Raw genomic sequence first — 57,425 nt, forward strand, 5'->3', positions numbered from 1 at the left:
AGCTCTTCCTTGAAGGTTTGATAGAATTCTGGAGTGAAGCCATCTGGACCAGGGCATTTTTTAGTTGGAAGCTTTTTTATTGTTTCTTTGATCTCAGTGCTTGAAATTGGTCTGTTCAGGAGGTCTATTTCTTCCTGGCTAAGTCTAGGGAGAGGGTGTGATTCCAAATATTGATCCATTTCCTTCACATTGTCAAATTTCTGGGCATAGAGTTTCTGGTAGTATTCAGAGATGATCTCTTGTATCTCTGTGGGATCAGTTGTTATTTCCCCTTTATCGTTTCTGATTGAGGTTATTAGAGATTTTACTTTTCTATTTCTAGTTAGTCTGGCTAATGGTTTATCTATTTTATTTATTTTTTCAAAAAACCAACTCCTTGTTTCATTAATTTTCTGAATGATTCTTTTGTTTTCAATTTCATTGATCTCTGATTTGATTTTGGATATTTCTTTTCTTCTACTGAGTTTAGGCTTAGATTGTTCTTCTTTTTCCAATTCCATAAGATCTCTTGTGAGATTGTTGATGTGCTCTCTTTCTGTTTTTCGAATGTAGGCATCTAAAGCGATGAATTTTCCTCTCAAAACTGCTTTTGCAGTATCCCACAGGTTTTGGTAGCTTGTGTCTTCATTGTTGTTATGCTCAAGGAAGTTAATGATTTCCTGTTTTATTTCTTCCTTCACCCATCTGTTATTCAACAGAAGATTGTTTAATTTCCATGCCTTTGGGTGGGCTTGAGCATTTTTGTTAGAGTTGAGTTCCACCTTTAGTGCCTTATGGTCTGAAAAGATACAAGGTAAAATTTCAATTCTTCTGATTCTGTTGATATTTGTTTTGTGTCCCAGGATATGATCAATTTTGGAGAATGTTCCATGGGGTGGTGAGAAGAATGTATATTCTTTATCTTTGGGGTGGAGTGTTCTATATGCATCTATCAAGCATAGTTGTTCTAGGGTCTCATTTAAATCTCTTACATCTTTGTTTAATTTCTGTTTAGAGGATCTGTCCAGCTCTGTAAGAGGTGTGTTAAAGTCCCCTGTTATGATGGTATTATCAGATATCATATTGCTCAGACTGAGTAAGGTCTGCTTCAAGAATCTGGGAGCATTTAAATTGGGTGCATAAATATTTAGAATGGAAATGTCTTCTTGTTGTAGTTTTCCCTTGACCAATATAAAGTGACCATCTTTGTCTTTTTTGACTTTAGTTGCTTTAAATCCACATGTATCTGAAAATAAGATTGCAACTCCTCTTTTCTTCTGAATTCCGTTTGCCTGAAAAATTGTCTTCCAACCCTTGACTCGGAGCTTTAATTTGTCTTTTGAGGCCAGGTGTGTTTCTTGCAGACAGCAAATGGATGGCTTGTGTTTTTTAATCCAGTCAGCCAATCTATGTCTCTTCAGTGGGGAATTCAGGCCATTAACATTTATTGAGATAATTGATAAGTGTGGTAGTATTCTATTCGTCTTATTTGGTGAGAGTCCATTGCTTAATTTTATCTTTTGCATCAGTGTGGAGGTTAGGTTTTGTCCTTTGATTTCTGAGTTCTTACTTTGCTGCTGATCCATTGTGGTGGTCAGTGTGCAGAACAGGTTGAAGTATTTCCTGTAGAGCTGGTCTTGTTGTGGCGAATTTCCTCAATGTTTGTATATCCGTAAATGATTTGATTTCTCCGTCAATTCTGAAGCTTAGCTTAGCAGGGTACAGAATTCTGGGCTGAAAATTGTTCTGTTTAAGTAGATTAAAGGTAGATGACCATTGTCTTCTTGCTTGGAAAGTTTCATTAGAGAAGTCTGCGGTCACTCTGATGGATTTGCCCCTGTAGGTCAACTGGCGCTTACTCCTGGCAGCTTGCAGAATCTTTTCTTTTGTCTTGACTTTGGACAGGTTCATCACAATGTGTCTTGGAGAAGCTCGGTTAGAGTTGAGGCGACCCGGGGTCCAATAGCCCTCTGAAAGCAGTGTGTCAGACTCTTTGGTGATGTTTGGGAAATTTTCTTTTATAATATTCTCTAGTATGGCTTCCATTCCTCTGGGGCATTCTTCTTCCCCTTCTGGAATTCCTATAACTCGTATGTTGGAACGCTTCATAAAGTCCCATAATTCTGACAGTGAACGTTCTGCTTTCTCTCTCTTCTTTTCTGCCTCTTTTACTGTCTGAGTTATCTCAAGAACTTTGTCTTCTACCTCTGAAATTCTTTCTTCTGCATGGTCTAACCTGTTGCTGATACTTTCCATTGTATCTTTAAGTTCCCTAATTGACTGTTTCAGTTCCTTCAGGTCTGCTATATCCTTTTTATATTCTTCATATCGTTCATCTCTTATTTGATTCTGTTTTTGGATTTCCTTTTGGTTATTTTCCACTTTATTAGCAATTTCCTTCATTGTTTCCATCATTTCTTTCATTGTTTTCAACATGTGTATTCTAAATTCCCTTTCTGTCATTCCTAACATTTCTATACTGGTGGAATCATCTGCAGTAGCTACCTCATGGTCCCTTGGTGGGGTTGTTCTAGACTGGTTCTTCATGTTGCCTGGAGTTTTCTGCTGATTCTTCCTCATGAGTGATTTCTTTTATCTGTTTCCTTGCCCTAATTTTCCTTTCACTTCCTCTTGCTCTTTAAGTTCTTGTGCCTGTGGACTAAGGGTTATAGGACCAGAAGGGTGAGAAGGTTGAAGAGCAAAAAAAGGGGATGAAAGAAAGGAGGACCGAGTGATAAGAAAAAAAGAAAGATAGAGAAAGGAGAGGGGGTGGGTATAAGGAATATTGACAAAAAGAAGAGAGGCACAGAAAGAGGGAGACAGGGCAATATAGGTGTACAGTAGGGTACTTTGACACAACCTTAAAAAACCCCACCTTCTGGGGGTGCCCAGTTGCGTGGTTCCCTTGAGGTCAGCAGCTCTTTGCTAACCTGATCAGACACAGTACCCCACCTCCACCAAGTAGAGAGGAAAGACAAAAATGCTTTAAATCAAACCAAAAGAAGCAAACAGAAAACTTTACGGGGATAAAATTGGGTGAAAAACCAAATTATATCGGTAGAAACACTAGCAAAAATGAAGTTGAAGTTATTAAAAAAGGCAGCAATGGGAAATTATAATTAAACTAGGAAAATTGAGAAAGAAAAAGGGATCTGTGTGGAAAAGATTGAAATTAAAAAAACAAAAGAACATCAGCAACGTCAAAATAAACAAACAAAAAAAACAACCAAACCAAAAACAAAAAGAAGAAAAAAATACACAACCAAAAACAAAGCAGTTTGTATATGTTATTGAATATTGTCTGGGCAACACGTGGTCTTCTGGGGTATGAGATGTTAGTCACAGTTCTGATACGACTGGAGGCTGCTGATTTCTCAAACCCCAGCAGGTAGACACCCTAAATCTCTCTTCAGCCTACTTAAAAGGCACTTTGAACTTGTAAACTTGCTGAGCAGAAGCTTTCCCAGCTTTCTCGCTGGAATCGCTGCTGAAGTGGCTATGCACTTACTCAGTGTGCCAAAACCGATCTCACTCTGCCCCTGAGGGTTAGGGCTGCAAGGCGGCTCAGACCCCACCCTTAGGCTACTTGGTTGCTGGGTTACCAGCTCCCACCCGTTTCTAGCTCTGCGACCCTGAGGGCAGAGCTTGCCGGGGCAGATCACTGACAATGGATCCGTGTGACCCACCGCCAAACACTATCAGCTCCGTCTGGCTCAGCGGCTCAGACTGGGGCCCTAGACAACGGCCAAAGTTCTCCGCACTCCCGCTCAGGCCTTCCCCAAGGCAGTTCAACTCAGTGCCAAGTCCAAGGACATCAAAACAGTTCACAGGTAAGGCCTTTCTGGTTTGCAGTCTCGCTGCTACTGAACTTACAGTTGTGGGCGGGTTTAGACGGATTGAACACACGCGACCACTTGCCGGCTTTCCACTGTTTTAGTCCTCCTCTTGGGGTCCAGAAGTCTCTCGCTGACTCCCTGTATTTTCATAGGAGTGATGATAGGCAGTTCCCACCAGCCAGAGATGCCTGGAGTCCTATCTCCCCAGACTCACGGTGCCCAGATGCAAGGAAGCTGTTACTCGGCTGCCATCTTGCTCCCTATAAATATTTTCAATATGTATCTTTAAGCACCCGTAGCATAGTGGTTACAGTGCCAGCCACATACACCAAGGCCGAGGGGTTCGAACCCAGCCCAGGCCAGCTAAACAACATTGACAACTACAACAAAGAATAGCTGGGTGTGGTGGCAGACACCTGTAGACCCAGCTACTTGGGAGGCTGAGGCAAGAGAATCGCTTAAGCCCAAGAGTTTGAGGTTTCTGTATGCTATGACACCACGGGACTGTACCCAGGATGACATACTGAGAGTCTGTCTCAAAAAAAAAAACAGTATCTTTGAAAGGAAATGGACCACAATACCATTATTACACCATTTTCCTTTCATCATTACTTACAATAGCCAATATATGGAAGCAACCTAAGTGTCCATCAACAAATGAATTGTTCCCTTTTTTCTCAAATTTTCTTTATTTTATTTTATATTATTATTGTTGTTGTCTTTGACATAAAGTCTCATTTTGTGGCCCTCAGTAGAGTACTGTGGCATCACAGCTCACAGCAACCTCAAACTCTTGGGCTCAGACAATCCTCTTGCCTCAGCCTCCCAAGTAGATAGGCACCCGCCACAAAGTCCAGCTTTTTTTTTTTTAAGAAACGAGGTCTCTTTCTGGCTCAGGCAGGTCACCAACTCCTGAGCTCAGGGCAATCCACCCACTTTGACCTCCCAGAGTGCTAGGATTACAGGCTTGAGCCACTGCGCCCAGCCTCTTTTTTTTTGAGACAGAGTCTCACTTTGTCACCCTCAATAGTGAGCTATGGGGTTATAGCTTACAGCAACCTCCAACTCTTGGGCTCAAGCAGTTCTCTTGCCTCAGCCACCCAAGTAGCTGGGACTAGAGGCATGCACCACAACACCTGGCTAATTTTTAGAGACAAGGTCTCACTCTTGCTCAGGCTGGTCTCGAACTTATGAGCTCAGGGCAATCCAACTGCCTTGGCCTCCCAGAATGTTAGGATTACATCGTGAGCTATGACACCAGGGCATCATAGTGAGACTCTGTCTCAATAAAAGAAAAAAAGGCCACAGGCTTTAGAACCAACAACCCTTGACTTTAAACTCTGCCATGATTTGTCTTAATGGACAAATTACTTAACTCTTATCCTGTTTCTTTATTTGTAAAAATGGAAATAATATTTACCTTGTTAGGAATAAATGTACTCAAGAGATTACATTAGTTGTCTATCATCTATTTTTCATATGATACTGAAAGAAGGATCATTAAATATTATATCTATACCTTTTTCCTATCTAACCAATTTATGATAATTCTATTTCTGGCTCAAGATTGCTATAGTATCACTGATACTGAATTTGGACTGTTTGTAAAATCTGTAAGTTGAGAAATTATTTTTATTGTCACTCTGTTAAACTGTCTTTGTCATTAAATAATGACAAAGAAGGGCACTGGCAAAAAATGCTGAGAATAAATTTGGGGCTGAAATAGTGTCCAGAGAAAAATTTATCCTTCAATACTAAATAAAACTATCTGTTAAAGTGTAAGTCCCCCCAGTTCAAGGGCTGGAACTTTATTTCAGGTAGTTATATATCATAACCGTTAGGATAGATTTGGTTACATAAGGCAATAAGTATTTAAAGCCAGTGACTTGAATAAAACAGAAATTACCTTGTCACATAAAAGTCCACAGGAAGGGCTCTGCACGCATAGCACAGTGGTTATGGTGCCCGCCACATGCACTGAGGGTGGCGGATTGGAACCCAGCCTGGGCCAGCTAAACAACAATGACAATTGCAACCAAAAAATAGCCAGGCGTTGGGCACCTATAGACCCAGCTACTTGGGAGGCTGAGGCAAGAGAATCGCCTAAGCCCAAGAGTTTGGGATTGCTATGAGCTGTGACCCCATGGCACTCTACTGAGGGCAACGTAATGAAACTGTCTCAAAAAAAAAAAAAAAATCCACAGGAAGGCTGTCCAGGGCTAGTACATGGCTTCACCATATTGGAGATCTAGATTCCTTCTATCTTTCTGTTCCATCATCCTAGCCTGTGGTGTTCATTTTCAAGGTCACCTTGTGGTCCAAGAGAGCTAGTGGCCCTCTAACCATCAAGTCTGTGACACAAGCCAAAAGAACAGAGGGCAGTGGGCAGCACCCATAGCTCAGTCAGTAGGGCACCAGCCACATACACCAAGGCTGACGGCTTGAACTTGGCCCGGTAAAACAACAAAGACAACTGCAACAACAAAAAATAGCCAGTCATTGTGGCTGGTGCCTGTAGTCCCAGCTACTAGGGAGACTGAGGCAATAGAATCACTTAAACCCAAGGGTTGGAGGTTACTGTGAGCTGTAACGCCACGGCACTCTAAAGAGGATGACATAGTGAGACTCTGTCTCAAAAAAAACAAACAAACAAGAACAAAAAAACAGGGCAGAGAGGACAAACACATTTACCAGCTAAGTTGGCTCCTTTTCAGCAGCCCTCTGGGAAGTTCACTTATTGGTAGAGTAAGTCACACGGCTATATTTTTAGTCAGAGAAGCTGAAAGCTAGGGTCATAACCTCCAAGTAAAATTGAGACTGATATTCTTTCACTAAAGTAGTAGGGAAAATGGACACTGGTGGCACCAGCAATCTGTGCTATAATGATCAACCCCATTTGAGAGAATAAAGTGCCAAGCAACTTGAAAAGGAGGCATTATGAGCCTCGTCTGCCTCCGAATTCTGTCCCATCTTTTCTAACTTTAAGTGAGCCCAGAGTCATCAGAGTAATAGGTCTTCCCCTCCCCACTCTTTAGATGAAGATGCTAGAATAAGAATTTAAAAGCCAGCTCTGCACCTGTAGCTCAAGCGGCTAAGGCGCCAGCCACATACACCGAAACTGGCAGGTTTAAACCCAGCCGGGGCCTGCCAAACAACAATGACAACTACAACCAAAAAATAGCCAGGCATTGTGGCCAGTGCTTGTAGTCCCAGCTACTTGGGAGGCTGAGGCAAGAGAATCGCTTAAGCCCAGTTGCTGTGAGCTGTGATGCTACAGCACTCTATCCAGGGCAACAGCTTGAGGCTCTGTCTCAAAAAAGCAAAAGAATTTAAAAGCCACTTAAGCCACCTCTGCTTTCCTTCTTGATTCGGGTCTCACTAGCTTTGGGGCAACATTATCTATTAGGGAGGAAAACATTACAATCCTTAATTAGAGTTGTTTTCTTTTTTTTTTTTTTTTTGAGACACAGTCTCACTATGTTGCCCTCGGTAGAGTGCTGTGGCACCACAGCTCACAGCAACCTCCAACTCTTGGTCTTAAGCCATTCTCTTGCCTCAGCCTCCAGCTGGGACTACAGGCACCCTCCACAAGGCCTGGCTATTATTTTTGTTAGAGTTGGTATTGTTATTTAGCTGGCCTGGGCTGGGTTCCAACCCACCAGCCTCAGTTCAGGTGGCTGGTGCCATAACCACTGTGCTACTGGCTCTGAGCCTTAGAGTTTTGAAATTCAAACTTAACACAGTAAGTGACAGCAACACTTGGAGCACTCCCCCAAGTCCTCAACAGTAGAAGCTCCCAAATATTCTCTGCTAAAGATGTTTTTAGTGTCTCAGTAATTTTTTCAAGGCACTTTTAAGCCAAAAGAAATACCTAACAATTCTCTGTACCTTAAATAGATCTAAATATTTAAATATCCATGTCCTCACAACTTAACACCTAATGGGCACTGTATAACTTCTCAAACCTTGGAATCATATTGGACATACCCATCTTCATTTCCAGCCCCACGCTGATTTTTCCGTGGGATTTGTTTTTTAATCACAGCAAGGGCAGGAAAAATACATGAGAAGGAACAGCCAAGATTCCAAAGTGTACACGGGCTCGAGGCTGTAGTTCCCATATTTTCCGAAAGGTGGCGCTGTCTTTCCCTTAAATTTTACAAATATACATGGAGAGCCTCAAAACACAGTTTGGATCATAACTTATAAAGCCTTGCATCAGCTGCCCCCTGAGCATTTCTTCAGCATCACCTGGAAACTTTTCTTTCTGAACCCACCACCTCCGGTATATGGGGCCGGCGCCCTTCTCCTTTGAGCCACAGGCGCCGCCCTGGAAACTTTTCTTTTTGTCCACTACACTCTAGTTTTACTGGCCTTTTATTTAAAAAAAAAAAAAAGCCAAGTCCTCTTACCTCAGAATTTTTTTTTTTTTAATCATATTTTGCCTTTGTTGGGAGGACTCATCAACTGAAGAAACCTCTACTTTCTCTCCTCTATATCCGGGGCTCCAGTTACTCTCTTGAGAAACCACAAGCTTCCTGACGGCAGAGACATTTCCTTTCATTCACCATCCACTCCCACTGTCTAGCACAGTTTCTAGCACAGAGTTAGAACTCAGTATCTTTTTTTCCCTAATGTTTCTATTGAGGCTGGGCGCGGTGGCTCATGCCTGTAATCCTAACACTCTGGGAGGCCAAGGCAGGTGGCTTGCCTGAGGGGTCAGGAGTTGCAGACCAGCCTGAGCAAGAGGGAGACTCCCATCTCTAAATGTAGCTGGGTTGTTGTGGTGGGTATAGTCCCAGCTACTGGGAGGCTGACAAAAGACAATCACTTAAGCCCAAGAGTTTGAGGTTGCTGTGAGCTATGACTATATGGCACTCTACTGAGGGCAACAAAGTGAGTCTCTGTCTTTAAATAAATAAATATTCTATTGACATATTTATTAAGAAATTGATCTTCAGGGCAGCACCTGTGGCTCAGTGAGTAGGGCACCAGCCCCATATACCCAGGGTGGCGGGTTCAAACCCGGCCCCAGCCAAACTGCAACAAAAAAATAGCTGAGCCTTGTGGCAGGCACCTGTGGTCCCAGCTACTCAGGAGGCTGAGGCAAGAGAATTGCCTAAGCCCAGGAGTTGGAGGTTGCTGTGAGCTGTGATGCCAGAACACTCTATCGAGTGCAATAAAGTGAGACTCTGTCTCTTAAAAAAAAAAAAAAAAGGGCAGTGCCTGTGGCTCAACGGAGTAGGGCGCTGGCCCCATATGCTGGAGGTGGCGGGTTCAAACCCAGCCCTGGCCAAAAACTGCAAACAAAACAAAACAAAAAAATCGAAAAAAGAATAGTCTTTTCAATAAATGGTGCTAGGACAACTGGATATCAATATGCAAATGAATGACAATGGCCCCTACCTCACCATATTAAAAAATTAACTAAAATAGAACATAGAGCTAGAGGTAAGAGCTGCAACTATAAAGTTCTCAGAAACACAGGAATAGATCTTTACAAACTTAGATTAGTCAACAGTTTCTTAGATATAACATTAAAAGCACAAGCAACAGAAAAAAAAACTAGATAAACCAAATCTCATCAAAATTTAAACCTTTTTCTTCAAAGAACACCATTAAGAAAGTGAAAAGAATTTGCCTTTTCTAATAAAGTCACCAGTCTAATAAAAACACTAACTTGGAAAAAAAAAAGAAAGTGAAAAGAGGGCCAGGTGTGGTGTTTCACACCTGTAATCCTAGCACTCTGGGAAGCTGAGGCAGGTGGATTGCCTGAGCTCACAGGTTCTAGACTAGCCTAAGCAAGAACAAGAGTGCATCTCTGAAAAATAACCAGGAGTTGTGGTGGGCACCTGTGGTCCCAGCTACTTGGGAGGCTGAGGCAAGAAGATCCCTTGAGCCCAAGAATTTGAGGTTGCTGTGAGCTATGACACCACAGCACAAAAGTGAAAATATTTTAGAATGTGGGGAAAAGCAAAAAAGGAAAGAAAAGGAAAAGATAGCCAAAAAGGGGAGTTTGGGTTTGGTTTGGTTTTGCAAATCATGTATCTATTAAGAGATTTTAGTTTTTGGCTTGGCGCCTGTAGCTCAAACGGCTAAGGCCCCAGCCACATACACCAGAGCTGGCAGGTTCGAATCCAACTCGAGTCTGCCAAACAACAATGACAACTACAACCAAAAATTAGCCGGGTGTTGTGGTGAGTGCCTGTAGTCCCAGCTACTTGGGAGGCTGAGGCAAGAGAATAGCTTAAGCCCAGGAATTGGAGGTTGCTGTGAGCTGTGATGCCATACCACTCTATACAGGGTGATAGCTTGAGGCTCTATCTCAAAAAATTAAAAAAAATTTTTAAAAAAGAGATTTTATTTTTTGAGACAGAGACTCACTTTGCCACCCTCGGTACACTGCCGTGACAAGACAGATCACTCAACCTCCAACTCTTGGGCTTAAGCAATTCTCTTGCCTCAGCCTCCCAAGTAGCTGGGACTACAGGCTCCTTCCACAATGCCCAGCTATTTTTTTTGTTACAGTTGTCATTGTTTTAGCAGGCCCTGGCCGGGTTCAAACCCGCCAGCTTCGGGGTATATGGTCAGTGCCCTACCTACTGAGCTACAGGGACTGTCCTATCAAGAGATTTGTATCCACAATATATGTATAAAGAACTTTTACAACTCAACAACCAGCACAACAAAACAAATTTTAAAATGGACTAAGACTAGGAATAGACATTTCTCCAAAGAAGATACTAGAAGCACATTAAAAGATACTCAACATCATTAGATATTAGGGAAGTGCAAATCAAAACCACAATGACATTCTACTTCACAGCCACTAGGATGGCTAAGTGTTTACAAGAGTTTATAAAGATGGGGACAAATCAAAATCCTCGTACACTGAGATTATAAAATATATGGTTGGAATTGTAAAATGGAGGCATTTTACAAAACAGTTTAACAGCTCTCCAATATAGTAAACCTAATGTTACTTTATGACCTAGTAATTCCACTCATAGGTATATACCCAAGAGAAACAAAAATAAATATTCACACAAAAATCTGTACATGAATGCTCAGGGCAGCAGTATCCATAATAGCCAAAACACAAACAACTGGAATATACATCATCTGATGAATGGATAAAGGAAATGTGGTATTTCTATGCAACATAATATGATTTGGCATGACAAGGAATAAAGTCCTGATGTAAGCTACGGCCTGGATGACTCTTGTAAACATTATGCTAAGTGAAAGAAGCCAGTCACAAAAGACCTCATAGTATACAATTCCATTCATATGAAATGTCCAGAACAGGAAAATCTACTAGAGATAGTAGATTAATGGTTTCCAAGGGCTGAAGGGAAGAAAGAACGTGGAGTGACTGCTCTTTTAGGGATGATAAAAATGTTCTAAAGGTCATAAAGTAACATTAGGTTTACTATATTGGAGAGCTGTTAAAGTGTTTTGTAAAATGCCTCCATTTTACAATTCCAACCATATATTTTATAATCTCATAATGGTTGCATAACTATGAATATCCTAAAAAATATTGAATGGTACACTTAAAAGGGTCAGTTTCTTGTTCTGTGTTTATCTCAACATAGCTATTATTTTAAAAACACATTCGAAAACTCTTGTCTCCCTCATCGAATTCAGAATGGAGTTCTGACGGTAAGAATGCCTACGAGGCTCATAAGACCTACTACTTCCTATCCCTCCTTCTTTATTCCCTACCAAGCCCCAAGGCTCCAGCAAACTAGTGTCCTTAAAGCCACCATACATAGGGGAATTGTAGTTAAATGTACCTTTATTTACAAAATATTCGTTACAAAATTTTACAAAATAGTTACAAAATATTCTCTATGTGTTGGCCACGGCTTTATAAAATTTTGTAATGAGTATTTGATAAATAAAGGTACATTAGATACAATTTCCTGTTTCCTCTGTATAGTGACTTTATTTATTTATTTTATTTTATTTGAGACAGAGTCTCTGTTGCCCTCAGTAGAGTGCCGGTATCATAGCTCACAGCTCAAACTCTTGGGCTCAAGTGATCCTCTTGCTTCAGCCTCCCAAGTGTCTGGGTCTATAGGTGCCCCCCACAATGCCCAGCTAGTTTTTCTATTCTTAGTAGGCATGGGGTCTTGTTCTTGCTCAGCTTGGCCTTATATTCCTGAGCTCAGGCAGTCCACCTACCTCAGCCTCCCAGTGAACCATCGCGCCAGGCCTATAGTAACTTTAGAGGAGACTTTAGGGACACCCTATACTTGGGATTTCTTATGTTTTACTCATTGGCTGTAGCTTTGTACCTTTGGTTCCCTTACTTTTAATGCCCTTCTTCTATCTTCTTAGTTAACTTCTATTTGTCCCTTAAAATCCAAGTCACTCCAGACTGAGCTGACCTCCTCCCACCTTTGTGCTCATAAGACATCCTGTGCTGGGCGGAGCCTGTGGCTCAGTCGGTAGGGCACTGGCCCCATATGCCGAGGATGACAGGTTCAAACCCAGCCCCGGCCAAAACTGCAACCAAAAAATAGCCGGGCGTTGTGGCAGGCACCTATAGTCCCAGCTACTTGGGAGGCTGAGGCAAGAGAATCGCATAAGCCCAGGAGTTGGAGGTTGCTGTGAGCTGTGTGAGGCCACGGCACTCTACCGAGGGCCATAAAGTGAGACTCTGTCTCTACAAAAAAAAAAAAAAAAAAAAGACATCCTGTGCTTATGGCACTGTAGCATGGATGGGATTGTTTCATAGATTTGGCTTCCCTGCTGTATATTCCCACAGGACCTCTTTTAAGGCACCTACTGTGTTAAATTTATCTTTGCATTCCTAGTTCCCAATAGAGGGGTGAATAAATGAATGAATGGATTGAATGAATAAACTCTTCAATTTTTTTATTGTTTGGGATTCATTGAGGGCACAAAGAATTAGGTTACACTGATTGCATTTGTTAGGTAAAGTCCCTCTTATAAAAACTCTTCATTCAAAAAATGATCATTTTTTGATCATTCTCCTATTCGTACAGCTTTTGTGATAAAGTAAGCTCAACAAAGGATTGCCATCTTAGATAAATCACAAAGTTTCTCTTCTCTTCTAAATAATGCAAACCATGCTATTTTTACATGGTTTGCATTATTTAGGTAACCAGTTGTTACTTACTATTAGAATTCAATTACTATCAGTGCACAATTAATGTTGTGTTTGATGTGTTACAAATAAGCAGTGAACGAATCTGACAAATTGTGTCTGAGTTAATAAGCTGAAGTATGTATGTATTTATACCCTCTCCAGCCACTGGGAGGGAACTCACAGTATGGTTTTGGGGCTGGTCCCCAACACCTTGAAGGTGGTATTTATAGAGTTTGAAACCATTTTGAATCACATTTTACTATTTGTTCAATTTCACTACTGCTCCCTCTCCATTATCTCCACATGGGACACAACTGCTAAGTTCCTTTGTTGTGAGGTCACACCCCTAAATTAGAACAAGAAATGTGTAAGACCCAGAGTTTTGCACATCAGAGGGTGAGTCACAGAGATCAGACTCTAACACGTACCTCCCACTGAGTTTATTTTCTAGTTCTAAGTTCAAACTTGGATTTAGAAAAATATATGACTTGCCTCCTCATCAGTCTTTTAACTCAGGCATGGGTTAGGCAGGATATGTCAGAGTTGAGAAGGGATGTGGGTAGAAAGGTACATTTGGGGGCAGTGCCTGTGCCTCAGTGAGTAGGGCTCCAGCCCCATAATACTGAGGGTGGCGGGTTTGAACCCAGCCCTGGCCAAATTGCAACAAAAAAATAGCCAGGCATTGTGGCAGGCACCTGTAGTCCTAGCTACTTGGGAGGCTAAGACAAGAGAATTACCTAAGCCCAAGAGCTGGAAGTTACTGTGAACTGTGACATCATGGCACTCTACCAAGGTGAGATTCTGTCTCTAAAAAAAAAAGAAGAAAAGAAAGGTACATTTTGAATTGGTGAGTGCCTTTATGCTTACACCTGACTTTGTCAAGACTGTGAGAGCTGGGAATACGATGTTTCTTGACAGGGAGTTGGGCTTGAACAGAATTTTTCTGCATAATCGTTCAAATTCATTGTTTTAGATAGGATTTTTTAGGTTTGTGTTTTTTTTTAAAAGACAGGCTAGAATGCTGTGGCATCAGTAACCTGAAGCTTCTGGGTTCAACCAATCTTCTTACCTCAGCCTCCCAAGTACCTGGGACAGCAGGTGCCTACCCCCACACCTGGCTAAGTTTTTCTATCTTTATTAGAGATGGGGTCTCTTTCTTTTCTTTCTTCTTTTTTTTTTTTTTTAGTAGATGGGGTCTCTTTCTTACCTGAGCAAGACCTCAAGCGATCCTCCTGCCTCGGCCTCCCAGAGTGCTAGGATTATAGGCATGAGCCATCACACCTAGCCTTTTAGATAGGTGTTGAAAAATGATTTTCAAACTTTACATGCCACAAAACCTCCATCTAGATTGTTTCCTGGGGGTGGCGCCTGTGGCTTAGTGGGAAGGCACCACCAGGGGTGGTGGGTTGGAATCCTGGTCCTGGCCAAACTGCAACAAAAAATAGCTGGGCGTTGTGGAAGGCGCTGCTTGGGAAGCTGAGGCAAGGGAATCGCCTAAGCCCAGGAGTTGGAGGTTGCTGTGAGCTGTGAGGCCATAGCACTCTACTGAGGGTGATAAAGTGACACTCTGTCTCTAAAAAGAACAAAAAAATACATTGTTTTCTGGAAGAATATATATATATTAGGGGGTATCAACTTTCCCAATTTTTTTTTTCTCTCATTTTATTACAATGAAATTTAACAGTAAAGAAATTCACATGAACTTGGTGGGTCAGATTTCTTTAACCCTGCAACATGAGGAACTCTAAATACATTAAATATTGTTACACATTCAGACTTCCAATGTACAGGTACTTGGAAACAGTTACAGCCCTCACAAAGCTAGGTTGGGGACATGAAGTCCAACAGCATCTGAAATGCTGTGAAGGCGTAACTTTACAAATAGCAATGTAAGCTTACAGAACTTGCCTTTATTAAGGTGGTATGTTCATGTAATTCCAGCGCCTCCACAATTTAATGAACCAAATTTACTATACTTCACTTCTAAAAACCTAGATGAAACATGAAAAAGAAGCCATACAGTATAAATTGCAACTTCAGGAAAAGTTTCTGCTTTATTATTCCAAATAATTTTTCCCATGTAAAATAAATGTCCAATAGTTCCTGGTAGGTGGGAAGATAATGTTTGTTAAAGTCACAATGAAGCCTTATTGACGGAAGCTTGGCTATATAAACAGCACAAGTTGAGAAAAGGTTAATCTAGGGGCGGCGCCTGTGGCTCAGTCAGTAAGGCGCCGGCCCCATATACCGAGGGTGGTGGGTTCAAACCCGACCCCGGCCAAACTGCAACCAAAATATAGCCGGGCGTTGTGGCGGGCGCCTGTAGTCCCAGCTACTCAGGAGGCTGAGGCAAGAGAATCGCTTAAGCCCATGAGTTGGAGGTTGCTGTGAGCTGTGTGAGGCCACGGCACTCTACCAAGGGCCATAAAGTGAGACTCTGTCTCTACAAAAAAAAAAAAAAAAAAAAAAAGAAAGTAGCCACAGGGGAACAGAGCTAACAGAAAAATATCTTCAAGCATTCACTTAGTTCTCAGTATAAAGTAATGACTGTGTCTTTCTTTCCTTTCAGGGCAGAGTACCTATAGACCTCTGACAATATGTTGTTAACATATGTCAACCCTCTGGCCCCTATCTCTGAGGAAGGGCGGCATGCCCTTTGATCTCAGGCTTCACAGGGTGTACAGCTTCAGAGAAATGGCTTAAGGAATTTACAACTCTAAGGAAGCCAACTCTGTGCGTAACCCAGGGGAGTCCAAGCCCCTTAAGCCTCTGGAAGAAAAGCAAGTCATTTTAACTCACACGGAATTTACTTTGTGTGCTTGATATAGGATATGTTTATTTCTAAATATTATCCTACACCTATTAATTATTTGCTTGGGCTTGAAATTGCTCAAGAGAACAGATATTGTGTGTTAGTTGGTATATGGGCCCCCCTAAAGATGTTCCTGTCCCAAACCCCAGGATCTGTGAATGTTACCTTACATCTCATAAGATGTAATTAAGTCTAGGATCTTGAGAGGATGAAATTATCCTAAATTACCAAGTGGAGTTCAAAATAATAATGGTCCTTGTAAGTGAAAGAGGGAGGCAGGAGAGACAGGGTCAGAGAAGATATGGTGACTGAACCAGAAATCAGAGTGATGAGATTGCTGTTGGGGGCCAAAAACCAAGGAATATGGGTGGCCTCTATAAGCTACAAAAGGCAAAGAAACAGATTCTCACGTAAGGCTGCCAAAAATGTTAAAGCTTACTGGTGCTCCTTGATTTTAGCCCCATAAGACGTATTTCTGACTTCTGACTCCAGAACTATAAGTAAATAAATTTGTCTTGTTTTAAGCCACAACATTGGTGGTTGGGAAATTCTTACAGCAGTGATAGGACACTAATACACATGGTGTATGACATTCAGATCCCTCTACTATACAGGGGCCAAAATTTGTGTAGCAATGATTGGTAATGCTTCCCCTTTACCAAGTGATGGTAAGTTCTGGTTATAACTCACAAGGTGAAGAGAAGGAGCTACTACCAGCCCTGAGGTTTTCAGAGTTATCCTCACAAGGGCACATAGAAAGGCCTCACAATCTTCAGGAGCTTCTTTTTTCTCTTCATGGCAGTAAAGCATCTTAAATTTATCATTTCAGCATCTATTGAGTACCTACTGTGTACCAGGTTCCAGAAACTCAAAGATGAAGAGAACTTTGATCCTCAAGGAGCTTACACTGCAGTAAAGAGGCAGAACACATAAACAAGTGACTATACTGCAACAAAATATATGCAAGGACAAAAATACCTTTAGGAAAAGAATCTTAGAACATGGTATGTGTGAATGAATTCTGTCTGGGGAGAGGAAGAGGGACCAGGAGGCTTGGAAAGGTGTTGATATAACATCTTTGGAACCCCCAGTTTTGGTGGAAGAAGTTCTGACACCTTGTCCCAGTATTATCAGACCTCATCTCCACTTGTGCTACTCCAAATCTTTGATGTTGGGAAGGGAGGGAAACCCCAAGGGGAAGAATCTAGAAAGGAGAGAGTTGCTGATACCCACATATGGCAGATGATCAGAGTTTTGGAGATCCATTCCCCATAACTTTCTTAGAAGTTCAAAGGCAATAAAGTGAAAGGTTTCATAAATGTACCACATACATTTATGAAGTATTATCTACTAGATATAAAGTATTATCTACTTGCTGTGAATTCGTGCTTAGACATTGGGAAATCTCTTCTCAGTTTTTGTCTTTAAACTAAGTCAATTTTCCAATTAAGAAAACAAACCCAAGATGTGAACATAATAGTAGGTCTGTGTTTCATGGGCAATACCTAACATGCTCCATTTAAAACATATTCAGTTTTTTTTTTTTTTATTGTTGGGGATTCATTGAGGGTACAATAAGCCAGGTTACACTGATTGCAATTGTTAGGTAAAGTCCCTCTTGCAATCAGTCTTGCAAAACATATTCAGTTTTGCCTGAGGGTGGTAGCTAATGCCTATAATCCCAACTAGATGGAAGCCTAAGGCAAGAGGATCACTTGAAGCCCAAGAGTTCAAGCATGCATGATTGTGCATTACATGCCAGCCTAGGCAATAAAGCAAAACCCTGTCTCTAATAAAATTTTTTTTAATTTTGGATATAAGAATTTGTCACATAATCTAGGGCAAACTCCCCTATATTTTTCCATCCCTAAACTTAATCCTGGTATGTACATAGAGGTACATACCATTTCCTTTTGAGCATTGATATATTCAGAAACTGAAATCTAACACTGGAAAAGACCTTAATTTTAAAAAATTATTTTTAAAAATAATTTTATGGCACCTTTAAGAGACACTTTCAAGGTTACAGAGATTGGGCAGTGTCAGGAGTACTACTCAACCCCACAAGTTCTTGATGCATGCCAAGAACTGGGTTAGTTTGTTTCAGGATTTACCTGATTTATTTGTTTTGCTCCTAGGAGTTTCAGGTAATAATAACTCTTACCTTTTTAGTGCAAATCATTTTCCCAGAACAAGTCTAACTATTGAGCGGAGTTTATAGTAATTCTACTAGTTTTACAAATAAAGAAACTGAGGCTGAAATGGTAAACATTTAGGAGAAAACGAATCTTTCATTATGAGCAGATAAGCACATCAAGTGTTTCATTTGTAACATTTTCCTTATCAACTCCATGCTAAATCTTAATGAAAAATTTACTCAAAGTATAAAATGACAATTTTTTCTATGATAAATTCGGGATACTTATCAAAAAAGTTAAGAGAAGCCATCTCGGCTCAGTGTGTGGGCTTTGCTAGAAAAGGTTGGGTTAGCTTATGTGATGTCAGCTCCCTTACCAGGCTTCATACTGACAGTACAGTCCATTTCCGACGAAGTTTCAAATATACAAGGATATTACCAAGGAACGTCACTACCTATCAATTTTCCCTATCATTATCATCCCCTATTATTCCAACTGCACACTTTTGATATACCAACTCTGCTTATCTTTTCTAAATTATTTTTTGCTGAGTTCTTCCATCAGCAATAACCGCTTATAGTATTCTCATATCAATCAAAGAACTCTATAAACAATTCATGGAAATTTGGGGTTTTCAAAAATAAACTCAGAACGTTGAAATCCAGCCCCCCTCAGTGGCACGCGCGCACCCGGGAGCAGGGCCGCAGTGTGGGAACGCCCCTCCGGGAGCTCCCGGGGCCGCCTGATGGGCGGTGCCCACCGGCTAGATTCGCCACCTCGCCGGGCCCGGGTCTGCGGCGCTCGCGCTCCAGGGTCAGACTGAGGACGGAGCGGGCGGGCGGCCGGGCCCGAGAGGCCGAAGGGCCGGCCGGGAGCGGGGCGGCGCGGGCGGGGGGCCGGGCGTGCCCACGTGACCGCCCCGCCCGCCCGCGGCCCACCGAGCCCCGCCGCCTCCCTCGGGCTGCAGCTCCCGGCGTGCCCCGCACTCGCCGCTGCCCGCCTGTCCGCCTGCCCGCCCCTCCCTCGCCTCCTCCCGGTGCCACAGAGCCGGAGCGCCAGCCGCCGCCGCAGCCACAGCCGCGGGCACTATGGTAAGGTGGGCGCGCCGGCCGGGAGGCCCGGGGGCGGCGAGAAAAGCCCCCTGCGCGCGGCCCCCGCGTTCCGGGAGTGAGACCGCCATTTTAACCCGAGTTGGTCCCTGAGGTGGGCGCCTCTGCGCTGTGGCCCCGCTGCTCTCTCCATCCGGCCGGCCTGCCCTCCCGACGTCAGGCCCGGCCCGACCCGGCCATTCTTTGGATTCTCGGGGCCAGGGTGGGGGGCCCCGCGCCGGTGCGGGCTGGGGGAGTCGCCGGGGGCGCGGGAGGGTCCGCAGAGTGCAGCCCTACGTGCGCCGCGTTTGCCCTTGGCTTCCTCATTTTACTTAACACGCGCGCTCTAAAATTGGTACGTGCCCTGAAGGCGCTGGGTCAGGGTCTGGGTGGCTCGTAAGAAAACCCTTAGTGGGAGATTTCGGAGCTGGGGAAACTCTTTTTAAAACGCTTTCTCGGGGTAAAAAGCTCTTCCACTCGCCCAGTTAGTTTTGAAGTGTCTGCATTAGAGCTGTGGGGAGATTATGTAGTCGTGGGCAGTTTGGAGTTTACACTTGATTCTCTTTCCTTATGAGGAAACGTCAGTGGCTAGGATGACTTAAAGAAAAAAAAACGTGTAAGCATTAACTACTGAAATCCAAAAGCGTTTTTTTTTTTTAAGCCTGCAGAGTTGACACAATACAGAAGGTATTTTTGCTGCTGTTCCTGAAGCTCTGACATCACCCAGTGAAATAGGAAACATTTCAGGGATGGGACAGCTTGTGTTTGTCCCTTTCGCTCTACCTTTCCATTTGCTTCTAAGTCCAAAGCTTTTTAAGAAGGATGAATGGGCAGGATGAGTTAGAATCCTTCGGTGTATCATATATTGATTTTTAAAATGTGACAAATCTGATTGGACTACTTGCACGGTACAGTACAATTTTTGATGTCCACCCTGGAGTGAATCCTCTCTAGGCAAACTGTAATTTTGGTTAAAACCAAAATACATGTTCTAAATTACTGTCCTTTGTTTATTTTCAGGCTTCTGGAGTTACAGTGAATGATGAAGTCATCAAAGTTTTTAATGATATGAAAGTAAGGAAATCTTCTACACAAGAGGAGATCAAAAAAAGAAAGAAAGCAGTTCTCTTCTGTTTAAGTGATGACAAAAGACAAATAATTGTAGAGGAAGCAAAGCAGATCTTGGTGGGTGACATTGGTGATACTGTAGAGGACCCCTACACATCTTTTGTGAAGTTGCTACCTCTGAATGATTGCCGATATGCTTTGTACGATGCCACATACGAAACAAAAGAGTCTAAGAAAGAAGACCTAGTATTTATTTTCTGGTGTGTAAAAACAAAAGCAAAAAGTACTTTTAAAATGCAAGGATTGTTATTATCATAGTCAGTCTTACCTTTGTCTTTTTTATAAATGGGATTCAATAATTTTTTTTCTGTAGGGCTCCTGAAAGTGCACCTTTAAAAAGCAAGATGATTTATGCTAGCTCTAAAGATGCCATTAAAAAGAAATTTACAGGTACAAACATTGAATATTTTGTGCAGAGAAATTACTTTTTATTAATTATAATAATGTAATGTGATACTGTTTGTACTTTTCTTTTAGGTATTAAACATGAGTGGCAAGTAAATGGCTTGGATGATATTAAGGACCGTTCGACACTTGGAGAGAAATTGGGAGGCAATGTAGTAGTTTCACTTGAAGGAAAACCGTTATAAAATGACAGTCAAGTGCCATCTGGATCTTACGGAGCTTCCATATATCCAGCTCAGTCCTTGGAATAGTATTAGGTCTTATTTTTTTGTTTTATTTTTTGTTTTATTCCCCTTTCCACTGGGCCCTTCCAACACAATGAATGAAGGAGTTATCATTCATTTAAACAGCCTATCAGTGATTGCCATTAGACTTTTTAAAATGTTACTTTTGTGTAGAACCTAAGGAATGCCTTCCTATCATATTTTAGCCAAAAGAACTGGTTATATGCCTCCCTTGTAGCAAGCACTACAATGAATGTGTTTGTCAATGTGAATGGCTTAGAATACTGCTAAGGGTAAGCTAATTGAATGCCTTGAAAGTATTATCCACTGGTCAGATGGTAAACTTTTTTCAGTATTATTTAAAGTTGCACTTGATTGCAATCTGTGAGGCTCAAGCGTTCATACACCTCACCTGCCTTGGCAAGCCTATTTTTTGTGACATGGCAGCACGAATATAACACTATGCATTAAAAGCACTTTTTTGCAACAAGTTTAATCTCCCAAAAGGAATGCCAATTAAGTTTTGTTAACTGTGTCATCAATTTATCTTAGTACCTCAGTGTTCATTCCTGTTACCTGCATATCTTAAAAGAAATAGCTGTTATTAATGCCTTTTTGTTTTCTGTTGAATGTACACTACTGAATAAGTGTAGGAGTTTTATGTTTACCATGTGAATCCTACAACACTAAAGATATTTTGAATATCAGTCATGATGGCAGTTTCTGTATAAAAGAGCCTTAAATGGAACATTGTTTTCAAATCAAACTCCCTACCCTCACAGAAATGGCCACGTTGCAATAAAAATTGTGGCATATTACAGAATGTTGCCTTGTTTTCCTTGGACATTTTGCAAATGGTATATGAAACAACTTTTAGGGTAAACAGTTATTAATCTCTGCATTGGTCATTTGTGAATTTTTTGTTTTAACGTTCATGCACAGTATTTTCCAGATTTCTTGGATTTATTTGCTTTTAAAAAATAATTCTATTATGGGCGGCGCCTGTGGCTCAGTGAGAAGGGTGCCGGCCCCATATACCAAGGGTGGTGGGTTCAAACCCAGCCCCTGCCAAACTGCAACCAAAAAATAGCCGGGCACTGTGGTGGGCGCCTGTAGTCCCAGCTGCTCGGGAGGCTGAGGCAAGAGAATCGCCTAAGCCCAAGAGCTAGAGGTTGCTGTGAGTCCTGTGACGACATGGCACTGTACCAAGGGCGGTAAAGTGAGACTCTGTCTCTACAAAAAAATAAAAAATAAAAATAAAAAAAAAATTCTATTATAAAGCCAGCATAAAATAACCATTGTTAAAGAGGGTACTTTTATAAACATTTATTTATTTCCTTATGTGTTAATGCAGAAATCCAAAATATTTTTTGCACTTTGACATAAATACTCTTCAATATCTGATTTGTTCTCTGGATATAATAGCATAGTTTTTTTTATTTTCATTTACATTTTTAAGTAGTATAGTAGAAGCAGGGAGTTCTTACTGTGTATTTGGTTATAATGAAAATAAGTTATAAAATGTCCTTCAAAAGTTTAGTGATACTTAATGATGTTTAAGAATTTTCATTTCAGGTACTATTTCTTAATATATTTTGCAGATTGAATCAGAATAAGGAATTGATATAGCACTCTTAAACATTAGTAGTAGGATTTGGCTATGGTCCAGACTGCTCTCCTTATAGAGAATTTGATCTGCTCAGTGTGAGCAGTTTGCTGTTAGCCAGAGCTATTTATGGCAAACACATGCTTTTGTATCTTGTCATAGTTATCCACAAATGGCAAAACTGGACTTGATTCTACCGGTATGCAAAACAGGCTTGCTGGTAACAGTCAGTGTTAGCTCAGAACTTAACCCCATAGCTCTAAAGAATGCTTTTATCAGAAAACAGGAAATGAAAATATCCCTTAAAAAAAATTTTTTTAATGTATGGAAGTGATTTGAATTTAATTAGATTTTCCGCATATTTTTCAAAGGATTTTCAGATGGGAACATTAAAAATGGGAGTTAAATGTCTAAGCTTCCACTTAAAATTATATGAATGGTTTGGGATCTTTTTGTACTAAGCAATTTTATTTCAGGCTTACAGCTGTCCCTGTGAATTACTCTGGACATTTTGATGACTTTTTGGTAAGGCCAAACTCTAAGAATACTGATACTAAATCTAATATGTAACTTGATAAACCATGAAAATTTTCATTGAGTTGTTTTCTCTTCTTTTAAAAAAATAAGGGACTACAAGTAAGTTATGTAGTAGCTCTTGTTTTTATAACTGGGTCTTCAACTTCCTCATATGCTTCTTTATATAATACTAGAAATTAAATATTGCTTTAAACTATGATACTTTGATATATTAGATTGAAAAAACATATTAATATAGTTAAATTCATCTTTGAAATACATCTTTGTGCATAGAGCCAAAAATAATGATAAAATTGATAGTGGTTTATGTGTTGTTGGAGACTAATTTGACCATTTGAAATTATAATTTTATTTTGCAATCATTTACAATGAAACAATGTTCCAGTTAGCTTTAAAAGGTATACGGTGCTAATTAGTAAAATATTGAAGGCAATATTTTATTGCTAGCTTGCAAAATTCTAAGAGTTTAAAAATAAAAAATATGTGAAAATATTTAAAGCTGTTGAGATGTGTTTGCTTATACTTTGGGACATTAAAAGTTTTAAAATCGACATTGCAGATCAAAGAGGCACCATTATCTTTAGTCTGTTTTTCAGTATTTTAGTTGACATACTTTCTCATTTAGCAATATGAATTTCTTTAAAAACAGTGTTACAGCAATTAGTTTTAGTTTTTTCAGACAAATGGGAACAAGTTGGCATTTGTCCTAAACTGGCCATCAGCTGTTGTTTTCCATCATTATCTAAAATAGTGTTGCCAGCATTGTGAATTTATTGTGCGTTTTTAGTAGATCGGAAGTAAATCCTTTTAGTAAGTTTGAATATCTCTGCTATAACCTTTATAGCAGCTAATTAATGGAATCTGGCAAATGAGCTTTGGGAGAAAATGCTTTTAGAAGTATTTTCTTACAAAGGAATAATCTCAGCAGTGGTAAATCATTGCGTAGTTGGGAATACTTTTCACTAAATTTACCACACTGAAAAAAATCTTGTTCTTCTCTTCATCGGTCTTATTTTTGCTTGCAAATTTAATAGATGCAAAAGAACATGAATATTCATTTTTCTATGAATGATGTTAAAGCTACTAGAGATGTGTAGGCAGGCTCCAATGAATATTGCTTTTAAGAAAGCTTGAGTTTGGCTCAGCACCTGTGGCTCAAGTGGCTAAGGCACCAGCCACATACACCTGAGCTGGCGGGTTCAAATCCAGCCCGGGCCCGCCAAACAACAATGACGGCTGCAACCAAAAAATAGCTGGGCATTGTGGCAGGCGCCTGTAGTCCCAGCTACTTGGGAGGCGGAGGCAGGAGACTCGCTTGAGCCCAGGAGTTTGAGGTTGCTGTGAGCTGTGATGCTACAGTACTCTACCCAGGGTGACAGCTTGAGGCTCTGTGTCAAAAAGAAAAGAAAGCTGGAGTTTATGGGTGGTGCCTATGGCTCAGTGGGTAGGGCACTGGCCCCTTACACTGAGGATGGTGGGTTCAAACCCATCCCGGGCCAAACTGCAACAAAAAAATAGCCAGGCATTGTGGTGGGTGCCTGTAGTCCCAGCTACTTGGGAGGCTGAAGCAGGAGAATTGCCTAAGCCCAGGAGTGATGCCACGACATTCTACTGAGGGCGATAAAGTGAGACTCTTGTCTCTACAAAAAAAAAGAGAAAGCTTGAGTTTATAGATGTTCTTTGTCTCTTATCAGTCATTAAAGAAGTCTGAGGCTTTTCCTTTGCTCTGGAGCATCCAAATAATTGTTTCTTATAGAATTGAGAATCATCCTTCCACTTTAGTTTCCTTTCATAATGTAGACAGACAAATCTCTGGAGCCTCAGTTTCTTAAACCAAAATAATAGGAATGATAGTATATGTCTACCATATCTGATTGCCGAGCATCAAATATGTAAATTTTGGGTTTTTTTTTTTTTTTTTGAGACAGTCTCAAGCTATCACCCTGGGTAGAATTCCCTGGTGTCATAGCTCACAGCAACCTCCAACTCTTGGGCTCAAGCAATCCTTTTGCCTCGGTTTTTCTATTTTTAGTAGAGATGGGGGTCTCGCTTTTGCTCAGGCTGTTCTCGAACTCATGAGCTCAAGCAATCCACCTGCCTTGGCCTCCCAGAGTGCTAGGATTATAGGCGTGAGCCATCATGCCTGGCCCGTAAATGTTTTTTGAGAGCAGGAAATGCTATGTAAATGTAATAATTTGCTTAAACCATGCATTGTTTTTTCCTTTAAATTTTTATCAATGGACATACTAGCGAACATTCATTCTTTATACCTATAGTTAAGTAAAATAAAGATTAAACATTTATGTTAGAAATAAGGTTTATTATAAATCGGTGAACCTCTATTTTTGTAACTATTCCATTTAATCTCATAGTTTTAAGGACTAATTAGCTGATACGTAGCATCTGTTTTTCAGAATGAACTACATAGTTAATGGGCCAGGGTCGGTGGCTCATGCCTGTAATTCAGTTGCTCTGGGAGGCTGAGGGAGGTGGATTGCTGGAGCTCAGGAGTTCCAGACCAGCCTGAGCAAGAATAGGAGCCCCATCTCTACTAAAAATAGAAAAGCTACCCGGGTTTTGTGGTGAGCACATGGAGTCCCAGCTACACATGAGGCTTAGGCAAGAGGATCGCTTGAACTCTGGAGTTTGAGGTTGCTATGAGCTATGATGACATCATGACACTCAACCCCACAGCAACTGAGTGAGACTGTCTCGAAAAAAAAAGTTAATGGAACTTCTTAGTTGATGTTCATGACTACTTTTATTTTACTTAGATTTAGTCTGTTGCTCAGCCTAGAGTGCAGTGATGCAATTATAGTTCACTGCAGCCTTGCTGGAACTCCTGGCTCAAGTGATTCTCAGCCTTCTAAATAGCTAGGACTACAGGTGCAGACCACCACACCAGCTAAGTTTTTTATTTTTTGTAGAGATAGGGTAGCTCAGGCTGATCTCAAACTCCTGGCCTCAAATGATCCTCATACCTTGGCCTCCCAAAATGCTAGTATTATAAGTATGAGCCACCATGCCTGCTCTTTTAATTTTTTTAAGGTAGTTTTCTTTTTCACATGTGACCAATCAGATATTAGCTTTTTAGTTCCCCCAGATAATTTTGGGGTAAAAAAATGAAAGAAGAAAGCTATTGCTTTGGAACACTTGGCATAAATTTATCCCATATTGTTGAAAATCTACCACATCTATCTATAATATGTTTATTTAATTATTTTTTTTTTTTGTAGTTTTTGGCTGGGGCTGGGTTTGAACCTGCCCCCTCTGGTATATAGGTCTGGTGCCCTACTCCTTTGAGCCACAGGCGCTGCCCTATCACTGTTTATTATTAATACCCTAATTTTTTTTTTTTTTTAGAGACAGAGTCTCATTTTGTCGCCCTCGATAGAGTGCTGTGCCATCACAGCTCACAGCAACCTCCAGTTCTTGGGTTTAGGTGATTCTCTTGTCTTAGCCTCCTGAGTAGCTGGGAGTACAGGTGCCCACTACAAAACCCGGCTATTTTTTTTATTTTTATTTTTATTTTTTTGCAGTTTTTGGCTGGGGCTGGCCTGCCACAACACCCAGCCATTTTTTTGTTGCAGTTGTCATTGTTGTTTAGCTGGCCCTGGCCAGGTTTGAACCTGCCACCCTCAGTGTATGTGGCTAACTGTGCGACCCCTGTGCTGTGAGCTCTGAGCCAGAAATCAGAAGTCTTTTTAAGAGTGAAAGGGAGAGGAATTAATAATTACACCAGGACAGCTCAACCCCTGTAGCTCAGTGAGCAGGGTGCCAGCCACATACACCGAAGCTGGCGGGTTCAAGCCAGGCCCGGGCCTGCTAAACAACAATGGCAACTGCAACCAAAAAATAGCTGGGTGTTGTGGCAGACGCCTGTAATCCCAGCTACTCGGGAGGCCGAGGCAAGAGAATTGCTTAAGCCCAAGAGTTTGAGGTTGCTGGAGCTGTGATGCAATGACACTCTACCGTGGGTGACATAGTGAGACTCTCGTCTCAAAAAAATAATAATAATAATTACACCAGGACAACAGGCTTAAAATGTGCCAATCCCAACCAAACCAGAAGGTGTGGTCAGGAAGTATAGGCTGATAGTGAAATGTAATACCTAAATAGAATGAATTATACTAGACTCAAGATCATCATCTATTAATTTTAATTATATAATGCATGCTGACTTGAGAGTCTCATGAAATAATGTAATTGTTCTTAACTAATCTCAGAAGGATTGAATTTGGCTTTTTATGCTTTCTGAATAGTTTTCCTTTTGACTTTCATATTTATAAACTGTCAGATATTACATTTTTCTGTTATTTTCAATACACTTTGTAGTAGCTTCTGTGAATTGTTACTTTTCATCTGTGGGTGTGGAAAACCAGGTTTGTTAACAATTGTATATGAGAAAGTGAATGAATCTAGAGCAATAGTTTGAAAATGCCTGAGTACATGCACCTTATTCCTTTAGGCTGTTTAAAGGACTTTGTATTGGTGGTGTATTTTCTAGGTTTTGATTTTTTTTTTTTTTTTATATATAAGTAAGGTTTGTAAAAGAACTGAGCTGTAAAGAAAGGAGGCACTACTATATGGTACAGAGGTATATAAAATATTGATATTTAAGGAAATCGTATTTTCCTTTGACTATACCTATATCATAAAAGGCACACAAAGGAATTTGTTATTATTAAGAAGGAAAGAAAACATTTTTGTTTGTTTTTTGAGACAGAATTTTACCCTGTTGTCCAAGCTAGAGTGCAGTGGCATCATCTTAGCTCACAGCAACCTCAAACTCCTAGGCTCAGGGGATCCTCCTGCCTCAACCTCCTGAGTAATTGGAACTACAGGTGTGCCAACCCACTAATTTTTCTATTTTTAGTAGAGATGAGTCCTTGCTTAGCCTGGTTTCACACTTCTTGACCTCAGAGGGTCCTCTCACCTTGGCCTCTCAGAGAACTAGGGTTACAGATGTGAGCCACTGTGCCCAAACTAGAATGTTTATTTTTATTTATTTATTTATTTTTTTTTTTTTTTGAGACGGAGTGTCACTATGTGGCCCTTGGTAGATTGCCGTGCTTTATAGCTCTTCAAACTCTCGGGCTTAAACAATTCTCTTGCCTCAGCCTCCCGAGTAGCTGGGACTATAGGCACCCACCATAGCACCCAGCTATTTAGAATGTTTATTCGTGATCAAAATTGTTTTGATAGAGATGGGGTCTTGCCATGTTGTCCAGGCTGGTCTCAAACTCTTGGCCACAAGCTATTCTGCCATCTCAGTCTCCCAGAGTGCTGGGATTATAGACATGAGCCACAACACCCAGTCCAATTTTTTTAGATTATCAAGACAAGTAGCCCAGGTATAATCCTATAGTCCTGGCTACTTAGGAGGCTGAGGCAGGAGAATCCCTGGAGCCCAGGAGTTTGAGGTTACAGAGAACAGGTATTCTATTAGCAAAGTAATCTTAAAAATATAAAATGGCAGTTGACTTTCTTTTAGTTCATTAGATTTTTTTTACATGTGCTCTAGACATACCAGGAAGTAGCTTTCATACTTTTCATTTAGACATTTCCTTTACTCTTGACTTCTGATGGTTAGTTTGATTATGCATACAGAATAATTTAGTAGTTTATTTAGCATAACAGAAAAATTTGGAACAGATTTTTATTCAAGTGAATAGCTGTTTTCCCATCGAAGTAAAAAAGCTGGTTTTATGGTATGGTGGCACATTTTATGTGTTGTTAATAGTGGAATTTCAAATATTTCCCTTGGGAAAGTGATAGTTAATAAGTAAATTATAAAATTCCTGGGCCTATGGCCCAAAGCCTCTTTAGTGTGTGTTTCTTTGAGCTGATAAGAGCTTTTTTTTTTTGAGACAGAGTCTCATGTCGCCCTCAGTAGAGTGGCGTGGTGTCACAGCTCATAGTAACTTCAAACTCTTGGGCTCAAGCCATCCTTTTGCCTCAGCCTCCTGTGTAGCTGGAACTACAGGTACCCACCATGTTTTTTTTTTTTTTTGAGAAGAGTCTCACTATGTCGCCCTTGATAGAGTGCTATGGCTTCACAGCTCACAGCAACATCAGACTGTTGGGCTTAAGCAATTCTCTTGCCTCAGCCTCCCAAGTAGCTGGGACTACAGGTGCCCACAACAACACCCGGTTATTTTATTTTATTTTTTTTTGTAGTTGTTGTTGTTTAGCAGGCCCGGGCTGGGTTTGAACCTGCCAGCCCTAGTGCATGTGGCCGGAGCCTTAGCCCCTGAGTAACAGGCGCCAAGACTAGTTTTTCTGTTTTTATTAAAGATGGTATCTCACTCTTGTTCAGGCTGTTCTCAAACTCCTGAGCTCAGGTAATCTACTTGCCTTAGCCTCCCAAGAGTGCTAGGATTACAGGCGTGAACCACAGCACTAGGCCTAGGATTGTTTTTTTTTAAAATCAACTGAAAACTGAATCACTAGAAAGAAAGGTGGTTCCTAAATTGGCAGAATTGGATATAGTTTTATGAAAGGTAAAAATGGCAGCAGAGAATTTTGTACAAATCATAAAACTTTGCTATATCTCGGCAGTGCCTGTGGCTCAGCGAGAAGGGCACTGGCCCCATATACTGAGGGTGTCAGATTTAAACCCAGCACGGGCAAAATTGCAACAACAACAACAACAAAAATATCTGGGTGTTGTGGCAGGCACCTATAGTTCCAGTTACTCGGGAGGCTGAGGCAAGAGAATTGCCTAAGCCCAGGAGCTGGAGGTTGCTATGAGCTGTGATGCCATAGTACTCTACCGAGGGCAACAAAGTGATTGAAAAAAAAACTTTGTTATATATCTCATAAGAAATAAGATGTGAAAAGTATCTGTGTCCTGTTTTCATGAAATAAGTGGAAATGTGCTTAAGCCCAGGAGTTTGAGGTTGCTGTGAGCTACAACGATGATGTCACGGCACTCTACCCAGGGTGACACAGTGAGACTCTGTCTTAAAAAAAAGAAAAAAAGAAATAAGTGGAAAAGAATTTTATGTGACGATGAAATTACTGTGAGGATGAAAATAGTAATAGATTGGGCAGCGCCTGTGACTCAGTGGGTAGGGCAGTGGCCTCATATACGGAGGTGGCGGGTTCGAAATTGGCCCTGGCCATCTAAACAACAATGACAATTGTAACAAAAAATAGCCAGGTGTTGTGTGCGGGCGCCTGTAGTCCCAGCTACTTGGGAGGCTGAGGCAAGAGAATTGCCTAAGCCCAAGAGCTGGAGGGTGCTGTGAGCTGTAACGTCACAGTACTCTACTGAGGGTGACAAAATGAGACTCTGTCTCTAAAAAAAAAAAAAAAATTATTTTATGAAATAAATTGTTTCCAATATATCAGGATTCTACTTTTCTCCTGGTGTGTGTATGATAAAGATCAGCAGATGCTTATTTCTGGCTCGGCACCTATGGTTATGGCGCCAGCCACATGCACTGAAGGTGGCAGGTTCAAACCCAGTCTGGGCCAGCTAAACAACAACTGCAACAAAATGTAGCCAGGTGTTCTGGTGGACGCCTGTAGTTCCAGCTACTTGGGAAGGCTGAGGCAAGAGAATGACTTAAGCCCAAGAGTTTGAGGTTGCTGTGCATCGCTTCTCAGCCTTTTGGCTAAGATCAAGTGTGAAGTTGCTGTGAGCTATAACGCTACAGTACTCTACTGAGGGCGACATAGTGAGACTCTGTCTCAAAAAACAACAAAAAAAAAGGTGCTTATTCCTGGTGTACAATGTAAATAAACCATCCTCTAATCTACTTTATTCCTGTTAGAAGATTTAAGGTAAAATGTAAAGTGTATTTTGTAGTCAGCCAGAAGCACCTAATGTAAATTTGATGAAAAAGTGATATTTATTATTTGGCTCAAATTATGTAAATGAAATATTGACTAATTGATTTGTGGATATAATTTTCATTTAAGAGACAGTTTGCGTTTTGTGTGCTATTCCAAGAGGGTCTAGTAATCCTGGTGATTAAAGAAACAAGATTTATGTTTGCTGTGGAGAAACATGATCATCTTGGCTACTATGAATCACTCTGGAAATATCTCTTCTCTGTTTCCCAGTTACTCAGATCATTAGATCAAATTCACTTCAGTTCAACAAACACAAAGCACCTTTCTTGGTCTCAAAAAGCTTACTATGATACAAGGAAGGCAGGGACATAAAACAAGTGATTATGATACAAGCCGTGAGGACAGTGATGTATCACTACAAGATTTAGGGGAGGGACTGATTAACTTTGGAGTTGGGATGTGCTTGGAAAAGACCTTACAGAAGAAGTAATGTTTGAGGTGGGTTGTGAAGGATGATAGAGTTCACAGTATTGAAAGGATTGGCATGGAGAAAGAAGAGCCATGTAGAGGCCCTACAAATGGTTCGTTACAGCTGCTGAGTCAAGCGTGAAGCATTGTGAGGAGAGAAGTACAGGAGAGGTAGGTCATTGAGGGCTGTGGATACCATGTTATGGGGTGCAACATAAAACCTGTGTGTGCTGAGGAGCTGGTGCAGTGTTTTAAGCACAGGAGTGGCATAATCTTTATGAAACACAAATCTGCTTGTTTATGACCATGATGAGAATGTATGGAAAGAGAAAGAAATTGGAGGCCTGACTCAAAGTAGTGGCTAGTGCATTTGGGGTGGGTATAATTCAGAGGTATGTAGGAGAAATGATTAATTTCATAATTGAAAGGGTTCAAGGTTTTAACAATTTGGAAAATATGAACTATATTTTTAGTATTGTTGACATTTAAGATCATTTAAGCATCAGAATGGCTCAGGAAAGACGATAGGATATTTGTAAAGGTGAATAGAAAAAATGCTAACCATTTTTAATAAAGTAACTTGATAGGATAAAATAAATGATTGGCTAAAAAGTCATAGGTCCAGTATTTGAATTTAGATTTATAAGCCTGTTTTATAGCAATTTTCATATAACAATTGTTTCAATAGATAAGAAAATTTTATTTTATTTATTTTTTTAATTTATTTATTTTTATTGTTAAATCATAGCTATGTACATTAGTGCAATCAAGGGGTACAATGTGCTGGTTTCATATACAATCTGAAATACTCTCATCAAACTGTTCAACGTAGCCTTCATGGGATTTTCTTAGTTACTGTATGTAGGCATTTGTATTCTGCATTTAGGAAGTTTCGCCTGTACCCATTCTAAGATGCACGTAGATGTGGCCCCACTCCATTACCCTCCCTCCACCAAAACCTCCCCCCTCCCTTCCCCTTCCTTGGCCCTTTCCCCATAGTCTTGTGCTATAGTTGGGTTATAGCCTTCATGTGAAAGCTATAATTTAGCTTCATAGTAGAGCTGAGTACATTGGATACTTTTTCTTCCATTCCTGAGATACTTTGCTAAGAAGAATAGGTTCCAGCTCCATCCATGTAAACATGAAAGAGGTAAAGTCGGGCGGTGCCTGTGGCTCAGCAGGTAGGGCGCCGGTCCCATATGCCGGAGGTGGTGGGTTCAAACCCAGCCCCGGCCAAATTAAAAAAAAAAAAAAAAAAAAAAAAAAAAAAAAAAAAAGAAAGAGGTAAAGTCTCCATCTTTCTTTAAGGCTGCATAATATTCCATGGTATACATGTACCACCATTTGCTAGTCCATTCGTGGGTCGATGGACACTTGGGCTTCTTCCATGACTTAGTAATTAGGAATCGGGCTGCAATAAACGTTCTGGTACAGATGTCTTTGTTATATTGTGATTTTTGGTCTTCTGGGTATAAACCTAGTAAAGGAATTATAGGATCGAATGGCAGGTCTATTTTTAGGTCTCTAAGTATTTTCCAAACATCCTTCCAGAAGGAACGTATTAGTGTGCATTCCCACCAGCAGTGTAGAAGTGTGCCCTTTACTCCACATCCACGCCAACATCTCTGGTTTTGGGATTTTGTTATGTGGGCTACTCTTACTGGGGTTAGGTGATATCTCAGAGTAGTTTTGATTTGCATTTCTCTGATGATTAAGGATGATGAGCTTTTTTTCATGTGTTTGTAGATTGTACGTCTGTCTGCTTTAGAGAAGTTTCTCTTCAAGTCCCTTGCCCACCCTGAGATGAGATTACGTGTTCTTTTCTTGCTAATACGTTTGAGTTCTCTGTGGATTCTGGTTATTAGACCTTTATCGGAGGTATAACCTGCAAATATTTTCTCCCATTCTGAGGGCTGTCTGCTTGCTTTACTTACTATGTTCTTGGCTGTGCAAAAGCTTTTTAGTTTGATCAGGTCCCAGGAGTGTATTTTTGATAGTGCTTCAATTGCCTGGGGAGTCCTCCTCATAAAATATTCACCCAGGCCAATTCCTTCAAGAGTTTTCCCTGCACTTTCTCCAAGTATTTTTATAGTTTCATGTCTTAAGTTTAAATCTTTTATCCAGTGAGAGTCTATCCTAGTTAATAGTGAAAGGTGTGGGTCCAGTTTCAATCTTCTACAGTTTGCCAGCCAGTTTACCCAGCACCATTTGTTAAATAGGGAATCTTTTCCCCACTGAATGTTTTAATTGGCTTGTCAAAGATCAAATAACGGTAAGTAGCTGGATTCATCTCTTGGTTCTCTATTCTGTTCCAGACATCTACTTCTCTGCTTTTGTGCCAGTACCATGATGTTTTGATCACTATGGATTTATAGTACAGTCTCAGGTCTGGTAGCATGATTCCTCCTGCTTTGTTTTTATTGCTGAGTAATGTTTTGGCTATTCGAGGTTTTTTCTGATTCCATGTAAAACGAAGTATTATTTTTTCAAGATCTTTAAAATATGACAATGGAGCTTTAGTAGGAATTGCATTAAAATTATATATTGCTTTGGGTAATATGGACATTTTAACAATGTTGATTCTTCCCAGCCATGAGCATGGTATGTTTTTACATCTATTAACATCTTCAGCTATTTCTTTTCTTAAGAGTTTCATAGTTCTTTTTGTAGAGATCTTTCACATCCTTTGTTAGGTATACTCCCAAATATTTCATCTTCTTTGGCACTACTGTGAAAGGAATAGAGTCCTTGACTGTTTTTTCAGCTTGGTTATTGTTGGTATATATAAAGGCTACAGATTTATGGGTGTTGATTTTGTAGCCTGAGACATTGCTGTATTCCTTGATCACTTCTAAAAGTTTTGTAGTAGAATCCCTAGTGTTTTCCAGATATACGATCATATCATCTGCAAAGAGTGAAAGTTTGATCTCTTCTGACCCTATGTGGATACCCTTGATCCCCTTTTCTTCCTTAATTACATTGGCTAAAACTTCCATGACAATGTTAAAGAGCAATGGAGACAATGGACAACCTTGCCTGGTTCCTGATCTAAGTGGAAATGATTTCAATTTAACTCCATTCAATATGATATTGGCTGTGGGTTTGCTGTAGATGGCCTCTATTAGTTTAAGAAATGTCCCTTCTATACCAATTTTCTTAAGTGTTCTGATCATGAAGGGATGCTGGATATTATCAAAAGCTTTTTCTGCATCAATTGAAAGAATCATATGGTCCTTATTTTTTAGTTTGTTTATGTGTTGAATTACATTTATAGATTTACGTATATTGAACCAGCCTTGAGACCCTGGGATAAATCCAACTTGGTCATGGTATATAATTTTTTTTTTGTTGGATTCTGTTTGTTAGGATCTTATTATTTTAGCATCAATATTCATTAGTGATATTGGTCTATAATTTCCTTTTCTAGTTGGGTCTTTCCCTGGTTTGGGGATCAAGGTGATGTTTGCTTCGTAGAATATGTTGGGTAATATTCCTTCTTTTTCTATATTTTGGAAGAGGTTTAGTAGTATAGGTACTAGTTCTTCTTTAAAGGTTTGGTAGAATTCTGACGTAAAGCCATCTGGTCCTGGGCTTTTCTTTTTAAGGAGATTTTGTATAGTTGATGCCATTTCAGAACTTGATATAGGCCTGTTCAACATTTCCACTTCATTCTGGCTAAGTTTTAGTAGGTGGCGTACTTCCAGGTATTGGTCGATTTCTTTCAGATTTTCATATTTCTGAGAGTAGAGTTTCTTATAGTATTCGTTAAGGATTTTTTGAATTTCTGAGGGGTCTGTTGTTATTTCATCGTTACCATTTCTGATTGATGAAATTAGAGATTTTACTCTTTTTTTCCTGGTTAGGTTGGCCAAAGGTTTATCTATTTTATTGATCTTTTCAAAAAACCAACTTTTGGATTTATTGATCTGTTGTATAATTCTTTTGTTTTCAATTTCATTTAATTCTGCTCTGATTTTGGTTATTTCTTTTCTTCTGCTGGGTTTGAGGTTGGAGTGTTCTTTCTTCTCCAGTTGCTTGAGATGTCCCATTAAGTTATTAACTTCCTCTCTTTCCATTTTCTTGAGGAAGGCTTGCAGTACTATAAATTTCCCTCTTAGGACTGCCTTTGCCGTATCCCAGAGGTTCTGGTAATTTGTGTCTTGATTGTTGTTTTGTTCCAAAAATTTGGTGATTTCCTTCTTAACCTCATCCATAACCCATCTATCCTTCAGCATAAGGTTGTTTAGCTTCCATGTTTTTGTATGGATATGCAGGTTCCAGTTGTTATTGAGTTCAACTTTTATTCCATGATGGTCTGAGAAGATGCAAGGAATAATTTCTATTTTTTTAAATTTGCTGAGTTTAGATTTGTGGCCTAGGATATGGTCGATTTTGGAATATGTTCCGTGGGCTGATGAGAAGAATGTGTATTCAGTTTTGTTGGGATGAAATGTTCTCTAGATGTCTGTTAAATCCAGATGTTGAATGGTTGAGTTTAAATCTAAAATTTCTTTGCTTAGCTTCTTTTTGGAGGATCTATCCAGCACTGCTAAAGGGGTGTTAAAATCTCCAACTACTATGGAAGTGGGGGAAATCGAGTTGCTCATGTCTGTTAGAGTTTCTCTTATAAATTGAGGTGTGTTGTGGTTGGGTGCATAAATATTAATAATAGAGATCTCATCATATTGAGTAGTACCTTTAACAAATGTGCAGTGTCCATCCTTATCCTTAATTATTTTGTTTGGTTTAAAGCCTATTGTGTCTACGAACAGGATTGCAACGCCTGCTTTTTTCTGCTTTCCATTTGCCTGGAATATAGATGACCATCCCTTCACCTTGAGTCTATATTTGTCTTTTAATGTAAGATGCGATTCTTGTATGCAGCAAATATCTGGCTTGAGTTTTTGTATCCAGTCAGCCAACCTATGCCTCTTTAGAGGACAGTTTAAACCATTCACAGTAATTGAGAATATTGATAAGCCTTTTGAGAGTCCAGTGGACATTTTTAATCCTTTTGTGACTGTGGAAGTTGGAATTTGATCAAAATTTTCTGGGTGAGTTTACTTTTGTGGTGGAGGATTACGCTGGTCTTTATGGAGGATAGGTCTGAGAATATCCTGGAGAGCTGGTTTAGCTAGGGCAATTTTCTTCAATATGTGAATGTCATTGAAGTATTTAATTTCTCCGTCATAAGTGAAACTCAGTTTAGCTGGGTATAGGATCCTGGGTTGAAAGTTATTTTGTTTTAGGAGATTAAAAGTCGATGACCATCCTCTTCTAGCTTGAAAGGTTTCAGCAGAGAGATCTGCAGTTATTCTAATATTCTTCCCCTTGTATGTAATGGTTTTCTTTTGTCTGGCAGCTTTCAGAATTTTCTCCTTCTCCCCTATTAACTTTAGTGAAATTGATTATGATGTATCTTGGGGATGTCTTATTCGGGTTGAGTCGTGCTGGAGTTCCGAAACTGTCTGCTATCTGAATTTCAGAATCTCTTGGCATGTCTGGAAAGTTCTCCTTCATAATCTCATGGAGAAGAGACTCTGTGCCTTGTGAAGCCACTTCGTCGCTTTCGGGGATGCCTATAAGACAAATATTGGTTTTCTTCGAATTATCCCAGAGCTCTCTGAGAGAGTGATCTGTTTTTGCCCTCCATTTCTCATCCTCTTTGAGAGTTTGGGAGCATTCGAAAACTTTGTCTTCAATGTCAGAAATCCTTTCTTCTGTTTGCTCCATTCTGTTACTGAGGGATTCTACTGTGTTTTTCAGATCTTTGAGGGATGCAACTTCTTGTCTCAATGTGTCAAAATCTTTGGTCATTTGGTCTTTGAATTTGTTGAATTCTTGAGATATCTTTTGGGTTACTGCTTGGAGTTCTAATTCAATCTTATTTGCTATCCAGATTCTGAATTCGATTTCTGACATCTCAGCTATTTGTTTGTGCATGGGATCAAGAAAATTTTAAAATTACCATAGTTATAGCATCTTTGAAATGGAATACCCTATAGTTTAAAAAGTCTTCATTGTATTTTTCTCTTCTATTCTTGAGCTTTTGTGATAAAACTTGTCCACATATAAGCCATGGCTAAATTCCTGTATTAAAGGTTTTAGAAAGAACTTCATTTAGCAGTGTGTTTTATCACAAATTCTGCTCCTTAGAGAAAGCCTGGCACATTCTTTGCTGGTGATAGAAAACAGAATTTTCAGGTCATCTAAAAGATCACTGTCTATTAAAGAAGATTTTTAATCCTTACTAGTACATAAAAGCTATTTATAAACATAATGTCTTAATTCCTTTCACAACCATGCAGAAGCAAAGGTTCCTCTTTTCCTTTCTTCTTTTTCTTTTTTTTTTTTTTTTTGCCTCCCCCTAATAAAATACTTTAATCATATTGTTTTTTAACCTTGCTTTTATGGTAAATAAGTTTACTCTTCTGAAAGGCCTTACACTGGTCAGGAAACATTGAATGTCTATTTGTAGAACACTATTCTGGCCATCCTGAGAAATAAATTCAAGGGCACTTTTATAATCCAGTTGGAAAGACAAAATAGACCTGTGAACGAGTAAGTATTCATTGATAAGCATTTGAGTAGGCATTGAGGGATCCATCAAAGAATCCAAAAAAGAAAAGATTTTCTAGAAGTGAGTTGTTTTAAACAGTACTTAGAGGAAATAAATATTAAAAAAAAAAAAAAAGTTTCTTTTCAAATGTAGGATTGTTATTCGTAATAAGGTTCTAATAGTTTCTTTCTTCACTGAGAATATCTCCTTAATATCAAGGACAAAAAGGGCCTTTTAATTACTTCCATTAAATCATTTTGGAGAAGGCTCTATGTTCTATGTGGGTAATTGTCATGGAGTCCTGAGTTTCTACAGATCTTTTTTTGTTTGTTTTGAGACAGAGCCTCAAGCTGTCACCCTGGGTAGAGTGCCATGGCTTCACAGCTCACAGCAACCTCAAACTCCTGGGCTCAAGCGAGTCTCCTGCCTCCTCCTTCCAAGTAGCTGGGACTACAGGCGCCTGCCACAACACCTGGCTATTTTTTGGTTGCAGCCGTCATTGTTTGGCAGGCCCCGGGCTAGATTCAAACCTGCCAGCTCAGATGTATGTGGCTGATGCCTTAGCCGCTTGAGCCACAGGCACCAAGCAGAGTTTCTACAGATCTTTCTAATCTTTTCTGAAGACCCCAGTCTGGTACAGTCTATGAACTCCTCAGAATAATGTTTTTGAATATATAAAAAACTTGGTGATATCGTAATATGTATCCTTTATTAACACAGTACATAATATCTAGCAGCAATCTCATAACTGCCACAGTATTTAGATGAATATAAATCAAACTTTGAGGTCTCTGCAATGTGACATGAACATGCTAGAGATTTCTGTTGGTGACAAAGCCATAGGTACTGCTGCTGATCATGCTTTATTGGCTATCTACATAATCGAAGGAACTGTTTTTAGTCAGTGGGTAAAGATGCAATAGGAGGATCCCTTGAGCTCAGTAGTTCAAGACCAGCCTAAGGAAGAGCAATTCCCTGTCTCTACTACAAACAGAAAAATTAGCCAGATGTGGCGGGTTTCTGTAGTCCCGAGTATTCAGGAGGCTGAGGCAGGCTTGAACCCAGGAGTTTGAGGTTGCTGTGAGCTAGACTTAGGCCAATAAGAGTCTGTCTTTAAAAATAAATAAATAATGGCTAGGCACCCACCCCTTAGTGGTTACGGCACCAGCCACGTACACAGGGACTGGCAGGTTTGAACCCAGCCCAGGCCTGCTAACTGACAATGACAACTACAGCAAAAAAAGATAGTCTGGCATTGTGGTGGGCGCCTGTAGTCCCAGCTACTTGGGAGGCTGAGGCAAGAGAATCACTTACACCCAACAGTTGGAAGTTGCTGTGAGCTGTGATGGCACAGCACTCTACTGAGGGCAACATAAATTCTATCACAAAATAAATAAATAAATGAATAAGAAAGAAAAGAAAAAACAATAAAGAAACCCCGTATCTTAGAAATTACCTAACAAGGCCCAGAAAGTAAAGGACTGAATAGATAAAAGCCAGGACCTCTCAGATTTATTTCAGTCAAAGAAACTGCTTTTATATATTTGAATTTCATACAAGATTTTATTTGGAATAAAAATGGCTTCTAGAGCTAAATAATGTGTAACTTTGAAAACAATTGTAAATGAAAAAACTTGATTCTCTGTTTATCTTACTTTTAAAAACTTTAAACTGGTTTCTTTTGTAAATGTTTTAAGCACATCAAGTTTATAATCCTGGAAATAGATTTGGAGATTGGAAGCATATAGTTAAAGTCATGGAGCCATCAATAAGATACCCAGGAAAAATCTGTGTGTGTAGCAGAAGAGAAACAGGCCAAGAGCAGGGAGAGCAAGAGAAGCCTGCATGGGAGACAAGGAATCATCAGAGAGGAGAACATACTTTCCATGATTTTACAGAGCACAGGTGCCAAATGCTGCAGAGATGCCATGTATGATGAGGACACCGAATACACTGAATTTGGCCCTAAGGAGGTGAGTGACCTTTCCTGTGGCATTTTCAGCAGAGTAGGGAGGGCAGATGCTAAATTGAAATGGTGGAAGACTAAGTAAGAGATGAAGTGGAGACGGAGTGTTGTAGATCAGTGCTTTTCAAAGGTCTGTGATATAGCACAATAGCTTTAATTTCCTGTCTGTCATGGACTGACAATAGAGTTGTGACTAATATGCAGCATGCACTAGGTTCAACATACCACTAGAGTTGAACAACAACCATGTGGTCTATACTCTCTTCAACTAGAGAAGTCCGGTGATTCTGGGCTTGACTGTTAAAGTTTCTAAATGTGGCCAGGCACGGTGGCTCACCCCTGTAGTCCTCACACTCTGGGAGGCCGAGCCGGTGGATCGTTGGGAGTTCAAGACCAGACTGAGCAAAAGTGAGACTCCATCTCTACTAAAAATAGAGGTAAGAGAAACACTTAAGCCCAAGAATCTGAGGTTGCTGTGAGCTGTGATGCCATGCTACTCTAACCCAGGACAACAGCTTGAGACTCTGTCCCACCCCCACACCCACACCCAAAAGAGTTACTAAATGCTTGCTGTCAATTCTGTACAGTAGCAGAGGTATACTTTTAAGTTTATATGTTAAAGAAAAGAGAGCAGCCAGTACTTCTCCAGGACTTTGGAGGGCTGAGAGAGAGTTTCTAAGTATTATTTCTTTGTTTTGTTTTTGTTTTTTAGCAAGAGGAAGGAGAGGGGGCTGAGGGAGAGAGGCTGACCTCTAACTATTTTTCGTACAACTTTCTCCTCTGAATATCCCCTAATATTCAAGTTTCTCATTCTTTTGAATCTCCAGTTTGGATCTTTAGCACCTAACATAGTTCCCTGTACATAGAAAGCATTCAAATTAAAAGGTTATTGAACAAATGAATGAACTTCCATGTGAACTGTGGAGGATCTAACAGGTCCTATGTTTCTAGATTTTACAGTAGTATGTCCTGCCTCACTTAGTCTCTGGATATTTATTTTGCCTCTCGTCAGGAAATTATCAGCTAAGCCTATCATCTGTTCGCAGTCCTTTATAATGCCACAGTGGTGAGACTCTATCTCAAAAAAAAAAAAAACCCTCTGGTTATTCATAAACTTCTTCCATTTCTCATTTCTGTAATTGAACTCTCTACTTTTCAAGAACCCTCTACTTTTCTCATCCAAAGCGTAGCTCCTAGCCTACACAGGGGAACTCAAATGTCCCTGGAAAAATGAGAATTGTAATGTAAAGTATGGGCAAGAAGATTAAGAGCCAAAGAAAAGTGGACAATTTTGTCATTCATTCAGCAGACATTTACTGAATGCTCAGTATGTGCCATACACAGCACTGAGTCCCAGGCATGTAGTTTCCCTCCAGGGATGCATAAACTCAAATCCAGTGGGCTGTGTCAGGCTAGGTTTCTATATTTAAGTATTCAGGAGGACTTTCTCTATGGCAGCTAGATTTTTTGCAGCATGTACAACTTATATAGCTAAAGTATATACTATACCAAATTGGTTTATTTTAATTTTATTTTTGAAACAGAGTCGCACTTCATTGCTCTGGGTAGAGTGCTATGGTGTCATAGCTCACAGCAACCTCAAACTCTTGGACGCAAGCCATCCTCTTACCTCAGCTTCCTGAGTTGCTGGAACTACAGGCACTCACCACAACACCAGGCTAGTTTTTTCTATTTTTGGTAGAGACTGGGGTCTCACTCTTGCTCAGACTAGTCTTGAACTCAAGCTCTGGGAGATCCACCTGCCTTGGCTTCCCAGAGTGCTAGGATTACAGGCATAAGCTACCATGCCCAGCCCCAAATTGTTAACCTCTTAATCAGACATTTGATCCAAAAATGTGTATTGTACAGTGGCTCATGCCTGTAGTTCTAGCACTCTAGGAGGCCGAAGCAGGTGGATTGCTTGAGTTCAGGAGTTTGAGACCAGCCTGAACAAAAGTGAGACCCTGTCTCTACTAAACATAGAAAAAAGCGAGGCAAGAGGATCTCTTGAGTCCGAGTTGGAGGTTTCTGTGAGCTATGATTCCACAGCACCCTACTCACAGAGATAGCTTGAGACTAAGTCTTAAAAAAAAAAAAAAAAGGCGCCGGCTCCATATACCAAGGGTAGTGGATTCAAACCCAGCCCTGGCCAAACTGCAACAACAACAACAAAAATAGCCGGGCGTTGTGGCGGGCTCCTGTAGTCTCAGCTACTCGGGAGGCTGAGGCAAGAGAATCACCTGAAAAGCTGAAAGACAATATTACTGGTAATTTCTTTTTTTTTAAGAGACAGAGTCTCACTCTGTCGCCCTTGGTAGAGTGCTGTTGCGTCACAGCTCACAGCAACCTCCAGCTTTTGGGCTTAGGCGATTCTCTTGCCTCAGCCTCCCGAGTAGCTGGGACTACAGGCGCCCACCACAACACCCAGCTATTTTTTTTTGCAGCCGGGGCCAGGTTTGAACCTGCCACCCCCAGTATATGGGGCCAGCACCCTACTCACTGAGCCACAAGTGCCACCAGGAATTACTTTTGATAGAATTTCATAACACATTTAATTCTTCTTCAGACTTTCCAAATTTTCCAAATATTTTTACAATAAACATGTATGTTTTTAGAATTAGGAAGCTGCTGGAATTAAGAACTTGGACTTTTAGTCCAAGTATTAGTCCTAGTATTAGCTAGATTTGAGTTTGTCTTACCTGTAGCGCTGCTGCCTGTTAGCTGTCAAGTTACTTAACTGCCCCTAAGGGGTCAGAAGAATATCTACTCACAAGGGTTTGTTGTTGTTGTTGTTGTTTGTTTTTTTAACAGAGTCTCAGTTTATCACCCTTGGTAGAATGCCGTGGCATCATAGCTCACAGCAACCTCAAACTCTTGGGCTCAAGTGATCTTCTCGCCTCAGCCTCCCAAGCAGCTGGAACTCTAGGCACCGACCACTGTGCCTGGCTAGCTTTTTTTTTTTTTTTTCTATTTTTAGTAGAGACAGGGTCTCACTCTTGCTCAGACTGGTCTCAAACTCCTGAGCTCAAGCAATCCACCTGCCTCCACTTTCCAGAGGGCTAGAATGACAGGCATGGGCAACTGCACCCGGCCCAACTCACAAGGTTGTTGCAAGAAGCAAATGATATAATACACAGAAGTCACTTAGCACAATTTTTGGCATATCAACAGTAATAGCTCTTGTTATGGATTTTGATTTGATAAAAATGTTATCTTTAAATTTTAAAATAACCTTTCCTTGGACAAGAAAAAATGCTAATAAAGCCCATATCTAATTTCCATTATTATTTTCAAAAAGAAAAAAAAAAAACAGTAAACTTAAAGTCATACCCAGAATACATTTTTTAAATATTTGTTAGTTATATTTTTACTTTATTTTTTTATTAGATCATAACTGCGTACATTACTGCATTTATGGGGTACAATGTGCTGATTTATACCCAGAATATTGAAAAAGTGAAGGATTAGAAGGATCAACTGTAAGAAACAAGATAATTGAAATTCAGGAAATTTAAAAAAATTTCAGGAAATTAATTCCTAAGTTACTTTCTGAAAAACAAAGCAAAAACACCTCCCGAAATCCTAACATTGCCACTTTAAGAAAGGCAAGAAAACAAGCATTGAACAGACCCATACACTGGAGGGGAGCTGCTGTAGCCGTGCACCTCATAGTTCTTTAATTCAGTGATAGTGAGCAGGAAATAATTCAGCCAAACTGTTTGACTGGACTTGTGTCAACAACATGGTGGGCAGCACTGATTTGTGGCAGTCCCTAGTAGATGGACGCAAACACAGAGAACCTCAGCTTCTCCATAGCAAATTGGCAGGTATATTGTGAAACCTGGTCACAAATTTTATAAACTATCTAGGATTTGCATGTCCTATCTCAATTAGAGCAGCATTAAATCAGGTAGGCCAAATTTATATTTGGAGGTGGGTGGGTTCCCTTCTCTCTCTTCATTTTCTATTTTTCATTGGTTTTTTTTCCCTTCCCTTTCCTCCCTTCTCTCCTTCCTCCATTCCCCCTTCCCTCTTCCCTTTTCCCTTTTCTTTTCCCTTCTCTTTCCTCTTCCCCTTCCTTTCCTTACAGTATTTGTTACATTTTCTCTAATGGAAAAACCCTATTTGAATCCCAGTTCTACCATGTACATCTGATTTGTGACTCTGGGTGAAAACTTAACCACTTGCAAGCTCCTTTTTTTTTTTTTTTGTGAGACAGAGTCTGACTTTGTCACCCCCAGTAGAGTGCCCTGGGATCTTAGCTCATGGCAACCTCTAACTAACTCTTGGTCTCAAGCGATTCTCTTGCCTCAGCCTCCTGAGTAGCTGTGACTACAGGCTCCCACCACAACGCCTGTCTATTTTTAGAGATGGGGGCCTCACTTTAGCTCAGGCAGATCTCAAACTCATGAACTCAGGTGATCTGCCCACCTTGGCCTCCCAAATTGTTAGGATTACAAGGCTGAGCCACTGCGTCCGGTCTTTGTAAGCTTCATTTTCTCATTTGTAGATGTGAATGGTAATTTCTTCCTCACCAGGAGGCTGTGCAGATGGAATGAGATGAAGTGTGTGAAAATCTAGACCTGAACCTGACAATTGGCAGGACCACATGTTATTTCCCACCTCCCATGATGATCCAGCCTGAAAGACAGAACCAAGCCAGCTGCGCAGTTATCTGAGCATAGTTACTACAGTGAGATGTAGCCCACAGAACAGGGCTCTGTGCAAGTGATGGAGGCTTCAGAAAGGGGACTGATGCAGCCCCTGCCTTCAGGAAGCAGTATCACTAACCAGCCTTTCCACCCATTAGACTGTTAATGGAAGTTTTAAATGGACAATGATCTCATCTGCTTTCTCGAATGATTGTACCTCTGAAGTTTCTAAATATAAACTTAAACCTTGATACCCTTTACATATACACACACAGACATGCACACATAGTCCTTGAGTCAGAAAAGTGATTTTCCTCACCTGTCACAGCTTTTTTCCAAATTTTTATTATTATTTTATTTATTTATTTTTTTGAGACAGAGTCTCAAGCTGTTGCCCTGGGTAGAGTGCTGTGCCATCACAACTCACAACTCACAACTCCAACTCTTGGGCTTAAGCAATTCTCTTGCCTCAGCCTCACGTAGCTGGGACAACAGGCACCTGCCACAATGCCCATCTATTTTTTTGGTTGTAGTTGTAGTTGTTGTTTGGCAGGCCTGGGCTGGATTCGAACCTGACAGCTCCGGTATATGTGGCTGGTGCCCTAGCCAGTGAACTACAAGTGTTGAGCCTATTTTTTTGTTTTTATTTATTTGTTTTTATTGTTTCAGGTTAATTGAAGGTACAAAGAATTAAGTTACAATGTTTGCATTTGTTAGGTAAAGTCCCTCTTATAATTATGTCCTGCTCCCAAGAGGTGTGCCATATACCCTAACATTGTGCCTTAAGTGGGAGCACACCCATCCCCCTTCCTCCTCCCCTCTCCTTGCTCCTCATTCTCCTAACGCCCTCCTTGAATTGATTTGAGTTTTCTGTTATGTAGGTGTGTATTAGATCATCTACTGGCTTCATATGAGAATTGAGTACATTGGATTCTTGCTTCTCCATTCTTGTGATACTTTAGTAAGAAAAATGTGTTTCAAGTCAGTCCAGGTTAATACAAAAGATGTAAAGTCTGGTCTGAGTTCTTTGAAAGTTCTAATGAGACTTTATATCTTTTGTATAAACCTGGATGGAAGTGGAACACATTATTCTTAGTAAAGCATCATAAGAATGGAGAAGCAAGAATCCTATGTACTCAATCCTGATATGAGGGCAATTAATGACCTAGTCCTTGGTGAGAGGTAGGGGAAGGGGAGAGGAGAAAGGGAAGGAGGGCAGGGGTAGGGGGTCATGGTGTGTAGCACACCTTTTGGGGGCAGTACACAATTGTCAGATGGTCTTTATCTAACAAATGCAATCAGTGTAACCTGGTTCTTTGTACCCTCAATGAATCCCCAACAGTAAATAAATAAATAAAATGTAATTCATTATCAACAACAACAAAAATGTAAAGTCTCCATCTTTTTTAATGGCTGAATAGTATTCCATGGTCTACATATATGATTGTTAATCCATTCCTGGGCTGGTGGATATTTAGGTTGTTTGCACATTTTAGCAATTGTAAATCGATCTGCAATAAGCAGCCAGTGCAAATGTCCTTATGATAGATGCCTAGTAATGGGATTTCAGGATCAAATGGCAGATCTAATGTGAGTTCTTTGAGGCATCTCCATACTTTCTTTTCTTTGTTTTTTTTGTAGAGACAGAGTTTCACTTTATCACCCTCGGTAGAGTGCCGTGGCGTCACACAGCTCACAGCAACATCCAACTCCTGGGCCTAGGTGATTCTCCTGCCTCAGCCTCCCGAGTAGCTGGGACTACAGGCGCCCACCACAACGCCCAGCTATTTTTTTTTGTTGTTGCAGTTTGGCCAGGGCCGGGTCCGAACCCGCCACCCTCGGTATATGGGGCCGGCGCCCTGCTCACTGAGCCACAGGCGCCGCCCCATCTCCATACTTTCTACCAAAAGGGTTGTATTAGTTTACAGTCCCACCAACTTTTTTTTTTTTTCAGAGACAGAGTCTCACTTTATGGCCCTGGGTAGAGTGCCGTGGCATCACACAGCTCACAGCAACCTCCAACTCCTGGGCTTAAGTGATTCTCTTGCCTCAGTCTCCCGAGTAGCTGGGACTACAGGAGCCCGCCATAACGCCCAGCTATTTTTTTGGTTGCAATTCAGCCGGGGCCGGGTTTGAACCCTCCACCCTCGGTATATGGGGCCAGCGCCTTACCGACTGAGCCACAGGCGCCGCCCCCCACCAACTTTTTATTTTGAAAAATTTCAGACATGCAGAAAAGTTCCAAGTAGTACAACACCACATGTTTATTCTCTTAGATTCATCAATTAAATTTCACTGCATTTACCTTCTTTCTTTGTATTTTTAAAGAATTTTTTGCTGAACCATTTAAGAGTTAATTATAGACACTGTGACACTTCATTCCAAAATACTTCAGCACATGCCAGTTGAAGTGCCTCACTCCTATAATCCTAGCACTCTGAAGGGCTGAGGCGAGTGGATTGCCTGAGCTCATGGGTTCAAGACCACCCTGAGCAAGAGCGAGACCGCATCTCTAAAAATAGCTGGGCATTTTTACAGGCGGGCACCTGTAGTCCCAGCTACTCAGGTGGCTGAGGCAAGAGAATCGCTTGAGACCAAGAGTTTAGAGGTTGCTGTGAGCTATGATGCCATAGCACTCTACTGGTGGTGACAAAGTGAGACTACGTCTCAAAAAAAAAAAGAAAACTTCAGCACATTTCTACTAAAAGCAAGGACATAGTCCTCCTACATAGTCATAAAATATCTCAGAAAACTTAACATTAATACAATAATAGTATCTAGCACATAAAGTCCATATTCAGATTTTCCCAATTATCCCAATAATATCTTCTGTAGTTTTTTTATTCCAAAAACTAGGAAAAAGAAAAAAGGAAGGGGTGGTGCCTGTGGCTCAAAGGAATAGGGCACCAGCCCCATATACCAGAGGTGGCGGGTTCAAACCCAGCCCTTGCTAAAAACTGCAAAAAAAAAAAAAAGAAAAAAGGAAAAATAAATTACACATTGCATGTAACTGTTATGTCCAAAATTCAGCCCTTTTCCCTTTGAAGCTAGAGCTGTTGTTCTCCTATTTATTTTATTTACTTCAATGTGTCTCATAAATAAATGTAAGCCCCAGCAATTTTCATCTTCATTTTTTATATCTTTTTTTTGGGGGGGGGCCAGGGCTGGGTTTGAACCCCCCACCTCTGGCATATGGGGCCGGTGCCTTACTCCTTTGAGCCACAGGCACCGTCCCATTTTTTATATCTTTTTTAATAATCTTAGAGACAGAATCATCTTCATTTTTGATCTATATATTTTTTAAAAGGTAGTTTATACTGATTATAATCCCACTATTTTTCAGTTTTTATCTTTAAACAATATTTAAATAGAATAATAATGTTAACAGCTTATACACGGTGAAAGGTCTGGGCAGGGAAGAAGGGGACATTCAGCTTAGGGCAAATTCAATTCAAAGTAAGGATAGAATATCCAGGTGACAGGATGTGGTTTAAGATGGGACCCAAGTCTCTATTTAGGTAAGGTCAAGACACATTCAAAGGGGTGAGAGGGGAAGTCACAAAATGAGTGATTTTCCTAGAGGAGGGAATATTCCGTGAGAAGTGCCAGTATGACCTTGGGAGATTCCAGGGAAAAACATCAGGGCATCCTGGAGGCCCAGAAAACCCAGGGGAGTCAGATGTCCTAGGAGGCAAGGAAGGATGGTGTGCAAAGTAATAAGGAAAAGACAATGATTCCACCCCTGTGCTGCTTACGGGTTTAATTCAAGATTTGAATGAAGATACGCCAGCCAGAGTCAGATCAGATAGTCTTCCAGGAGGACAGGGTGGAGGCTGGACTAGGGCTGCAAAGTCCCAGACCTCAGATCTCCTGAGGCAAGACTCCTGTAAATAGGGAAACAGGAGCAGGCAACAGGAACTGTGTGTTGGTGTGAGGGGCGGGGGATCCAAGAATAATCATCAGGAAGGGAAGCTGCTGAGAAGACCATGAAGGGACAGCTGGAGTATAAAAGCTAATTCAGTTGGGATGACCAGGGATCAAATGGAAAGAATCCGTGTCCTTGACAACATTGAGCCACTGAATTAATCAACTCCAAAACCACCCCAATGCTATATTTGTTGTTCTGTAAAGTAATACATTTCTGCTCCTTTAAAAAAAAAAAACAACCTAAATCAATAAATCAAGAAACTCCCTAAAAAATATAGCTACCAAAAAGTGTTAAAAATTAGAAAAAAAATGAAGTAAACCTATCAAATAGGTGGATTTAATTAAAGAGGTGCTACAGTGATTTCAGCAAATGTACTCAACTTATTAAGTAGATCTGATACATATCATTAGATCTAAAAATTTATAAAATAAAAAAAAAAGCTTATTAGCCAGTAATTGATAATTTTAAAAGGACCAGAAAGAAAACAAGAAAGCCAGGCCAAAGGAAAATCTGCTCTATAGGCCTGCAGTTTTTTAAGACATAGGAATATAAATATAAACAGGGTGTCCCAAAAGTTACTCCTAAAGTCATCATTCATAGGGAAAATGGGAAATTGTAGCTAAATGTACCTTTATTTACAAAATATTCATTACAAAATTTTATAAAGAATTTTATAGAGAATATTTCGTTAACATGTAATATTTTGTATATCCCTATACACACATAGTCACGTGTTGTCGCTTAACAAAGGGGTACGCTCACAGAAATGCGGTGTTAGTGATTTCATCTCTGTGTGAACGTCATAGCGTGTGCTTACACATACCTGATGGTAGAACCTACTCCCCACCTAGGCTATATGGGTTGCCTGTTGCTCCCAGGCTACAAACCTGCACACATGCCCCTGTCCTGAATACTACAGACGACTGGAACACAGTGGTGAGTGTGTGTATCTAGACATGGTGTAGTAAAAATAGGGAACTGTATCATACCCTTATGGGAGCGCCTGTGTCTGTGCACTTTGACCGTACATCCACACACTACACACATTAAGTGTAGGTGCACATGTATATGGTGTGTGTGTGCCCATATGTATGCAAAATTTGCCTCACGATGGAGGCACTGGTGGATGCAGAGGCTGTTCAGGTGAGGTGAGCAGGGAGAAGTAGGATGCCAAATGCTGAAGGTTGAAAAGAGTTTTGAGGTGCTCTCGCCACCTAAGGAGGGAATTGTTGTCAGAATAACTACATGGAATAAGTAGAAGTGTCACAGTACACTGGTGGTAATGTGGTTTCAAGGCAGTGTGAGTTCTGTCCCAGAGGGGGGGTGTTGTGCTCTGCCTCCTTTGTCCTTCTTTTCTGTGCAAATGCTTCTCAGCAGAGACTGAATCATCAGGGGAGGTTGTTAAACCCTTATTCATCTCTAAGAAATTAACCCCACAGCACTTCAGTTTACCAGCACAAACCTTACTTGAGGGTTGTTTACAAGACTGTTAATGAGTTCATCAGATTCTAATTTGCAAATTGAACTCTAAAATTTTCAATCTTTTGGCTTTCAATTTATTATGAAAACAGTCTGTGCCAGAGTTATGGAGAAGGAAGGGGGAAGCATATTTTCACTCTCGAATTAATGGGACAACTGTTTAAATGAAACATCTGTATTTCACTTGGAGAACGTAGTATTGACCCCTTGCCTAATTCCTCAGATCCCTTAATTCTTATGTGGAGGTGGTAGGGATTTTAACAGCTGCACATTTCTGACATGGTACTCCCTACAGGGTGTCGAATGACTGGGAATGAAGTTTTGGTAACTCTGAATGATTTATTCAGCCACTTAGTCATCCTTGTTCCACTAGGGGAAACAATGACAGGCTTTTGTTTGTGTTTTTGTGTATAGGGTGTGAGGGACAAAGAGAAGCAAATATCTGTATAATGAAATCTTGGTCCTCTTTTTCACCCTCAAAAGAGGTCTTTATCTTCAAATTACTATATCATAAAAATAGAATATATACTGCATTGTGGCCCTTTGTTTTCACATATCTGCCTGGAAAGCTGTTTTTTTTTTTCCATGCATGAGTATGTCTTAATCATAAAATATTCAAACATTACAGAAGTATTCAGAGCAAAAAACCAGTCTTCCTTCACTGCCGTCATCCAACACCCCCTCAAATCTAGCCCCTACAAAAAAAATTCTTTTAAAAAACAAACAAAAAAACCATTAAACTTCCATTACCCTGGTTTGGGGCAGTTTCATAAGAACATAAGGCATATTGCAAGCAACAGGAAAGTTTCAGAATATGGGAAATCTGGAATCACTGAAAATGAGCCCTACTGTGGAGCACAGCTCCAGGCAGTGCCAAGGAAAATTGAGGCAGAGTGTCTAAATACAGATCAGGGTAGTCCTCTGCAGAAAAGGCACAGAGCCAGGAATATCTGGGTTTGCTTCTTTCTGCTCCTGCCACTAGCTAGCAGCATGTCCTTGAGCAACTTTAGTGTCCCTGGCCATAAGGTAGGCATGATCCCAGAGGCATGAAATGAGATTGTGAGCGCAAAACACCTACCAAGTGCCTGAATGCTAGGTCTTCAGCAAATATTAGCTTTCCTTCCCACCTCTAGAAGAACTTTGCTGCATCTAAAGCACATAATGTTTTATTCCTGCTGAAGTTCTAGTTATTTCTGGATGTTTATGGGGCAAACGATATTTTTCCATTTTGATCCTGTGATCCTACTTTGTACCTGGTTTATAAAATATAAAAAGGAACATGCTGACTCGGAGCTCATAGCACAGTGGTTGTAGCACCAACCACATACACGAAGTTGGTGGGTTTGAACCTGGCCCGGGCCAGCTAAACAACAATGACAACTGCAACAAAAAATATCCACACATTGTGGCAGGTGCCTGTGGTCTCAGCTACTTGGGAGGTGGAGGCAGGAGAATTGCTTGAGCCCAGGAGTTTGAGGTTACTGTGAGTTGTGATGCCATAGCACGCTACTGAGGGCGACATAATGAGATGCTGTCTCAAAAAAACAAACAAAAAAACCCACAGCATGCTTTGTTCTCCTACCACGCTGCTCGGATCATGTCAGTATTTTACAGAATTAAAGGATGGCATACAGGGTGGTGCCTGTGGCTCAGTGAGTAGGGCGCCAGTCCCATATACCGAGGGTTGCAGGTTCGAACCTGGCCCAGGCCAATCTGCAACAAAAAACTAGCCAGGCGTTGTGACGGGTGCCTGTAGTGATGGGCATTGTGACAGGCGCCTCCCAGCTACTTAGGAGGTTGAGGCAAGAGAATCGCCTAAGCCCAAGAGCTGGAGGTTGCTGTGAGCTGTGACACCATAGCACTCTATTGAGGGCGACAAAGTAAGAGTCTGTCTCAAAAAAAAAAAGAGATGGCCTACAAATAGGTCTATATTGCATTTGGGATCAGGCAATGAATGTGAATATAGGCAATAGTGTTCAGGATTAAGAAATCCTGATAAAAATGGATATATTTAATATTCTCTCCCCAAAACCTGTATTATTAGGTGAACAATTCAAAGAATAAGCTGAATAGTTGGGGAACACTAATACAAGAACAGTGAATTTTTAAAAATAGACTTTATTTTTTAGAGCAGTTTTAGCTTCACAGTAATAATTGAGCTGAAGGTACAGAGAGTTCCCACACCCTCTCTGCCCCCATATGTGCATGGCCTCCCCCACTAACTACATCCTGCACCAAGGCGGTACACTCCTTACAATTGACGAACTTACCATGACATCATTATCATCCAATGTGCATAGTGTATATTAGGGTTCACTCTTAGTTTTGTACATTCTGTAGGTTTTAACAAACGTATAATGACATGTTTCTGTCGTTATACTGTAGTATCATACAGCATAGTTTCATTGCCTAAAAATCCTCTGTGTTGTGACTATTCATCCCTCTCTCCCCTCCAGCCCCTGGGAACTCCTGATCCTTTTGCTGTCATCATAGTTTTGCCTTTTATAGAATGTCACATATTTGGAATGATACAGTATGCAGCCTTTCCAGATTGGCTTCTTTCACTTAGTAATATGTATTTACGGTACGTTCATGTCTTTTCATGGATTCATAGCTCATTTCTTTTTAGAACTGAATAGCATTCCAATATCTATATGCACCCAGTTTATTTATCCGTACAATGGCAAGAAAAGACATTTTGGTTGCTTCTATGTTTTGACAATTATGAACAAAGCTCCTATAAACATTTAAGTGTAGGTTTTTATGGAGACATAAGTTTTGGACACATTTGTTTTGACAATGATGGATAAAGTTGTTATAAATATTCGTCTAAAGGTTTTGGTGTGAGCATAAGTTTTCAAATTGTTTGGCAAATACCTAGGAACACAACTACTGGATTATATGATAATATTTAGTTTTGCAAGACACCACCAAAGTATTTTCCAAAGTAACTGTATTATTTTGCATCCTCATCAGCAATGAATGAACGTTCCTGTTGCTCCATATCCTCGCCAGCATTGGTATTGTCATTGTTCTGGATTTTGGCAATTCTAATAAGTTTCATCGTTGCCTTGATTTCCATTTCCCTAGTAACACATGATGCGGAGAATCTTTTCATACGCTTATTTGCTATCCATAAATCTTTTTTGGTGTGGTGTCTGTTCAGATTTTTTGGCTATTTTTCAATTGGGTTGCCCATTTTCTTATTACTGAGTTTTAAAAATTCTTTGTATCTTTTGGATAGCAGTCCTTTATTAGATACATCTTTTGCAAATATTTTCTTCCAGTTTGTGGCTTGTTTGCTTGTTCTCTTGAAATTATTTTTATATTATTTGTATATTAATTCACATGGCTATTTGGGAGTTCATAAGCTTTAGTTTTCATTACCAAGGAAACTGTTCTACAACCTTTCAACAGTCAAGTTCATAATAAGCTGAAATTATCTTGCTGTGGATTTAAGATTGAAGACCTGGGACTTTCTACAAGTCTATAAAGCTTAGAGTGTCCTCTACTGGTTACCTTCTGGAAAACCAGGCAGCTGATGGTTCAGAGGACTCCAATTTTTGAAACACCATAAATGATAATCTGTATGAGTGACTTTCTGAAAGAGAGAGAAGTGATCTTTTATTATTATTTTTTTGAGACAGAGTCTTAAGCTGTCACCCTGGGTAGAGTTCCGTGGTGTCACAGCTCACAGCAACCTCCAACTCCTGGGATTAAGCAATTCTCTTGCTTCAGCCTCCCAAGTAGCTGGGACCACAGGCACCCACCACAATGCCAAACTTTTTTTTGGTTATAGTTGTCATTGTTGTTTGGCAGGTCCAGGCTGGATTTGAACCCACCAGCTCTAGTGTATGTGGCTGGCACCCCAGATGCTTGAGCTACAGGTAACGAGCCAGTGATCTTATTTTAGTACCAACTTGATTCCTTAGTCAGAAGTGTGTCTAAGACACCAATTTAAATGTGAATAATGAAATAGAATAAAGCAGGCAAAAGAATATTTAAATGGATATTACATTTTGAAAAATATATTTTTGTTGGGGCTAGGCTCATTGGCTCATGCCTGTAATCCCAGCAATGTGGGAGACATAAGTGGGAGAATCCCTTCAGTCCAGGAGTTTGACACCAGCCTAAACAACATAGTGAGAAACCCATCGCCACAAAAAAAAGTGATTTAAAAAATTAGCCAGGTGTGGTGGCACATACCTATAGTCTACTGAGGAGACTGAAGTGGAAGGATTGCTTGAACCCAGAAGTTCAAGGTTGCAATGAGCTATGATCGTGCCACTGCACTCCAGCCTGGGCACCAGAGGGAGATCCAGTTAAAAAAAAAAATTCCACTTTCTTTGAGCTTATAAAAATTTAAAGGAAAGTGCCAAAGACAAAGATAAAAAAAAAATGCATCATTTGAAATTTTTATTTTCTATTCTTCTTTTCCTGCTTCTCCTTGTGCTAATGGCCAGCAGCCTTCCTGATAGTCTTCAAGGGACCCAAGGACCAGTCAAGAATAGTTATTTTTATACTTGTATGTCTGCAAGAATAGGTCTGTCAACCATCATAACTGACAGGGACATCTCATGTGAGCTAGCTCACTGCTTTTCACAGCAAAATCCTGATCGTCTAATACAATACTGCCCACAGTCTCTACACGTTTTCAGGCATTCATTCATCTATTTCACAGTTATTAAGCACTTATCATATACTACACACTGTCTAGATATCATGAACATGTGTCGATTCTATCAGATATGGATTCAAAATATAGTCACCTTCCTTTTAACATTAAAACTAAACAACTCTGGCTGGATGTCGTGGCTCATGCCTGTAATCTTAGCACTCTGGGAGGCTGAGGCAGGAGAATCACTTGAGTTCAGGAGTTTAAGATCAGCCTGAGTAAGAGAAAGAGCTCAGCAGTTCAAGACTATGTCTTACTAAAAATAGAAAAAAATAGCCAGGTGTGGCGGTGGGATCCTATAGTCCCAGCTGCTTGTGAGGCAGAGGAAGGAGGATTGCTTGAGCCCACGAGTTTGAGGTCCCAGTGGGCTATTATAATGCCACTACACTCTAACCTGGGAAGATAAAACTCTGTCTCAAAAACCAACCAACCAACCAACTAACCGACCAAAAAACCCTCAAAACTAAATAGCTCTGCCTCTCTGAGCTTCCTATTCTTGGAGCATGTCTTTTTTTTCTCTTCCCCAGAATTACTCTCTGTAAGCAGACTGTGGGACCCAGTTTTCTTGACTCTATGGGACTCTGCTTGGAGTGTAGGAATTCAGACTCGGACTCATACTCACTGCCCTGGATTAGCCCCCCCCCCCCCACAGATACCTGCTGTGGGTTCTGGAGGGAAGGAGAATGTTCTTCTTGCTCATTGTTTATACACACAAAGGGCAGAATCTAAACTGCTTATTTTTTTTTTTTAAGATAGAGTCTCACTCTGTCACCCTGGGTATAGTCCCGTGATGTCATAGGATACAGAAACCCCAAACTCTTGGGTTCAAGTCACTACATGTACCTGCCACAATGCCCACCTAGTTTTTTTATTTTTAGTAGAGATGGGATCTCTATGCCTATAATCCCAGCACCCTGGGAGCCCAAGGCAGGAGGATAGCTTGAGCTCATGAGTTGGAGACCAGCCTGAGCAAGAGCCAGACCCTGTCTCTAAAAATAGCCAGCTTTTGCAGTAGGCACATGTAGTCCCAGCTACTTGGGAGGCTGAGGCAAGAGGATCACTTGACAGCTCGGCACCGGTAGCACAGTGGTTACAGCGCCACCAACGAGGCTGGTTCAAACTCAGCTCAGGTCGGCTAAACAACAATGACAACTGTAACAAAAAATAGCTGGGTGTTGTGGTGGACGCTTGTAGGCCCACCTACTTGGGAGGTTGAGGCAAGAGAATCGCTTAAGCCCAAGAGTTTGAGGTTGCTGTGAGCTGTGACGCCGTGGCACTCTACTGAGGGCAAAATAGTGAAACTCTGTCCCTTTTTCTTCTTCTTTTTTTTTTTTTTGGCCGGGGCAGGGTTTAAACCCACCACCTCCGGCATATGGGACCGGTGCCCTACTGCTTGAGCCACAGGCACCGCCCGAAACTCTGTCTCAAAAAAAAGAAAGAGGATCACTTGAGCCCAAGAGTTTGAGGTTGCCGTGAGCTATGATGATGCCATGGTACCCTACCAAGGGTGACAAAGTGAAACTCTGTCTCAAAAAAAAAAGTAGATTGTATTATGTTTCGTGTACTACACTAAGCATTTTACTTGTATTATCTCATTTAATCCTTCATACCAACCTAATAGGGATGATACTTTACCCATTATATACATGAGAGAACGGAGGTTTAGAGAGAATGTGCTATTCTTATCCTTTCCAAATCCTTCATATCTCCTATTTTCTGGAGTTTAGAAAGGGACTATTTTTAGTTATAAATACATAGATGTTCTAGTTTCTATTTGAAAGACTATGTGCATTTATTTAGCAGCAATATTATTTAAATTACTTTTTCTTCAAGATATGGAGAAATCTATCATAGTTGACCTAAACAGAAAGTACTTTTTCTCAGATACACTTTCATTGTTCTCATTTTAAAATTTTGAAATCAGGGCCGGGCATGGTGGCTCACGCCTGTAATCCTAAACTCTGGGAGGCTGAGGCAGGTAGATCACATGAGCTCAGGAGTTCAAGACCAGCCTGAGCAAGAGTTAGACCCCATCTTTACTAAAAATAGAAAAACTAGCCGGGTGTTAAAAATAGAAAAACTAGTCAGGTGTTATGGCGGGTGCCTGTAGTCTCAATTACTTGGAAGGCTGAGGCAAAAGCATCACTTGAGCCCAGGAGTTAGAAGTTGCTGTGAGCAGTGGCACTCTATCCAGGCAACAGAGTGAGACTCTGTCTCAAAAAATAAAAATAAAATAATAAGAAGAAAAAAAGAAAAAATAAATAAAAATTTGAAATCAGGATGTGCTTTACAGTTGGTGTGACTATTTATACACTGATTTCCTTTTTTTTCTTGTTTCTCCTACATGCTGTTGGTGCATCTTGGAATTACAGAAACACATGTCAAAATCATGGCCCATGTCTCTTACTTCCCTACGGTCTGTTAAAGAATGTGATGACTCTCACAATAAATATGCTTCATACAGCTGGACTTACATCCTGTTGTCTTTCAGGAACTTGCTGGCTTTCTGCCAAACTATATACGTGCATCTGCAGAATTAAGCATTTGTGTTTTTGAGAGGCTAAAGTACTTTACAGACTTTAGTTTCCATTCTGTAGTAAATAGGGGCGTCATGTGAAGTCTGCTACATGTCAAAGAAAATACCATTTATTTTCCTGGAAAAGGCTAGTTTTTTCTTCATACAATAACTTAAACACATTTACTTAAGGGCTTACCCTTATCTTCATCCCATCGTCATTATCATGGTCTACATTTAGCAGAGAAAAGTCAAAGGTGGTGCCTGTGGCTCAGTGAGTAGGGTGCTGGCCCCATATACTGAGGGTGGTGGGTTCGGACCTGGCCCCAGCCAAACTGCAACAACAACAAAAAAATAGCTGGGCATTGTGGTGGGCACCTGTAGTCCCAGCTACTCAGGAGGCTGAGGCAAGAGAATCGTCTAGGCCGAAGAGCTAGAGATTGCTGTGAGCTGTGATGCTACAGCACTCTACCAAGGGCAACAAAGTAAGACTCTATCTCTAAAAA

At 40.6% G+C, this 57,425-nt stretch overlaps 1 protein-coding gene and 1 long non-coding RNA gene across 6 annotated transcripts; both read left to right on the forward strand.

Moving 5' to 3' along the window:
- Positions 1-18,696: 18,696 nt before the first annotated feature.
- Positions 18,697-21,549, forward strand: CFL2 (cofilin 2). 3 transcript variants are annotated; one of them, XM_053594698.1, is made up of 4 exons: positions 18,697-18,977; positions 19,995-20,302; positions 20,416-20,492; positions 20,580-21,549. In XM_053594698.1, the coding sequence occupies exons 1-4, from the start codon at positions 18,975-18,977 to the stop codon at positions 20,690-20,692; spliced, it is 501 nt and encodes a 166-aa protein (XP_053450673.1). In that variant the 5' UTR covers positions 18,697-18,974; the 3' UTR covers positions 20,693-21,549. The 3 variants fall into 3 exon arrangements, with proteins under 3 accessions (XP_053450673.1, XP_053450674.1, XP_053450675.1); XM_053594699.1 differs by lacking the exon at positions 18,697-18,977 and adding an exon at positions 18,997-19,089; XM_053594700.1 differs by lacking the exon at positions 18,697-18,977 and adding an exon at positions 19,807-19,882.
- Positions 21,550-31,049: 9,500 nt separating this feature from the next.
- LOC128588074 (uncharacterized) lies at positions 31,050-52,252 on the forward strand. 3 transcript variants are annotated; one of them, XR_008380706.1, is made up of 3 exons: positions 31,050-31,316; positions 39,402-39,677; positions 52,186-52,252. It is a non-coding gene; the product is annotated as an uncharacterized LOC128588074 (long non-coding RNA). The 3 variants fall into 3 exon arrangements; XR_008380704.1 differs by lacking the exon at positions 52,186-52,252 and adding an exon at positions 44,209-44,607; XR_008380705.1 differs by lacking the exon at positions 52,186-52,252 and adding an exon at positions 39,943-40,051.
- The last annotated feature ends 5,173 nt before the right edge of the window (positions 52,253-57,425 follow it).

Source organism: Nycticebus coucang, chromosome 6 (assembly GCF_027406575.1).
Source record: "Nycticebus coucang isolate mNycCou1 chromosome 6, mNycCou1.pri, whole genome shotgun sequence".
Lineage (NCBI taxonomy): Eukaryota > Metazoa > Chordata > Mammalia > Primates > Lorisidae > Nycticebus > Nycticebus coucang.

What these genes read in the sequence shown, in the direction of transcription:
- CFL2 (XM_053594698.1), top strand. An exon ending in GACCTAGTATTTATTTTCTG is followed by an intron (nt 20,303 to 20,415) that starts GTGTGTAAAAAC and finishes TTTTTTCTGTAG; the next exon opens with GGCTCCTGAAAGTGCACCTT. An exon ending in CATTAAAAAGAAATTTACAG is followed by an intron (nt 20,493 to 20,579) that starts GTACAAACATTG and finishes CTTTTCTTTTAG; the next exon opens with GTATTAAACATGAGTGGCAA.